Here is a 72089-nt window from a genome sequence, read left to right on the forward strand (position 1 = left end):
CCCTGCTGAATAAACACATCCCTGTACAGTTACACAGTGAGTAATCCTTACCCTGCTGAATAAACACATCCCAGTTCAGTTACACAATAATAATGCCTTGCCCTGCTGAATACACACATCCCAGTCCAGTTACACAGTGAGTAATCCTTACCCTGCAGAATAAACACATCCCAGTACATTTGCACAGTGAGTAATCCTTAACCTTCTGAATAAAGCCATCCCAGTACAGTTACACAGTGAGCAATCCTTACCCTGCTGAATAAACACATCCCTGTACAGTTACACAGTGAGTAATCCTTACCCTGCTGAATAAACACATCCCAGTTCAGTTACACAATGATAATGCCTTGCCCTGCTGAATACACACATCCCAGTCCAGTTACACAGTGAGTAATCCTTACCCTGCAGAATAAACACATCCCAGTACATTTGCACAGTGAGTAATCCTTAACCTTCTGAATATACACATTCTAGTACAGTTACACAGTGAGTAATCCTTACCCTGCTGAATAAACACATTCCAGTACAGTTACACAGTGAGTAATTCTTACCCTGCTGAATAAACACATCCCAGTACAGTTACACAGTGAGAAATCCTTACCCTGCTGAATAAACACATCCCAGTTCAGTTACACAATGATAATGCCTTGCCCTGCTGAATACACACATCCCAGTCCAGTTACACAGTGAGTAATCCTTACCCTGCAGAATAAACACATCCCAGTACATTTGCACAGTGAGTAATCCTTAACCTTCTGAATAAACACATTCCAGTACAGTTACACAGTGAGTAATCCTTACTCTGCTCGATAAACACATCCTAGTACAGTTACACAGTGAGTAATCCTTACACTGCTCGATAAACACATCCTAGTACAGTTACACAGTGAGTAATCCTTACACTGCTGAATAAACTCATCATAGGACAGTTACAGAGTGAGTAATCCTTACCCTGCTGAGTAAACCCATCCCAGTACATTTGCACAGTGAGTAATCCTTAACCTTCTGAATATACACATTCCAGTACAGTTACACAGTGAGTAATCCTTACCCTGCTGAATAAACACATTCCAGTACAGTTACACAGTGAGTAATTCTTACCCTGCTGAATAAACACATCCCAGTACAGTTACACAGTGAGAAATCCTTACCCTGCTGAATAAACACATCCCAGTACAGTTACACAGTGAGTAATTCTTACCCTGCTGAATAAACACATCCCAGTACAGTTACACAGTGAGTAATCCTTACCCTGCTGAATAAACACATCCCAGTACAGTTACACAGTGAGTAATCCTTACCCGGCTGAATAAACACATCCCAGTGCAGATACACAGTGAGTAATCCTTACCCTGCTGACTTAACGGTCTGCAGTTTAATTATTTCTGTTAATTATTTGCACATAGCAGAGCCACGATATGCAAAGGAATTGTAAGTTTTGTTACCTGAGTCCTGAGCAGATGCTCGCAGAGACCTGGGATCCGGGGAATCTTCTAATGGAGCCCTCATAGGAACAGCGATACTGTCAGATGGTAGTCAAATTTGAACATAAATATTCCTGATATTCATAGCATCCCAGAAGAATTCTCTGCTAAGTTTGCTTCCAAATATTACATTGCATTACCAACAAGTGTAACAGTGTGGTGAATTCTCCGTTTGAGAGACTACTGATGCCGGGACTGACTACGGGGTTTACCATGGCCCCGATGGGTACCGACTGGCAGAGTCAGGCAGGACATGCTCATGGGGCAGCACCCCAGGCATGTGGAACTAGTGAAATTCCAACGCATACCGTGGTGTGACCTGCTGGGGTCTGCAATGCCACTGAAGAGTCTGCCAAGCTGCATGGCGGCACTTGACCCCGCCACTGCCTTTCCCGCCAGGAAGATGGCACCCTGCAGAGCTACCCTGAGGTCCCTAGACGCAGAGCTGGAGTTATTGATGGATGCCATGGAAGAGAGGTGGGACACCTTGTAGCCCGGGCTGGCAAGGAGGTTACCACCCGCCCATATCAACTGGGCCTGGGCACTGGTGGCAGGGTGTGGGCCCCACCGCGAGGACAGGACAGCATTGCCGCAAAAAGCTGCAGGACAGAGGCCGGTGTCTTGGCCTTGCCTATCTGATAGCCAGGAGACGGATTTTGCTTGGGTGAAGGGACCCGAGGCCACAAAAGCCGGGTGTGTGCTTGAGCGACTTGGCGGAATTCCTGAGCTTCGAAAAGAACAAAGAACAAAGAACAAAGAAATGTACAGCACAGGAACAGGCCCTTCGGCCCTCCAAGCCCGTGCCGACCATACTGCCCAACTAAACTACAATCTTCTACACTTCCTGGGTCCGTATCCTTCTATTCCCATCCTATTCATATATTTGTCAAGATGCCCCTTAATTGTCCCTATCGTCCCTGCTTCCACTACCTCCTCCGGTAGCGAGTTCCAGGCACCCACTACCCTCTGTGTAAAAACCTTGCCTCGTAAATCTACTCTAAACCTTGCCCCTCTCACCTTAAACCTATGCCCCCTAGTAATTGACCCCTCTACCCTGGGGAAAAGCCTCTGACTATCCACTCTGTCTATGCCCCTCATAATTTTGTATACCTCTATCAGGTCGCCCTCAACCTCCTTCGTTCCAGTGAGAACAAACCGAGTTTATTCAATCGCTCCTCATAGCTTATGCCCTCCATACCAGGCAACATTCTGGTAAATCTCTTCTGCACCCTCTCTAAAGCCTCCACATCCTTCTGGTAGTGTGGCGACCAGAATTGAACACTATACTCCAAGTGTGGCCTAACTAAGGTTCTATACAGCTGCAACATGACTTGCCAATTCTTATACTCAATGCCCCGACCAATGAAGGCAAGCATGCCGTATGCCTTCTTGACTACCTTCTCCACCTGTGTTGCCCCTTTCAATGACCTGTGGACCTGTACTCCTAGATCTTTGACTTTCAATACTCTTGAGGGTTCTACCATTCACTGTATATTCCCTACCTGCATTAGCCCTTCCAAAATGCATTACCTCACATTTGTCCGGATTAAACTCCATCTGCCATCTCTCCGCCCAAGTCTCCAGACAATCTAAATCCTGCTGTATCCTCAGACAGTCCTCATCGCTATCCGCAATTCCACCAACCTTTGTGTCGTCTGCAAACTTACTAATCAGACCAGTTACATTTTCCTCCAAATCATTTATATATACTACAAAGAGCAAAGGTCCCAGCACTGATCCCTGTGGAACACCACTCGTCACAGCCCTCCAATTAGAAAAGCATCCCTCCATTGCTACCCTCTGCCTTCTATGGCCTAGCCAGTTCTGTATCCACCTTGCCAGTTCACCCCTGATCCCGTGTGACTTCACCTTTTGTACTAGTCTACCATGAGGGACCTTGTCAAAGGGCTTACTGAAGTCCATATAGACAACATCCACTGCCCTACCTGCATCTATCATCTTTGTGACCGCCTCGAAAAACTCTATCAAGTTAGTGAGACACGACCTCCCCTTCACAAAACCATGCTGCCTCTCACTAATACGTCCATTTGCTTCCAAATGGGAAAAGATTCAGTTCATCTTGAGTGGGTCGGTTGGTGGGTTCGCCTGGAGCTGGAAGCCGGTCACATACACTCCATTAAGGAGGATCGAGGGGTCAGCATAATGAGGGTTGGGTGGGGGGGGGGGATAATTCACTGAGTGTCTTTAAGACAGGGAGCGATAGGTCCTTGATCAATAAGAGGCTGGGTGAAGATGGGCAATCGCCAGGCCAGTCAAGGTGAGGCACCACCGCGCTCCTGGCACCAACCCCGCCCCAGAATCCCGTACCCAGCACCACCACCCCCCCTTAGCAGGCAATCGAACCCTACCCGCCTGCAGTCCATCGCACCCCACCTTGCACCATATTCCAATGTGGCCATGTGAAATGGCCTGCTGGAAAGAGTGATGGGAAATTCGGCCAAGCTTGAACACGACAGGCTGCAGCCTGCAAATATACAAACTGCAGCCCAGACCTTATGCAGAAACTCACACCTGCAAAAGGCCATTAAAAGACAATTAAATGATCAATGGGACTATCCTGTCCATCACATTGTCTACCAGACGCAGCGACACCAAGCCCCTCCCAGGATTGGCCACTGACTGCCCACCCCAAAATCGATGTGGCAGCCCCTGATTGGACGTGGCCGATCAGGGGGAGGGAACCCTGATTAATTGATTAACAGTGACCCAGAGACCGCCCACAAAAGGGGCAGGGAATTCCAAGCCAGTGAAAAGGCAGTGCAACCTTCACTCGCTCTCTCTCGACTGCCGCACCAACAGGGATGAATCCACCAGCCAAGAAGAGCCCACGCCATCCACAGAGGACGACAACAGGACATGGACCACTTACAGAACCGCAGTGCTGCCAGACTACTGGATCCATATAAGGCCGTATCTACTCTTGATCTGCCGGTCATCTGGGAGTTCAGTCAAGGTCTTTTATGTGTGTTCATTATAGTCCAATGTGCATGAACGTGTGATTAATTAAGTAAACAACCTTGTGTGTGTGCCAAACTATTATTGTACTTATCAACCTGTGTGATCATTTGTCCATCTTAGATGGGTCAAACACACTGCGGTTATAAAAGAATAACAGTGTTTCTGGCAACCAACACCCATACCAGCCGCCATTGTCGGCTGGCCTGCATACCTAGGACACTACCTGCAGACCGCTGCACTGCCTATGTCTGAGTGCCTCACGCTGAGCATTATCTGTCCAACCAGGCGATGGCGGCCCACAACCTTTGGGAGAGGGCACAGTAAGAAGTCTTGCAACTTCAGGTTGAAGTCCAACAGGTTTATTTGGAATCACTAGCTTTCGGAGCGCAGCTCCTTCATCAGGTGAGTCAAGTTAGGGTGGGATGGAATACAGCAAAGGGGGCAAAGAAAAAAGAAAAATACAGCACAGAGCAGGTCCTTCAGCCCTCCAAGCCTGTACCGGTCATGATAATATTCATCGTTATTGTCACAAGTAGGCTTACATTGCAATGAAGTTACTGTGAAAATCCCCTAATCGCCACATTCCGGCGCCTGTTCAGGTACACCGACGGGGAATTCAGAATGTCCAATTCACCTAACAGCACGTCTTTCGGGACTTGTGGGAGGAAACCGGAGCACCCGGAGGAAACCCACGCAGACACGGGGAGACAATGCAGACTCCGCACAGACAGTGACCCAGCCGTAAATCGAACCTGGGACCCTGGCGCTGTGAAGCCACAGTGCTAACCATTGTGAACAAAGAGAAAAAAGAGAACTAAGAACAATACAGCACAGGAACAGGCCCTTCAGCCCTCCAAGCCTGCGCCGATCACGTGCCCTATCTAGACCAAACGCCTGCATCCTTCTATCCCCCTTCTGTTCATGTGTCTATCCGGATAGGTCTTCAAGGTCGCTACGTGTCTGCCTCAACCACCTCACTTGGCAGCGCATTCCAGGCCACCACCACCCTCTGTGTAAAAACCTTCCCCCGCACATCTCCACTGAACCTTTCCCCCCTCACCTTGTTCTTGTGCTCCCTTGTAATTGTCAATTCCACCCTGGAAAAAGCCTCCAACTGTTCACCCTCTCTTTACTCCTCATAATTTTATAAACTTCTTTCAGGTCGCCTCTTAGCCTCCATCTCTCTCGGGAGAACAATCCCAGTTTATTAAATCTCAGGCAACATCCTGGTAAACCTTTTCTGTGCTCTCTCCAAAGCCCCCACGTCCTTCTGGTAGTGTGGTGCCAGAATTGGACACAGTATTCCAAATGTGGCCGAACCAACGTTCTATATAATTGTAACACAATTTTCAAGCTTTTATACTCGATACCCCGTCCTATGAAGGCAAGCATGCCATCTGCTTTCTTTACCACCATTTCCACCTGTGCTGCCACTTTTAAGGATCTGTGGACCTGCACGCCCAGATCTCTGTGTCTCTATGCTCCTGTGATTCTGCCATTTGTTTTATAGCTCCCACCTGAATTGGATCTTCCAAAATGCATCACCTCACATTTGTCCGGGTTAAATGCCATCTGCCATTTCTCTGCCCAATTTTGCAGCCTATCTATATCCTGTTGTATCCTCTGACAATCTGCATCACCATCCGCAACTCCTGCAATCTTAGTATCATCCGCAAACTTGCTAATCAGACCCGCTATGTTTTCTTCCAAGTCATTTATATATAATACAAAGAGCAGAGGTCCCAGAACTGATCCCTGTGGAACACCACTAGTTACAGACCTCCATTCGGAAAAACACCTATCTTTTGCACGGTCACGCCCCCACGGGGCATGGGACGCATTGACATTGCGATCGAGGCACCCGAGTCTGCTGCTCCGTTCCGCGCCCGGCGCCAACCTCGACTTTCTGCTGACGCCATATTGTCCGCCCGATCGCGATTCACAATTACGGCGTCGCTGGCCGGGGAATCCTGCCCGACGCTATTGAGAGAGGAGTCTTCATGCGAATTAGGAACGGGAATAGGACATTCAGTCCCATGACCCTGCGCCACACTAGCGAAGATCATGGCGAATCTGAGGCCGGCCCATGTGATGTCAAATCCCCAACTCCCCAGCAGACAGGTAGGCAAAACGTTGGAATAAATGGGTCTTTTTCTGATTGGCAGGCAGTGACTAGTGGCGTACTGCAGGGATCTGTGCTGGGACCCCGACTGTTCACATTATAGAAATGACATGGATGAGGGAAATAAATGAATTATATCCAAATTTGCAGATGATACAAAGTTGGGTGGGAGGGTGAGCTGTGAGGAGGATGCAGAGATGCTTCAGCGGGATTTGGACAGGCTGAGTGAGTGGGTACATGCATGGCAGATGCAGTGTAATGTGGATAAATGTGATGTTATCCACTTCGTTACAAAATTAGAAAGGCAGATTATTATTTTAAAGGATGTAAATTGAGGGAGTGGATACTCAGCGAGATCTGGACGTCCTCGTGCATCCGTTGCTGAAAGTAAGCTGAAATTACACACATGTGGCCTCACCAATATCCTAAACAATTGTAGCGAATCATCTCTAATCCTATACACCAATATTCTCGCTGTGAAGGCCAACATACCATTTGCCTTTACTGCCGGTTGTATGCTGTATCTTCACCCTTTCAGCGACTGATATCCGAGGACACCAATGTATCGCTGAGTAACATTGTGCTTCCTGTCTGCTAACCAGCTTTCCATCCATCTCAAAACACTACCCGCAATCCCAAGTGCTTTAACTTTATCTGCCAGTCAAAAACCTTCTCAAAGTCTAACTAATCCACATCCATCGGTTCTCCCAGGTCAACTCTAGTATTTTACATCTTCAAAGAATTCTAGTAGATTTAGAATAGAATAGAATAGAACATTACAGCGCAGTACAGGCCCTTCGGCCCTCGATGTTGCGCCGACCTGTGAAACCACTCTAAAGCCCATCTACACTATTCCCTTATCGTCCATATGTCTATCCAATGATCATTTAAATGCCCTTAGTGTTGGTGAGTCCACTACTGTTGCAGGCAGGGCATTCCACGCCCTTACTACTCTCTGAGTAAAGAACCTACCTCTGACATCTGTCCTACATCTATCTCCCCCCAATTTAAAGCTATGTCCCCTCGTGCTAGACATCACCATCCGCGGGAGAAGGCTGTCAAACATGATTTCCCTTTTGTAAATCAATGCTGACTTAGTCTGATCACACCACCGCTTTCCAAATGCTGTGCTATGAAATCCTCGATAAAGGACTCCAGCAACTTCCCTACTACCGAGGTTAGGCTCACTGGTCCATAGTTTCCTGTTTTCTCTCTCCCTCCTCTTTTGAGTAGCGGGGTTACATTCGCTACCCTCCAATCAGCAGGAACTATCCCAGAGACCAAAGAATTTGGATAATAACAAACAATGGATCTACTCATTCTAGGGCCACTTTCTAAAGTACTCTGGGATGAAGATTATCAGGCCCTGGATATTTGTCGACCTTGAAAAGCATTAATCTGCCCCAAACCATTTCATCACTAATACTAATTATGTTCAGCCCCTCACCAGAACTTCTGCTTCTCAGCATTTTTTTTTCTTCATTTACAGGATTTGGGCGTCGCTGGTTGGGCCAGCGTTTATTGCCCACCCCTAGTTCCTCTTCAGGAGTTGGTGGTGAGTTGCCTTCTGGAACCGCTACAGTCCTTGTGGTGTAGGTACACCCACTGTGCTGTTAGGGAGGGAGTTCCAGGATGTTGACCCAGCGACAGTCAAGAAACGGCAATATATTTCCAAGTGAGTGACTTGGAGAGAAACCTCCAGGTGGTGGGGTTCCCAGGTATCTGCTGCTCTTGTCCTTCTAGATGGTAGAGATCGTGGGTTTGGAAGGTGCTGTCTGAGGAACCTTGGTGAGTTACTGCAGTGCATCTTGTAGATGGTGCACACGGGGCTGCCACTGTGCGCGGTGGTGGAGGGATTGAATGTTTGTGGAAGGGGGGAGCAATCAAGCGGCACATCAAGCGGGGTTGCTTTGTCCTGGACGATGTTGAGCTTCTTGAGTGTTGTTGGAGCTGCGCTCATCCAGGCAAGTGGAGAGTACAAAGAACAAAGAAAAATACAGCACAGGAACAGGCTCTTCGGCCCCACAAGCCTGCGCCGATCCAGATACTCTATCTAAAATTGTCGCCTATTTTCTAAGGATCTGTATCCCTCTGTTCCCCGCCCATTCATGTATCTGTCTAGATACATCTTAAATGACACTATCGTGCCCGCCTCTACCACCTCCGCCGGCAATGCGTTCCAGGCACCCACCACCCTCTGCGTAAAGAACTTTCCACGCATATCTCCCCTTAAACTTTTCTCCTCTCTCCCTGAACTCGTGACCCCTAGTAATTGAGTCCCCCACTCTGGGGAAAAAGCTTTCCATTAAAAATATTCCATTACACACCTGACTTGTGCCTTGTAGATGGTGGACAGGCTTTTGGGGGTGGGGGGGGAGGGGTCAGGAGGTGAGTTGGGGGGGCTCAGGGTCAGGAGGTGAGTTACTCTCCTCAGGATTCCCAGCCTCTGACCTGTCCTGGTAGCCACAGTATTAATGTGGTTAGTCCAGTTGAGTTTCTGATCAATGGTAACCCCCAGGATGTAAATTGTTGGGAATCAGCGATGGTAATGCCATTGAATGTCACGGGGCGGTGGTTAGATCCTCTCTTGTAGGAGATGGCCATTGCCTTGCAGTTGTGTGGTGTAAATGTAACTTGCCACTTGTCAGCCCCGAGCCTGGATATTGTCCGGGTCTTGCTGCATTTGGACAGGGACTGCTTCATTATCTGCGGAGTCGCGAATGGTGCTGAACATTGTGCAGTCATCCGCAAACATCCCCACTTCTGACCTTATAATGGAAGGGAGGCCATTGATGAAGCAGCTGAAGATGGCTGGGCCGAGGACACGACCCTGAGGAACTCCTGCAGTGATGTCCTGGAGCTGAGATGATTGACCTCCAACCACCACAACAGCTTCCTTTGTGCCGGGTATGACTCCAACCAGCGGAGAGGTTTCCTCCCCCGAGTCCCATTGATGCAGCGATGGTAGGGTGGTGGGTGGGGTCTGGGCTGCGCGGTGGGGGCTGGGGGGGACGGGACACCCAAACAGCTGAGGACACTCTGCAGAACCAGGACCAAGGTGAGTGGTCAGTGAGGTGCAAAACCAGATGGCTGCCTTTCAGGCCACAGCAATGGCAGTCCGTGCCTGGACACCGCCCTGGTCTCATGCGGGGTCACCCCCCCCCCCCACCCCCCAGCTCTCCCCCATCACCCCCACGACCCTGGCAGGGCCACTCCCCCAGCCAGCCCGGGCCAGTGTCCAGCCCGGCAATGCACAGTCGCACCTCTCCGTGTCCTACCTCGTCTCCCGCCCTCATCAGCCACGGCACCAGTTTCCCAATTTTTAAAAGTACAAGTGAATGTTGCCGTTGGGAATTCCCCCTGATGGAGGCAGAGGATGGCAGCGTCCTGGAGAACAGCTGATGATATGCAAATTGTGTTCCCTGTAGTTGCGGAGTGGAACACATTGACACTGCTGTCGAGGTGACAGAGAATTGCAATTCGATGTGATCCCGGCACCAGCCACGGGTTTGGTGTCAAAACCGATTGTCCAATCGCCTTTCCCGATTTCGCCGTCAGCCAACGGAGAATTCGGCGCAAGAGGCCAGTGTGCAAAATGAATTATTTATTTAAATAAATGTAAAGTACCCAATTCATTTTTTCCATGTACACCAGTCATCGAAAGCAAGCATCTGTCACCATGTCCTGAGTAACGTGACATGTCCTGGGTCCTTCTTAAAGACGGATCCAAAGTATTTCTTTAATACCTCAGCCCCAAGGTGTAAATTCCCCGTAATTCCATCATCAACCCTGTTACCTCCCCTTTTACTCTGTGTGTGCCTATAGAAGGCTCTGGGATCTATAGAAGGGGAGTGGCGGAGAGGAAATGAAACATCAAAATCAGTGTACAATAACTGCATTGAATAGTCAATGGATCTCAATCAGGTTTCACTTTGCAAGAGATTTCTCACCAGTTCAGTCTCCTTCTCTGTGACCAGAGACCCATTTGAATCATAGTACGACACCTGAAACCCTTTTGGCAAGAGGAGTCTGGGGAAAAAACAGAAGGGATTAAGATTCAGCAGAATGAGAGTGAATGGTCGAGTCTCTCAGCACTGCTCTGTCCACATACAACACATCCTGTCTGATCCTTCTCGTGTCAAACCAGTCATTTCACTTGATACCAACTCGAGTCTCCTGATGTGGGACAAGCTCCGATTTTAGAATTAAAGCTCTGACTGAGAACGAAAGGTTGTGGCCATTTCGGAGGCATGGATAGAGCAAGGACAGGAATGGATGTTGCAGGTTCCGGGGTTTAGGTGTTTTAGTAAGCTCAGAGAAGGAGGCAAAAGAGGGGGAGGTATGGCGCTGCTAGTCAAGAGCAGTATTACGGTGGCGGAGAGGATGCTAGATGGGGACTCATCTTCCGAGGTAGTATGGGCTGAGGTTAGAAACAGGAAAGGAGAGGTCACCCTGTTGGGAGTTTTCTATAGGCCTCCAAATAGTTCTAGGGATGTAGAGGAAAGGGTGGCGAGGATGATCCTGGATAAGAGCGAAAGTAACAGGGTAGTTATTATGGGAGAATTTAACTTTCCAAATATTGACTGGAAAAGACATAGTTCGAGTACATTAGATGGGTCGTTTTTTGTACAGTGTGTGCAGGAGGGTTTCCTGACACAGTTTGTTGACAGGCCAACAAGAGGCGAGGCCACATTGGATTTGGTTTTGGGTAATGAACCAGGCCAGGTGTTGGATTTGGAGGTAGGTGAGCACTTTGTGGACAGTGACCACAATTCGGTGACGTTTACGTTAAGGATGGAAAGGGATAAGTATACACCGCAGGGCAAGAGTTATAGCTGGGGGAAGGGAAATTATGATGCCATTAGACGTGACTTGGGGGGAATAAGGTGGAGAAGTAGGCTGCAAGTGTTGGACACACTGGATAAGTGGAGCTTGTTCAAGGATCAGCTACTGCGTGTTCTTGATAAGTATGTACCGGTCAGGCAGGGAGGAAGGTGCCGAGCGAGGGAACCGTGGTTTACCAAAGAAGTGGAATCTCTTGTTAAGAGGAAGAAGGAGGCCTATGTGGAGATGAGGTGTGAAGTTTCAGTTGGGGCTACAAGGTAGCGAGGAAGGATCTAAAGAGAGAGCTAAGACGAGCAAGGAGGGGACATGAGAAGTATTTGGCAGGAAGGATCAAGGAAAACCCAAAAGCTTTCTATAGGTATGTCAAGAATAAGCGAATGACTAGGGAAAGAGTAGGACCAGTCAAGAACAGGGATGGGAAGTTGTGTGTAGAGTCTGAAGAGATAGGCGAGATACTAAATGAATATTTTTCGTCAGTATTCACTCAGGAAAAAGATAATGTTGTGGAGGAGAATGCTGGGCTCCAGGTAAATAGATTAGATGGCATTGAGGTACGTAGGGAAGAGGTGTTGGCAATTCTGGACAGGCTGAAAATAGATAAGTCCCCGGGACCTGATGGGATTTATCCTAGGATTCTCTGGGAGGCCAGGGAAGAGATTGCTGGACCATTGGCTTTGATTTTTATGTCATCATTGGCTACAGGAATAGTGCCAGAGGACTGGAGGATAGCAAATGTGGTCCCTTTGTTCAAAAAGGGGAGCAGAGACAACCCCGGCAACTATAGACCGGTGAGCCTCACGTCTGTAGTGGGTAAAGTCTTGGAGGGGATTATAAGAGACAAGATTTATAATCATCTAGATAGGAATAATATGATCAGGGATAGTCAGCATGGCTTTGTGAAGGATAGGTCATGCCTCACAAACCTTATCGAGTTCTTTGAGAAGGTGACTGAACAGGTAGACGAGGGTAGAGCAGTTGATGTGGTGTATATGGATTTCAGCAAAGCGTTTGATAAGGTTCCCCACGGTAGGCTATTGCAGAAAATACGGAGGCTGGGGATTGAGGGTGATTTAGAGATGTGGATCAGAAATTGGCTAGCTGAAAGAAGACAGAGGGTGGTGGTTGATGGGAAATGTTCAGGATGGAGTTCAGTCACAAGTGGAGTACCACAAGGATCTGTTCTGGGGCCGTTGCTGTTTGTCATTTTTATCAATGACCTAGAGGAAGGCGCAGAAGGGTGGGTGAGTAAATTTGCAGACGATACTAAAGTCGGTGGTGTTGTCGATAGTGTGGAAGGAAGTAGCAGGTTACAGAGGGATATAGATAAGCTGCAGAGCAGGGCTGAGAGGTGGCAAATGGAGTTTAATGTAGAGAAGTGTGAGGTGATTCACTTTGGAAGGAATAACAGGAATGCGGAATATTTGGCTAATGGTAAAGTTCTTGGAAGTGTGGATGAGCAGAGGGATCTAAGTGTCCATGTACATAGATCCCTGAAAGTTGCCACCCAGGTTGATAGGGTGGTGAAGAAGGCCTATGGAGTGTTGGCCTTTATTGGTAGAGGGATTGAGTTCCGGAGTCAGGAGGTCATGTTGCAGCTGTACAGAACTCTGGTACGGCCGCATTTGGAGTATTGCGTACAGTTCTGGTCACCGCATTATAGGAAGGACGTGGAGGCTTAGGAGCGGGTGCAGAGGAGATTTACCAGGATGTTGCCTGGTATGGAGGGAAAATCTTATGAGGAAAGGCTGATGGACTTGAGGTTGTTTTCGTTGGAGAGAAGAAGATTAAGAGGAGACTTAATAGAGGCAGACAAAATGATCAGGGGGTTGGATAGGGTGGACAGTGAGAGCCATCTCCCGCGGATGGAAATGGCTGGCACGAGGGGTAATAACTTTAAACTGAGGGGTAATAGATATAGGACAGAGGTCAGAGGTAGGTTCTTTACGCAAAGAGTAGTGAGGCCGTGGAATGCCCTACCTGCTACAGTAGTGAACTCGCCAACATTGAGGGCATTTAAAAGTTTATTGGATAAACATATGGATGATAATGGTATAGTGTAGATTAGATGGCTTTTGTTTCGGTGCAACATCGTGGGCCGAAGGGCCTGTACTGCGCTGTATTGTTATATGTTCTATGTTCTATGTTCACCTTTTGTTATGTTGCTCTCGGGAACAAATAAAGTCAGACTTTTCTCAGCTTGCCCTAATCCTTTCTCATGGAGCAATAAGATTTCTTGAAGGTCAGGGTTCTCTTGATAAACACACCACTTTTACCATGCCGGGTTAATCAAAATCAACGGGGGTTTGAGAATCTATTGCAAAGGAGGCCGCAGGGAATGAGAGAATTGGAAGAGACCGAGGATGGAATTGTGTCAGAAGTATGAGGTTAGGGTTGTTCTAGCCACATGGAACTGGATAGGGGGCAGGCAGGGGAAACCTTTGTATTGTGTCAGTGTTGGCCAATTAAATGCTGAAAAGCAGGAAGGAGTTGGCCAATTAACTGCGGAGAGGTGTGGAATTTATCCAATCGGGCGGCACAGCTGGCACGGAGTCACACAACAAGCAACACTGGCACCATACTGAAAAAGGTAACCTTTATGTTAAATGACAGCAGCTCCAGAGACAGCAGACGGCGAGCCCTTGAAACTGAGGCACATATTGAGATATTGCAAAGATAATGCAAGGTGTCTTCAGTTTACTGATGCGCCTCTGCCTGTCCTCCTCCTGAGACAAGGAGGGAGGACGTGATTGCCCAGGATAGGTGAAGAAATCTGATGTGGGCAAGCTGCGGTGCAGATCACACAGGACACAACAGCCACAGTCTTCCTTCACACATTGCTGCAGGTCCTGAAGACGATCAATAATCTCAGGAATTCTGGGAAGGTGGGCACAAAAAGGTGACGTCGCCATTGTCCCAGGTGACCATAGGCTGCTTTCCCCTTTGAAGGGGAGAGCTGGCTGGTGGTGATTTAACCTGAGGGTCACCACACCTCAGGCGAGGGGCAAGGTTGTGAAGGTAGGGCTTTCATTCATCGCCTCAGCCAGAACGGACATTAAACCCACGCTGCTGGCTTTGCTCTGCATCATGAACCAGGGGTGTGATTCTCCGTAGCGCCAGCCTTGTTTTCCGGCGTGTCGCGCCCCCGTGAGCAGTGGGATCCTCCGTTCCGGCAGCAAGCCAGTGGGGTTTCCCATTGTGACCATGCCACGGGGTTCGCGTGCTCACGCACAATTGGCCCTGAACCGGTCACGTGGTCCTCCGAGACCGCCACTTTAAAGGGAACAAACGATCACAAAGAGGAAACGGAAATGGCGGCAGATTGTCAAATTGAACCATCTGATGTCAATGGATTGGAGCATTGGAGTGCAGAAGCGAATGCAATCATAGAGAATCATAGAATTTACAGTGCAGAGGAGGCCATTCGGCCCATCGAGTCTGCACTGGCCCTTGGAAAGAGCCCCCTACCCAAGCCTACACCTCCACCCTATCCCTGCAACCCAGTAACCCCACCTACCCTTTTTGCACACTAAGGGGCAATTTATCATGGCGAATCCACCTAACCTGCCCATCTTTGGACTGTGGGAGGAAACCGGAGCACCCGGAGGAAAACCACGCAGACACGGGGAGGATGTGCAGACTCGGCACAGACAGTGTCCCAAGCCGGGAATCGAACCTGGGACCCTGGAGCTGTGAAGCCACAGTGCTAGTCACTGTCCTACCGTGCTGCCTCGATGATTCCATGATTCTTCCCATCATTCCCCCCCACACTCTCCTCCCTATTCCCCCTCACTCCCCCCACACCCTCCCCCTCATTCCCCCCACCCTCCCCCTCATCCCCCACACCCTCCCCCTCATTCCCCCACACCCTCCCCCTCACTCCCCCCACACCCTCCCCCTCATTCCCCCACCCTCCCCCTCATCCCCCACACCCTCCCCCTCATTCCCCCCACACCCTCCCCCTCACTCCCCCCACACCCTCCCCCTCATTTTCCCCACACCCTCCCCCTCACTCCCCCCACACCCTCCCCCTCATTTTCCCCACACCCTCACCCACCCTCCCCCTCATTCCCCCCCACACCCTCCCCATCATGGACTCCATACCGTCCCCATTGTTTCCTTACACCCTCCAGATCATCCCACGCCCTCCTCATCATTTGCCAGAAGGGCAGCACAGTGGTTAGCACCGTTGCCCCACAGTTCCAGGGTCCCAGGTTCGATTCCCGGCTTGGGTCACTGTCTGTGCGGAGTCTGCACGTTCTCCCCGTGTCTGCGTGGGTTTCCTCCGGGTGCTCCGGTTTCCTCCCACAAGTCCCGAAAGACGTGTTGTTAGGTGGATTGGACATTCTGAATTCTCCCTGTGTACCCGAACAGGCGCCGGAATGTGGCGACTAGGGGCTTTTCAAAGTAACTTCATTGCAGTGTTAATGTAAGCCTACTTGTGACAATAAAGGTTAGTATTATTATTTTACAGTAGCTGACTCAGCTTGTTTGTCAGAATGGATGGTTGTTACTTCGCCCTCCCTTGGGAAGAAACCCACCTGTGCTGGCCTTCAAGCATAGAAGATAACTTACAGGGAAGCAATACTAAGAATGAAACCAATAAGTGTCTTCCCTCCGAAATTGCTGCAAGAGACTCCCATTCAGGTCCTTCAAGGTCTTCACAACGGTGATCATCAGGAGTGGGTCTTCACTGTGATCAGCAGGAGGGGGTCTTCACTGTGACCTGCAGGAGGGGGTCTTCACTGTGATGAGCAGGAGGGGGTCTTCACTGTGACCTGCAGGAGGGGGTCTTCACTGTGACCTGCAGGAGGGGGTCTTCACTGTGACCTGCAGGAGGGGGTCTTCACTGTGATCAGCAGGAGGGGGTCTTCACTGTGACCTGCAGGAAGGGGTCTTAGAACATAGAACATAGAACAATACAGCGCAGTACAGGCCCTTCGGCCCACGATGTTGCACCAAAACAAAAGCCATCTAACCTACACTATGCCATTATCATCCATATGTTTATCCAATAAACTTTTAAATGCCCTCAATGTTGGCGAGTTCACTACTGTTGCAGGTAGGGCATTCCATGGCCTCACCACTCTTTGCGTAAAGAACCTACCTCTGACCTCTGTCCTATGTCTATTACCCCTCAGTTGAAAGCGATGTCCCCTCGTGCCAGCCATTTCCATCCGCGGGAGAAGGCTCTCACTGTCCACCCTATCTTACCCCCTGATCATTTTGTATGCCTCTATTAAGTCTCCTCTTAACCTTCTTCTCTCCAACCTTTTTCTCTCCAACGAAAACAACCTCAAGTCCATCAGCCTTTCCTCATAAGATTTTCCCTCCATACCAGGCAACATCCTGGTAAATCTCCTCTGCACCCGCTCCAAAGCCTCCACGTCCTTCCTATAATGCGGTGACCAGAACTGTACGCAATACTCCAAATGCAGCCGTACCAGAGTTCTGTACAGCTGCAACATGACCTCCCGACTCCGGAACTCAATCCCTCTACCAATAAAGGCCAACACTCCATAGACCTTCTTCACAACCCTATCAACCTGGGTGGCAACTTTCAGGGATCTATGTACATGGACACCTAGATCCCTCTGCTCATCCACACTTTCAAGAACTTTACCATTAGCCAAATATTCCGCATTCCTGTTATTCCTTCCAAAGTGAATCACCTCACACTTCTCTACATTAAACTCCATTTGCCACCTCTCAGCCCAGCTCTGCAGCTTATCTATGTCCCTCTGTAACCTGCTGCATCCTTCCACACTGTCGACAACACCACTGACTTTAGTGTCGTCTGCAAATTTACTCACCCAACCTTCTGCGCCTTCCTCTAGGTCATTGATAAAAATGACAAACAGCAACGGCCCCAGAACAGATCCTTGTGGTACGCCACTTGTAACTGAACTCCATTCTGAACATTTCCCATCAACCACCACCCTCTGTCTTCTTTCAGCTAGCCAATTTCTGATCCACATCTCTAAATCACCCTCAATCCCCAGCCTCCGTATTTTCTGCAATAGCCTACCATGGGGAACCTTATCAAACGCTTTACTGAAATCCATATACACCACATCAACTGCTCTACCCTCGTCTACCTGTTCAGTCACCTTCTCAAAGAACTCATGACCTACCCTTCACAAAGCCATGCTGACTATCCCTGATCATATTATTCCTATCTAGATGATTATAAATCTTGTCTCTTATAATCCCCTCCAAGACTTTACCCACTACAGGCTCACCGGTCTATAGTTGCCGGGGTTGTCTCTGCTCCCCTTTTTGAACAAAGGGACCACATTTGCTATCCTCCAGTCCTCTGGCACTTTTCCTGTAGCCAATGATGACATAAAAATCAAAGCCAAAGGTCCAGCAATCTCTTCCCTGGCCTCCCAGAGAATCCTAGGATAAATCCCATCAGGACCCGGGTACTTATCTATTTTCAGCCTGTCCAGAATTGCCAACACCTCTTCCCTACGTACCTCAATGCCATCTATTCTAATAGCCTGGGTCTCAGCATTCTCCTCCACAACATTATCTTTTTCCTGAGTGAATACTGACAAAAAATATTCATTCAGTATCTCGCCTATCTCTTCAGACTCCACACACAACTTCCCATCCCTGTCTTTGACTGGTCCTACTCTTACCCTAGTTATTTGCATATTCCTGACATACCTATAGAAAGCTTTTGGGTTTTCCTTGATCCTACCTGCCAAATACTTCTCATGTCCCCTCACTGTGATCAGCAGGAGGGGTTCTTCACTGTGACCAGCAGGAGGGGGTCTTCATTGTGTTCAGTAGGAGGGGGTCTTCACAGTGATCAGCAGGAGGGGGTCTTCACTGTGATCATCAGGAGGGGGTCTTCACTGTGATCAGCAGGAGGGGGTCTTCACTGTGATCAGCAGGAGGGGGTCTTCACTGTGACCAGCAAGATGGGGTCTTCACTGTGATCATCAGGACAGGGTCTTCACTTTGATCAGCAGGAGGGGGTCTTCACTGTGATCAGCGGGAGGGGGTCTTCGCTATGACCAGCAGGAAGGGGTCATCACTTTGATCAGCAGGAGGGGGTCTTCACTGTGACCAGCAGGACGGGGTCTTCACTGTGATCAGCAGGAGGGGGTCTTCACTGTGACCAGCAGGACGGGGTCTTCACTGTGATCAGCAGGAGGGGGTCTTCACTGTGACCAGCAGGAGGTGGTCTTCACTCTGATCAGCAGGATGGGGTCTTCACTGTGATCAGCAGGAGGGGGTCTTCACTGTGATCATCAGGAGGGGGTCTTCACTGTGATCATCAGGACGGGGTCTTCACTGTGATCAGCAGGATGGGGTCTTCACTGTGATCAGCAGCAGGTGTCTTCACTGTGATCAGCAGGAGGGGGTCTTCACTGTGACCAGCAGGAGGGGGTCTTCACTGTGATCAGCAGGAGGGGGTCTTCACTGTGACCAGCGGGAGGGGGTCTTCACTGTGACCAGCAGGAGGGGGTCTTCACTATGATCAACAGGAGGGGGTCTTCACTGTGATCAGCAAGAGGGGGTCTTCACTGTGACCTGCAGGGGAGGGGCCCACACTGTGACCAGCAGGAGGGGGTCTTCACTGTGATCAGCAGGAGGGCGTCTTCACTGTGATCAACAGGAGGAGGTCTTCACTGTGATCAACAGGAGGGGGTCTTCACTGTGATCAGCAGGAGGAGGTCTTCACTGTGATCAGCAGGAGGGGGTCTTCACTATGATCAGCAGGAGGAGGTCTTCACTGTGATCAACAGGAGGAGGTCTTCACTGTGATCAGCAGGAGGGGGTCTTCACTGTGATCAGCAGGAGGGGGTCTTCACTGTGATCAACAGGAGGGGGTCTTCACTGTGATCAGCAGGAGGGGGTCTTCACTATGATCAGCAGGAGGAGGTCTTCACTGTGATCAGCAGGACGGGGTCTTCACTGTGATCAGCAGGAGGGGGTCTTCACTGTGACCAGCAGGAGGGGGTCTTCACTATGATCAACAGGAGGGGGTCTTCACTATGACCAGCAGGAGGGGGTTTTCACTGTGACCAGCAGGAGGGGGTCTTCACTGTGACCAGCAGGAGGGGGTCTTCAGTGTTGTTCCAGCTGTCCTTTCTAACAAGGCCACAGTAGCATTTAATGTTCACAGTGCTTGAAATCTGGCCCCAGCACCTGTCTGACAACATTCTTCTACCTCAGTTTCCTTGCCCTGTTTATGAATTGGACAATGCTCATACCGTCTCTGAGGTAGTAGGCCAATCACCTGATTGCATTTGGCCATCCACATAGAGTCCAAACACAAGCAGCAACCCGTTCCTGTCCCATTATATAAAATTCAGCTCCATGTACTAAAAGCAACCAAAGTGACTTTTGTTTTGCTGGAAATGTGTACGTCGGAAACAGGAATTGAAGCCTCGTGGTTGGACTGAGATATCAGAAATAGGCAATCATACAGTTCAGAATCTGTAATAGTTCCCCAGAATTCTCTGAGGGAGAGATCAGGACAAATTGCTGAAAAATGTAGGACAATAATTCTTGGGAATTTCCTCCACTCCAATATTAATTGTGATAAATTCAGTGTAAAGGTACAGAGGATGCAGAACTCTGCACGTTTATTCAGGAGGAATTTCTTAGCCAGTATGCAACAAGCCCATCAGGAAACTGGGGAGTTCGGGACATATAAGGTGGTTCAAAGTAATGCCAAACATAGTGAGCTTTGCGCACGAGCAGTGAGGGACACCACATCCAGGATGAGGCACAACCAGAGTGAGTTTTCAACTCTTTCCATCTTTCCTTACTTATAAGTTTGGTAGTGCAATTAAAATAGTTAGATGGAACTGCCCCACCCAGATAGCTGAGTGGCAGTTATCTGTCAATCACCTGAAGCCCAAATTAGCAAGGAAGAGTTGGTGATTACATCGGAGATGGGGAGACATAGCCAGAGTAAATGTTAAGTTTGGGAACAGAGTGGAAATACGATGCAGGGCGGGGAGAGGTACTTTTGCTTTTGCTCCTCGTGTTGTAACTTTTAAACATTCCGAGGGTGTTCTTGTCCTGCTGCACCTGAAGCTACAATGGAAAGAACAATGGTAAGTAGTGGGTAAGGTTGTTAAGTCTTTGCAACTTTTTTCATTTATAGTTGAAAATACTTTGTGGTTTATAGTATGTAAAGGCTATAATTGGTAGCAACGAGTACAAGGAAAGAAGGGATAAAGAGCATTGGTTTTAATCTAATATCACGCACCTTCAAAAGGTTTAATTTAAACTAGTAAGTCGTGGCAGGAGAGAAGAAAGCCTTGGTTTGCTCCTCTTGCTCCACGTGGGAAGACGGGAACATTTCCAGCCTGGAAACAACATGCATGCAGGGAGTGTCTCCAACTACAGATCTTGGAAGCCCGGGTTTTGGAGTTGGATCGACGGCTGTGGACACTATGGAGCATCCTTGAGGCGTAGAGTGTTGTGGATCGCACAAATCGAGAGATGGTCACACCGCAAACTCAGACTGCACAGGCAGTGACCCCCAGACAGTGTGACCACCAGACAGAGAAACAGAGCAAGGCAGGCAGAGCAGGAATCTCCTGTGGCTATTCCCCTGCAGAACAGATATCCCACTTTGGATAGCGTTGGGGGAATTAACTCTCAGGGGAAAACAGCAACAGCAGAATGCGTTGCACCATGGTTGGTTCTGCTGCAGAGGGAAGTAAAATGTGTAGGGATGTAATAGTTATAGGGGATTTAATTGTAAGGGGAATAGACAGGCGTTTATGTGGCCACAAACGAGACTCCAGGACGGTATGTTGCCTACCTGGTGCTCAGTTCAAGGATGTCTCAGAGCGGGTACAGGACATTCTGGAGGGGGAGGGTGAACAGTCAGTGGTCGTGGTACACATCGGTACCATGAACATAGGTTAAAGAAAAAAGGGATGAGGTTCAAAGAGCAGAATATAAGGAGTTAGGAAGAAAGTTGAGAAGTCGGACCTCAAAGGTATTGATCTCAGGATTACTACCAGTGCCACGTGCTGGTCAGAATAGAAATGAGAGGGTATATAGGATGAATACGTGGCTGAAGATATGTTGTCAGGGGGAGGGTTTCAGATTCCTGGGGCATTGGCACCGGTTCTGGGGGAGGTGGGACCTGTACAAACTGGACGGGTTACACCTGGGCAGGACTGGAACTGATGCCCGAGTGGGAGTATTTGCTTGCATGGTTAGGGAGGGTTTAAACAAAAATGACAGGGGGATGGGATCCTATGCAAGGAGTCAGAGGAGGAGGAAACAAGGACAAAAAACAAAATACGGAAAGGTGAATAAGAAAAGTGATAGGCAGAGAAACCAAGGGCCAGATTCAAACAGAGCCACAGTGAAACGTATTGGGGCGGGCAAGGAGTGTTAAAAGGACAAGCTTAAAGGCTTTGTGCCTTAATGCGCGGAGCATTTGCAATAAAGCAGATGAACCATCATGCAAATAGATGTAAACGAGTATGATATACTCAGGATACCAACAGTATTTCGGAAGGACAGATAAAAAGGATAAAAAGATGGTGGAGAGGAAAATTAGTGAGGAAGGATATTATCTCCGACAATCTGGAACCTGTTTGGGTGGAGCTGAGAGACACCAAGGGGCTGAAAACATTAGTGCGTATGGTATATAGACCCCCAATCTGCAATGGCGAAGTTGGGAATGGCATTAAACAGGAAATTAGAGATGCATGCGATAGAGGAATATCTGTAATTATGGTTGATTTGAATCCGCATATAGATTGGACAAATCAAATTGGCCACAAGATCAAAGAGGACAAATTCCTGGAGGGTATACAGGATTGTTTTCTCGACCAATATGTTGAGGAACCAACTCGCGAACAGGCCATCCTAAACTGGGTACTGTGTAATGTTACGAACCCTGGCGGAGGCGCAGTGAAATACAGCCTCACAGATCTCAGGATCCCACCAGAAGTGAATTCATCAATAATTCGTATATTTTCCTGAGATGTTTGACCCTGCACTGATCCAACGACATACAGGCAAGTAAAACTTGAAAAAGCTGTTTGTGTATAACTAGAGAAGGGAAAAAATAGAACAATGGTCTGCTCATCTAAATATTCCCCGAACACCGCCCCACCCTCCACCCACATCCTCGCAAGGCGGACATACAGTGGGGGGAGGGAAGGATCACAATAACGGGGATTTAACTGGGAATGAGAGATGAGTATCTTTGCTGCTGAGGTTGTGGTCTTTGTAGGTGGCGATCTTCTCAGGATGTGAAGTGTTGAAATCCACCGGTTGGAATGGAGCTTCTAGTTTGTGCCTTCAATTAGAATCCATAGGCTGTAGGATTTCCACTGGGGAGTCGCTTTAAAAAAAATAATTTACAGGATGTGGACGTTGCTGGTTAGGCCAGCATTTACTGCCCATCCCTAGTTGCCCTTCAAGGTGATGGTGAGTTGTACTCTTGAACCGCTGCAGTCCCTGAGGTGTAGGTACACCCACTGTGCTGTTAGGGAGGTAGTACCAGGATTTTGTCCCAGTGACAGTGAAGGAACTGCGATATATTTCCAAGTCAGGGTGGTGAGTGACTTGGAGGGGAACCTCCAGGTGGTGGGGTTCCCAGGTATCTGTTATTCTTGTCCTTCTAGATGGTAATGGTCATGGGTTTGGACGGTGCTGTCGAAGGAACTTTGGTGAGTTACTGCAGTACATCTTGTAGGTGGTACACACAACTGATATTGTTCATCGGGGGTGGAGGGAGTGAATGTTCGTGGAAGGGGAGCAATCAAGCGGGGCTGCTTTGTCCTGGATGGTGTCGAGCTTCTTGAGTGTTGTTGGAGCTGCTCTCATCCAGGCAAGTGGACAGTATTCCATCACACTCCTGACTTGTGCCGTGTGGATGGTGGACAGGCTTTCAGGGTTTAGAAGGTGAGTTACTCGCCGGAGGATTTTTAGCATTTAACCTGCCCTAGGAGCCACCATATTAATATGACTAGTCCAGTTCAGTTTCTGATCAATGGTATCCCCCAGGATTTTGATTGTGGGGATTCAGCAATGGTTGTGTGGTGCAAATGTAACTTGCCACTTGTCAGCCCCGAGCCTGGATATTGTCCGGGTCTTGCTGCATTTGGACAGGGACTGCTTCATTATCTGCGGAGTCGCGAATGGTGCTGAACACATTGTGCAGTCATCGCAAACATCCCCACTTCCGACCTTCTGATGGAAGGGAGGTCATTGATGAAGCAGCTGAAGATGGCTGGGCCGAGGACACGACCCCAGATCAATGCATGCTCTGCTTGTTTCGAGCAGGAAACCAACAAACCAGTGTCAATTGCCCCAGAGGCCTCGGGCACACCCATACCCAGCGTCACAGCTTCCGACGCCAGATCGGCCTTCTTGAAAGTGAACCCTCGGAAAGCGATGGGCCAAAGAACAAAGAACAAAGAAAAATTACAGCACAGGAACAGGCCCTTCGGCCCTCCCAGCCTGCGCCGATCCAGATCCTCTATCTAAAACTGTCGCCTATTTTCTAAGGATCTGTATCCCTCTGTTCCCCGCCCATTCATGTATCTGTCTAGATACATCTTAAATGATGCTATCGTGCCCGCCTCTACCACTTCCGCTGGCATCCAGGCAGCCACCAGCCTCTGCGTAAAGAACTTTCCACGCATATCTCCCTTAACCTTTTCCCCTCACACCTTGAACTCGTGACCCCGAGTAATTGAGTCCCCCACTCTGGGGAAAAAGCTTCTTGCTATCCACCCTGTCCATACCTCTCATGATTTTGTAGACCTCAATGAGGTCCCCCCTCTACCTCTGTCTTTCTAATGAAACTAATCCTAATCTACTCAACCTCTCTTCATAGCTAGCGCCCTCCATACCAGGCAACATCCTGGTGAACCTCCTCTGCACCCTCTCCAAAGCATCCACATCCTTCTGGTAATGTGGCGACCAGAACTGTACGCAGTATTCCAAATGTGGCCGAACCAAAGTCTTATACAACTGTAACATGACCTGCCGACTCTTGTACTCAATACCCCTTCCGATGAAGACAAGCATGCTGTATGCCTTCTTGACCACTCTATCGACCTGTGTTGCCACCTTCAGGGTACAATGGATCTGAACACCCAGATCCCACTGTACATCAATTTTACCCAGGGCTTTTTCATTTACCATATAGTCCGCTCTTGAATTGGATCTTCCAAAATGCATCACCTCGCATTTGCTCGGATTGAACTCCATCTGCCATTTCTCCGCCCAACTCTCCAGTCTAGCTATATTCTGCTGTATTCTCTGACAGTCCCTTTCAGTATCTGCTACTCCACCAATCTTAGTGTCATCTGCAAACTTGCTAATCAGACCACCTGTACCTTCCTCCAGATCATTTATGTATATCACAAACAACAGTGGTCCCAGCACGAATCCCTGTGGAACACCACTGGTCACAATTCATCATTTTGAGAAACTCCCTTCCCCTACTACTCTCTGTCTCTTGTTGCCCATTCAACACAAAGGAGGTGAACGAGCACCTCAAGACCGCCCATCGATCAGGGAACCGCTCCAGTATTGGAGAAATCTAAACAAGCAAATTGGGACAAAGTCCAATCACTTGGAACCAGGTACAGGGTCCGCCCCAAAAGGCGGGAAGCCCCTGGGGACTATAAGAGTTAAGCCGCAAGTTCCACTCGCTCTCTTCACCTCTGCGTCCTGCCCGGGTCACCCAGCAACAGGAGCCAACATTGACCGTGACCGGTGCAGTGACCCCCGAACAAAGTAAGTCTTAATTCAACACTCGCTACGAGATAGGCGCTCCTAGCTACCAATCCGCACCAACGTCGAATCCCGCAGACTCTGAACCCGAACAAAAGGCCATTTGGTCCCCTGACCTGGTGGGCCAGTCCGAAGTTAAGTATAGGCCTGTTAGTTGTAGCAGTAGCTTAGACGTAGAATTTGTACATGAGTAGCGATTACTGTGTATAATAAATGTGCTTTGATTTGAATCTTACTAATCGGTGCATTGGGTTATTGATCATTACTCGGACTTGAACCTCGTGGCGGTATCATAAAGATACCTGATGACTCGAGAGCAAAGGTAATAAAACAGAGCAATTGAACCAAGGAGAAAGTTAGCAACAGGGGTGAACAAAGTTTTTAAAGAACTTATAGTAAATTATATGAGTCGGAACCTCCGGCTGGAGCAGAAGGGATGAGGCAATTCCTAGATCAGCTGAGGTTTCCGAGGGTGGAGGAGGACCTGGTGGAGGGTCTGGGGGCCCCATACTGAGGCAGAGGAAATTGTTAAAGAACTGGGGGCATGCAGTCGGGCAAGGCACCGAGGCCGGACGGCTACACGGGAGAATTTTATAAGAAGTTCTCAGAGGTGTTGTGCCCACTGCCAGTGAGGACTTTTAACAAAGCTCGAGAGAGGGGAATCCTCCCCCCCAACGATGTCGCAGGCCTCGATTTCACTCATTCTTAAACGAGAGGGGGATCCTGAGCAGTGTGGGTCATATAGGCCGATCTCGCTTTTAAATGTAGATGCCAAGCTGCTGGCTAAGATTCTGGTCACTAGGATAGAAGACTGTGTGCCGGGGGTGATAGGGGAGGACCAAACCGGATCTGTTAAGGGTAGACAGCTCAATGCCAATGTTCAGACCCTTCTGAATGTAATTATGATGCCCTCAGAAGGAGAGGAGGCGGAGGTGGTGGTTGCGATGGACGCGGAGAAGGCTTTCGATCGGGTGGAGTGGGAGTATCTTTGGGAGACGCTGAGAGGGTTTGGGTTTGGTGAGGGCTTCAGCGACTGGGTGTGATTGCTCTACCAGGCGGCGGTAGCAAGCCTGTGCATGAACCGGCTAAGGTCGGGGTACTTTAAGTTACACCGAGGGACGAGGCAGGGGTGCCCCCTCTACCCGTTGCTGTTCGCGCTGGCTATAGAGCCGTTGGCCATGGCGCTGAGAGCATCAAGGAATTGTCAGGGGTTGGGTTTCGCTGTACGCGGACGATCTGCTCTTGTACATCTCGGACCCGGTGGACGGGTTGGGGGAGGTTATGCAGATCTTGGCGGAATTTGGCAGGTTCTCGGGGTATAAATTGAACATGGGAAAAAGTGAATTGTTCGTGATCCAGGCAAGGGGGCAGGAGAGGAGACTGAAGGAGCTGCCGCTCAAGGTGGTAGAGAGGAGCTTTCACTACCTGGGAATACAGGTGGCTCGGAAATGGGAGGCATTACACAAGCTCAAGCTAACCCGGCTGGTAGACAAATGGAAGGGGACCTTAAAAGATGGGATAGGCTCCCGCTTTTGCTGGCGGGGAGGGAACAGGCCGTGAAAATGATGGTCCTCCCCAGATTTCTGTTTGTTTTCCAGTGCCTCCCCATCTTCATCCCCAAGGCCTTTTTTAAGCGGGTGAACAAGATCATTTTGGGCTTTGTGTGGGTGAATAAAACCCCGCGAGTGAAGAAAATGTTGCTGGAGCGCAGTCGGGGGGAGGGTGGGTTGGCGCTGCCGAAAGTCTGCAACTACTACTGGGCGGCGAATATAGCGATGATTAGGAAGTGGGTAATGGGGGAGGGGTCGGCATGGGAGCGGATGGAGGCGGCGTCATGCAAAGGCACCAGTTTGGGAGCACTGGTAACGGCACCTCTGCCATTCTCGCCGGCCCGGTACTCCACTAGCCCGGTGGTGGCGGCGTCATTGAGGATCTGGGGGCAATGGAGGAGGTGTAAGGTGGAGGGTGCGTCAGTCTGGACCCCGATTTGCAATAACCACAGGTTCGCACCGGGCAGGATAGATGGCTGGTTCCGGAGCTGGCAGAGAGCAGGAATTAGACGGATGGGGGATCTATTCATAGACGGGAGCTTTCCCAGTCTGTAGGCGCTGGAGGATAAATTCAAGTTGCCGCCGGGGAATGGTTTCAGATATTTGCAAGTCCGGGACTTTCTGAGGAAACCGGTGCCGGCTTTCCCGCTGACCCGCCACGAGGGATACAGGACAGAGTAGTGTCCGGTACCTGGGTGGGGGAGGGGAAAGTGTCGGATATCGATCAGGAGTTGCTGGAGGCGGAGGAGACCCCGGTGGAGGAAGGGCAAGTGGGAGGAGGAGCTAGGTGGGAAGTTAGAGGCGGGTCTGTGGGCAGACGCCCTAAGCAAGGTTAATTCTCCTCCTCGTGTGACAGGCTCAGTCTCATACAGTTTAAGGTGGGTCACCGGGCACACATGACGGCGGCGAGGATGAGCACGTTTTTCGGGGTGGAAGACAGATGTGCGAGGTGTGCGGGGAGCCCAGCAAACCATGTCCACATGTTTTGGGCGTGCCCGAAGCTTAGAGGGTTTTGGCAGGGTTTTGCTAAAGCAATGTCCAGGGTGCTGGAACCGCGGGAGGTGCCGAGTCCGGAGGTGGCGATCTTTGGAGTGTCGGAAGATCCGGGAGTTCAGGGGGTGAAAGAGGCCAGCGTCGTGGCCTTTGCCTCCCTGGTAGCCCGGAGACGGATCTTGTTAATGTGGAGGGACACGAAGCCCCCGGAGTGTGGAGACCCGGGTCAGTGACATGGCTGGGTTCCTCAGGCTGGAGAAAATAAAGTTTGTTGTGGATCTCCCGGAGGTGGCAGCCGTTTGTCGACTTTCTCGGGGAAAATTAAAATGTCGGCAGAAGCAGCTTTCCGAAGGGGGGGGGGCGGTTAGGTGCAATATGGTTGAGGGATGTATAGAAGGGGTTGGGTGGGAAATGTCTTTTTTTTTACCATGTTGATGTTTATGTCATTATTATTATTGCGTGTGTTATTGTGATAAAAATTTTGCAAATACTTCAATAAAAATATAGTTTTTTAAAACACAAGCCCAGTGGATTACTGAAAGAACCTTATTGGCCCTTCTACAAAGTGAGGTTTACTCACGTGTTTCTGCTGAGTTCCAGTGTTATGTCCTCTCCCTCCAGCTCCATTGAGATGCTGATGTGGTTTGGATAGACCCTCTGTGTTCAGAACAAACAATTATCTGTTATTAAACCATGACGTACTCACTGAAGCTCCCATATTTCTCACAAGGTTGTAATTTATTTGAAGAGTTAATATTGGGCGGGATTCTCCGTCCACCACTCCTGCAGGATTCTCCGTTGCCGCTGCAGTGAATGGAGTGCTGGCTGTGACGCCAATTCTCTGTTCTCGCTGGGAACAGCCACAGTAACAGGGCAAACTCGGAATGGAGTGCCCCGGCCAATATCTGCATGAATACATGGCTCCCTCCACCTTTAGGACCTCTGCAGTGTTTTACAGAAGGACCAGTTACCTCCTGGAATGACCAGAAGGCTACTATTCGGCCCTTGCAGTCTGTTGACGCTCTTTCCAACGACGTTCAAGTTGCTCCCACCCAACCTGCCATCGTTACACAGTCCGGCTTTATGTGACTCCAGACCCACAGTCACAGAGTCACAGAATTGACAGTGCAGAAGGAGGCCATTCAGCCCATTGAGTCTGCACCGGCCTGTGGAAAGAACACCCTACCTAAGCCCACACCTTCACCCTATCCCCACACTTCCACCCTATCCCCATAACCCTACCTTACCTTTTTTGGACACTAAGGGCAATTTAGTATAGCCAATCCACCTACCCCTGTGTACCTTTGGACTGTGGGAGGAAACCGGAGCACCCGGAGGAAACCCACGCAGACACGCTGAGAACGTGCAGACTCCGCACAGGCAGTGACCGAAGCCGGGACTCTGAACTATTCTATTCATTGGCTGACCTCGCTCACCGTCTCAGGGGCAAGTAGGCTTGGGCAATAAATGCTGGTCTTATCTGTAACATCCACATTGCATAAATGAATAGAAAGCAAAAATAAATCTCTCTCAGTTATTTATTGAATTCCTTTTTGAGAGTTAGCGCTGAATTTGTTTCCAACTGTGTGATTCACAGCAGCCATATCCGCAATAAGTGTCGGCAGGTGGATCAATGTGAGCTCCGAGTTGATGAATTGGAGCCTGAGTTTTGGACATTGATGTAACAGGGATGGGGAACGTTACCTGGATACGAGGCTCATGTTACAGACAGGAGTGAGACAGTCAAACACTACTGATTTCCTCTTACCACCTGTCTTTGAGTTATTTTATAATAACATACAGTGTGTATTTTCCGAATTCCACATTTCGTCTATGATCCAATTTTACTAATAATGCACAGCACTTTCCACAGTCAAAGCCTGAGGAAGAAGTGTTTTCCTAAGTCCCACTCTGCATGAAAGCACAGTCAAAGCTGGGGTGAGGAGGGGGTATAGACTTTATTTTATTCGTTAATGTAATGTTGACATCGCTGCCTGGGCGACATAGATAGTTCCTGCAGTGCATTGTGTCGACAGTAAATACCGAAGCCACTGTGTGTCGGTGATTGATTGTTTGCGGATGGGGAACCAATCAAATAGGCTGCTTTGTCCTGGATGGTGTTGAGCATCTTGAGTGTTGTTGGAGCTCCAGAAAAGTGGAGAGTATTCCATCACACTCCTGACTTGTGCCTTGTAGATGGTGGACAGACCTTGGGGAGTAAGGAGGTGATTGGCCGACAGCTGTCCAGGACGGGATTTCCTTTCCCCTTGTTAAGGCCTCCCCGAATGCATTCCCAGTGCCGGGAAGCGCTTTTCAAATTAACAGGCTTAAGAATGACTGTTGTACTGTGGATAGGGGCGGGGAGGGGTGATGCTTGTGGAATATGCACCCACCCCCAAAACATTCATCCCTGTATGTTTAATTCCCGTATTTTGTTAAATCTGGTGAACATATTCATTGAGGACAATCTTAGGTCACCTCGTTCACTCACAAATATCCCTTCTATTCTGTATTTGACCCTCTTTCCTGAGATATTTTCGTGCCCAGAATATATTCTTTGGAGAAGCAGCAGGTTTGGTTGAGTTGATGCACTCACCCTGTATACCCCTGTGAGATTAATTACCTGAGGCAGTATAGCTATACTCTGGTTCGTTTTCCCAGATAGGACATGTGGGAATACAAACTTATAATCCTTCAGTTCTTCAAGTAGCTTTTTCTGGTGAAAGTGAGAACCTGTGTGAAAGATACAGAGCAATTTATTGGCATTTCAACAAAGATTCATTTACAGTACATGCTGCAGAGTTACAATTGACCATATGGGGTCCCTCAGCACCAGCAGACCCCATAAATGGGATCTCCGAGCACCAGCAGACCCCATAAATGGGATCTCCGAGCACCAGCAGACCCCAGAAATGGGATCTCCGAGCACAAGCATGCCCCAGAAATGGGATCTCACAGTATCAGCAGACCCCAGCAGTGGATTCTCCCAATACCAGCAGACCCCAGCAGTGGATCTCCGAGTACCAGCAGACCCCAGCAGATATTTCCAGAGACAAATAGTGGAAAGCTGTGGCATTCAAGGCAGCAAAGATGCAGACAAAAAAATTGCACACAAAAATGTGCTTGATGATACAACTTTAATTTAACAATCTTTATTGTCACAAGTAGGCTTACATTAACACTGCAATGAAGTTACTGTGAAAATCCCCGAGTCGCCACACTCCGGCCCCTGTTCGGGTGCACAGAGGGAGAATTCAGAATGTCCAATTCGCCTAGCAGCACGTCTTTTGGGTTTTCGGGGAAGAAACCGGAGCACCCGGAGGAAACCCACGCAGACATGGGGAGAACGTGCAGACTCCGCACAGACAGTCACCCAAGGCGGGAATCGAACCTGCAACCCTGGCTCTGTGAAGCAACAGTGCTAACCACTGTGCTACCGCTCATGTGTTCATCACAGAACACAGGACAATGGGATGGGTGTATGGGAAAGACAGTTCATGCGTAGATTTAATCTACTCTATGTCTAGTTAGCTAATAGGTAAGTCGAGACACCTATGTGTTTGGTGATATTATAATACTCTGTGCGTGCCTTGATTATGATTGGTAATTATACTCATATTTAATGCATTATGTCCTCCTAATTTTTAGTTGTGAATGGCCATAGTTAATTTCTAAACAAATGTACTCTTTTTTTTTCAGAAAAAATTTAGTGTACCCAATTCATTTATTCCAATTAAGGGGTAATTTAGCATGGCCAATCCACCTACCCTGCACATCTTTGGGTTGTGGGGGCAAAACCCACGCAGACACGGGGAGAATGTGCAAACTCCACACGGACAGTGACTCAGAGCTGGGTTCGAACCTGGGACCTCGGTGCCGTGAGGCAGCAGTGCTAACCACTGCACCACCGTGCTGGCCAATCAAATTTAACTCTTTTGATTGGTGAGCGTTAATTACCTGAGATGATAAGAAATGGTCTAATTCCCCTGTACTTCTTGTGATTGAGGAACTGGGAAGCTATCCAGTGGTAGCATAGCTCCCCTCTATAGTTTGAATAAAGATTTGAAAACTCGAACACTAAGTGTTGTCTGGTCAGTTGGAGAGTGAAGAACGCTATAGTTGAATAACTACCAGTGAAGCTCCAGCAACAAAATGACAAAGAGTTTCTAAGATAGAGGAGCAGAATTAGGTACATCGAGCTAGTACACCCTGGACCCCATGAGACTTCACTTTCTCCATCAGCCTACCATGGGGAACCTTACCGAAGTCCATGTATATGACATCTACAGTCCTTCACTCATCAATTAACTTTGTCACTTCCTCAAAGAATTAACGACGAAGGTCGGCACAGTTCCATCCTTCGACAACCAGGTGGAGCTTTACACAAGATTCAGGTCATTGAACTACCTACCGCCTTTTCATCACCAGGGAACTTTTACACCAGATTCAGGTCAATGCAATTCTGACTCTCGGCCTCCAGATGGAGCCCCTGCCTCCCTGAGATATCACTGGGTTTTAAATCGGAACGTTTTGCAGTCCTTTTGTTCACCTGATTACTGCACAGAATGCTCTCAGTTTAAACGACAATTTCAGCTCTTCACAGCCATTCAGACAAAGAGTGTTATTGACCAGTGTAGAACCGGCTTGCACTTTCTTAGTCCAAATATCTCTTTCATAGCTTAGGGCTGAACTCTTCTTAGAACTGACTAAATGGAGCTGTCTTCTCTTGTTTCAAACAAACTCCATCAATCCCAAACAGGAATCAGTCCAAGGCCTGGATTCCAAACCAGCTGATTGACTGCTTTCCAAAAGACCATAAGACATAGGAGCGGAAGTAAGGCCATTCGGCCCATCGAGTCCACTCCACCATTCAATCATGGCTGATTTCAACTCCATTTACCCGCTCTCTCTCCCTCGCCCTTAATTCCTCGAGAAATCAAGAATTTATCAACTTCTGTCTTAAAGACACTCAACGTCCCGGCCTCCACCGCCCTCTGCGGCAATGAATTCCACAGACCCACCACTCTCTGGCTGAAGAAATTTCTCCTCATCTCTGTTCTAAAGTGACTCCCTTTTATTCTAAGGCTGTGCCCCCGGGTCCTAGTCGCCCCTGTTAATGGAAACAACTTCCCTACGTCCACCCTATCTAAGCCATTCATTATCTTGTAAGTTTCTGTTAGATCTCCCCTCAACCTCCTAAACTCCAATGAATATAATCCCAGGATCCTCAGACGTTCATCGTATGTTAGGCCTACCATTCCTGGGATCATCCGTGTAAATCTCCGCTGGACCCGCTCCAGTGCCAGTATGTCCTTCCTGAGGTGTGGGGCCCAAAATTGCTCACAGTATTCTAAATGGGGCCTAACTAATGCTTTATAAAGCTTCAGAAGTACATCCCTGCATTTATATTCCAAGCCTCTTGAGATGAATGACAACATTGCATTTGCTTTCTTAATTACGGACTCAACCTGCAAGTTTACCTTTAGAGAATCCTGGACTAGGATTCCCAAGTCCCTTTGCACTTCAGCATTATGAATTTTGTCACCGTTTAGAAAATAGTCCATGCCTCTATTCTTTTTTCCAAAGTGCAAGACCTCGCACTTGCCCACGTTGAATTTCATCAGCCATTTCTTGGACCACTCTCCTAAACTGTCTAAATCTTTCTGCAGCCTCCCCACCTCCTCCATACTACCTGCCCCTCCACCTGTCTTTGTATCATCGGCAAACTTAGCCAGAATGCCCCCAGTCCCATCATCTAGATCGTTAATATATAAAGAGAACAGCTGTGGCCCCAACACTGAACCCTGCGGGACACCACTCGTCACCGGTTGCCATTCCGAAAAAGAACCTTTTATCCCAACTCTCTGCCTTCTGCCTGACAGCCAATCGTCAATCCATGTTAGTACCTTGCCTCGAATACCATGGGCCCTTATTTTACTCAGCAGTCTCCCGTGAGACACCTTATCAAAGGCCTTTTGGAAGTCAAGATAGATAACATCCATTGGCTCTCCTTGGTCTAACCTATTTGTTATCTCTTCAAAGAACTCTAACAGGTTTGTCAGGCACAACCTCCCCTTACTAAATCCATGCTGACTTGTCCTAATCCGACCCGGCACTTCCAAGAATTTAGAAATCTCATCCTTAACGATGGATTCTAGAATCTTGCCAACAACCGAGGTTAGGCTAATTGGCCTATAATTTTCCATCTTTTTCCTTGTTCCCTTCTTGAACAGGGGGGTTACAACAGTGATTTTTCAATCCTCTGGGACTTTCCCTGACTCCAGTGACTTTTGAAAGATCATAACTAACGCCTCCACTATTTCTTCAGCGCGCTCCTTTAGAACTCTAGGATGTAGTCCATCTGGGCCCCGAGATTTATCAATTTTTAGACCTCTTAGTTTCTCTAGTACTTTCTCCTTTGTGATGGCTACCATATTCAACTCTGCCCCCTGACTCTACGGAATTGTTGGGATATTACTCATGTCTTCTACTGTGAAGACTGACGCAAAGTACTTATTTAGTTCCTCAGCTATTTCCTTGTCTCCCATCACAAAATTACCAGCGTCATTTTGGAGCGGCCCAATGTCAACTTTTGCCTCCCGTTTGTTTTTAATGTATTTAAATACACTTTTACTATCATTCCTAATGTTACTGGCTAGCCTACCTTCATATTTGATCCTCTCTTTCCTTATTTCTCTCTTTGTTATCCTCTGTTTGTTTTTGTAGCCTTCCCAATCTTCTGACTTCCCACTACTCTTTGCCACATTATAGGCTTTCTCTTTTGCTTTGATGCATTCCCTAACTTCCTTTGTCAGCCATGGCTGCCTAATCCCCCCTCTGATAACCTTTCTTTTCTTTGGGATGAACCTCTGTACTGTGTCCTCAATTACTCCCAGAAACTCCTGCCATTGCTGTTCTACTGTCTTTCCCACTCGGCTCTGCTCCCAGTCGATTTTCGTCAGTTCCTCCCTCATGCCCCCTTTATTTAACTGTAACACCTTTACATCTGATTCTACCTTCTTTCTTTCAAATTGGAGATTGAATTCTACCATATTATGATCACTGCCTCCGAAGTGCTCCCTTACTTTAAGATCTTTAATCAAGTCTGGCTCATTACATAACACTAAGTCCAGAATGGCCTGTCCCTCGTGGGCTCCATCACGAGCTGTTCCAAAAAGCCCTCCTGTAAACATTCAATGAATTCCCTTTCCTTGGGTCCACTGGCAGCATTATTTACCCAGTCCACCTGCATATTGAAGTCCCCCATGATCACTGTGACCTTGCCTTTCTGACATGCACTTTCTATTTCGTGGTGCATTTTGTGCCCCCGGTCCTGGCCACTGTTAGGAGGCCTGTACATAACTCCCATTATGGTTTTTTTGCCTTTGTGGTTCCTCAACTCTACCCACACAGACTCCACATCATCTGACCCTATGTCATTTAGTGCTATTGATTTAATTTCATTCCTAATTAACAAGGCAACCCCGCCCCCTCTGCCCACCTCCCTGTCTTTTCGATAGGTTGTGAATCCCTGGATGTTTAAATGCCAGTCCTGAACCCCCTGCAACCACGTCTCTGTGATGCCTACCACATCATACCTGCCAGTCACAATCTGGGCCACAAGCTCATCTACCTTGTTCCGTACACTGCGCGCATTTAAATATAGCACCTTTAATTCTCTATTGACCGTCCCTTTTTGCTTTCTTAGTGTGGTGGACCTTGGTTTACTGAGCCTTTCCACACACTGTGTCATATTTTGTGGGATGGGGACTATCGTAACCTCTCCTGAGTTCTGTCTTTTCGTGCTTTTTTGTATTCCTAAGCAGCTACGCTTCCCACTGATTACTTCACCTCTTGGTTCCCTGACTTTCCCTTCCCCCCCAATCTCTAGTTTAAAGTCCTATTGACCACCCTATTTATTCTTTTCGCCAGAACACTGGTCCCAGCTCGGTTCAGGTGGACACCATCCCAACGGTATATGTCCCCCCTGTCCCAAAAACTGATGCCAGTGTCCCATAAAAGGAACCCCTCTTTCCCACACCACTCTTTCAGCCACTTGTTAACTTCCCTGATTCTTGCCTCCCTATGCCAATTTGCACGTGGCTCGGGCAGTAATCCGGAGATTATGACCCTTGAGGACCTGTTTTTAATTTGAATCCTAGCTCTTTATAATCTCTAAACAGGTCCTCTTTCCTATACTTGCCTATGTTGTTGGTACCGACATGGACCACAACAACTGGATCCTCCCCCTCCCTCTCCAGTATCCTTTCAAGCCGGTCAGAGATGTCCCGCACCCTAGCACCGGGCAGGCAACATACCATGCGGGACTCTTTATCCAGCTCACAAAGGATACTATCTATCCCCCTGATAATAGAATCCCCTACAACCAAGTCCATCAATCTGACATCATGGGCTCTACCATAGAACCAAAGTCCTGAATAGTCCATCCGACCAGGGGTGTTTCGTTCCGTCCAAAGTATTTGATTTGATTTGATTTATTGTCACATGTACGGAAGTACAGTGAAAAGTATTTTTCTGCGGCCGAGGGAACGTACACAGCACGTACATAGTAGACAAAAGAATAATCAACAGGGAACAATGACAAATGGTACATCGACCAACAGTCATTGGTTACAGTGCAGAACAAGGGGTCAAACAAAGCAAATACATGAGCAAGAGCAGCATAGGGTGATGCGACCATCAATTCACGCGAAACAGGGAGTGGATGTAAACTGTGGCTTTAATCGACTAGAACAGTGCCTGCCTGCGACTGCTCTGCTAGTGAGAGCCACCTACAGGGCTGTTGCTCTTTATACCTCCCCTCAAGGGGCGGAGTCAGGGGCGGAGCCCACAAGGCCACCAACATGATACATTCCATGTAATATCGTACAATGGTCCATAGGTGGAGCCCACATGGGCAACAGCGTTATACAGTGACATACATGGTGAATGGTTAATACAATACGTTGACCACACAGGGAACAGATCAGTCCGAAGGGAGTCGTTGAGGAGTCTTGTAGCTGTGGGGAAGAAGCTGTTCCTGTGTCTGGATGTGCGGGTCTTCAGACTTCTGTACCTTCTGCCTGATGGAAGGGTCTGGAAGAAGGCAATGCCTGGGTGGGAGGGGTTTGTGATCATGCTGTCTGCCTTCCTGATGTGGAGATGCCGGCATTGGACTGGGGTGAGCACAGTAAGAAGTCTTACAACACCAGGTTAAAGTCTGATAGGTTTATTTCAAATTGCTGGCTTTCGGAGCACTGCTCCTTCCTCAGGTGAATTCGGCAGATATGCCAAATTTCTATGGCCGAATTTCTTTTCCAAAATATGAAAATATTTCATGTTTTTCTTATTGCCCCCATATCATAGAATTTACAGTGCACACGCAGACCATTAGAGGGCGGCACGGTAGCCTTGTGGATAGCACAATTGCTTCACAGCTCCAGGGCCCCAGGTTCGACTCCGGCTTGGGTCACTGTCTGTGCGGAGTCTGCACATCCTCCCCGTGTGTGCGTGGGTTTCCTCCGGGTAGCTCCGGTTTCCTCCCACAGTCCAAAGATGTGCAGGGTAGGTGGATTGGCCATGATAAATTGCCCTTAGTGTCCAAAATTGCCCTTAGTGATGGATGGGGTTACTGGATAATGGGGATCGGATGGAGGTGTTGACCTTGGGTAGGGTGCTCTTTCCAAGAGCCGGTGCAGTCTCGATGGGCCGAATGGCCTTCTTCTGCACTGTAAATTCTATGTTAATCATTCGGCCCATCGGATCTGCACTGGCCCTTGGAAAGAGCACCCCACTTAAGCCCACACCTCCACCCTATGCCCGTAACTCAATAACCCCACCTAACCTTTTTGGACACTAAGGGCAATTTAGCATGGCCAATCCACCTAACCTGCACATCTTTGGACTGTGGGGGGAAACCGGAGCACCCGGAGGAAACCCAGGCAGACACGGGGAGAACATGCAGACTCCGCACAGGCAGTGACCCAAAGCCGGATTTGAACCCGGGTCCCTGCAGCTGTGACGCAACAGTGCTAATCATTGTGCAACCGTGTCGCCCCTTTTGGGATGAAACAAAAATTAATAACCTTTCATATTTAGTTGTAAAACCTCAGTAGACTGTGAAAGTGTTTTAGTTGCACACACACAAACATACAAACACACACCGTTCTTTATGCAATTATCCCGCAACAATATTTTAAAAATCCATTCACACACAAGCTACACATAGTGATGGTGACAATGAAATGATCATTACTTTGGTTCACAAATGTCCTTTTGGGAAATGAATCTGCCCTTCTTATCTGGTCTGGCCTAAATGTGACTCCAGACCCAAGCACCATGATTGGCCATTAATGGTCTCCGAATCGGTCTTGTAGCTTCTTAGTCTGAACAAAACACAAGAGGCGAGACTACAGTGGCTGAAGAAGGTGGTTCAGCAACATCTTCTCACAAGCTGTTTGGGATAAAGAAATGGTGGCCCTTTTTTTATCACATCTGTTTTAAAACTAATACCGTTTGAAGAGCGGCAGGGTAGCACAGTGGTTAGCACAGTCGCTTCACAGCACCAGGGTCCCAGGTTCGATTCCCCGCTGGGTCTCTGTCTGCGCGGAGTCTGCACGTTCGGCCCGTGTCTGCGTGGGTTTCCTCCGGGTGCTCCGGTTTCCTTTCACAGCCCAAAGATGCGCAGGTTAGGTGGATTAGCCATGCTAAATTGCTGTCAGTGCCCAAAGGGGTTTGATGGTGTTGCTGGGTTACAGGTATGGGGCGGAGTTGTGAGCTTTAGTAGGGTGCTCTTTCCAAGAGCCGGTGCAGGCTCGATGGGCCGAATGGCCTCCTTCTGCACTGAAAATTCTATGTTCCAAGAGAAATTCAAAATTCCAGGTATAGGTCTGTGATGCAGAACAAGGCCAGCAGCGCGGGTTCAATTCCCGTACCAGCTGGGAATTCTGAATACTCCCTCTGTGCACCCGAACAGGCGCCGGAACGTGGCGACGAGGGGCATTATTTGAAAGGGTACCACATCGGTATTTCACATTTAAAAGTGTTGTTTTACTTTATCAACTTATTAAAAATCACCATTCGCTGACCACCATCATCATGGTGTGATTCAGCCGGGATCAGCGCGGCACGAAACCTGGCGCGGGTCTCCCGCCGCCATCCGCCCGGTGCGATCTGGATCACGCCCATGCTGGGGGTGATCCAAAAAATTACATTTGTGTGAGCCATTAGGTTGCTTTCAGCCGGAACCCTGGAGTCAACCCCTGCGAGACCGCGACGGGGCACCGTTTAGCAGTGGCTGCAATAAACATGGAGCAGGCATAATGGCACCTTGGGTATCTCACAGGCCATTAGATATCTCTGGGTGGTCATGGACAGGGCAAGGTAGCACCCTGGCACTCCCCCTAGCACCCACGGCTTCCGGGTTGGCCCTTCCAGGGTGCAAGGCTGGCAGTGCCACAGTGCCCAGCTGCTAGGTGGTAGGGGCAGGACCTGGGACCAGACCTGGGGGGCCTTTCTTATTGGAGAGGGGGTTTTCCAGGGGCATTGAGACATTTGGGTGGGTAAAAGGGGGTCAATAAAGCGGGCGCCCTGAAGGAGGGGTTGTGCATAGATTAAGGCTGTCGGTCAAAATGGCACCCCAATCTGCGAGGCAGGGTGGTTCTAGCACTGCATCCACCGTAAAACACCCCGCCAAACGTGCCCAAAAGCAGATTTAGAATTATTTCCGCTGAATATACGCGGCACATATTTTTGTGTGGGCACCTTATACTTTAAAGCATAGATGTCGATAGTTTCTTATGATTTACCACTCTTCCCAGAATAACAATTCTCTGAGCAAAAAGTTCAAATTTGTTCCCAGATAAATGTCTACATTGTAGATTTATTTCTGTAGCTCATAGATAGGCAAATCTTCCGACCTCCTTTAGCTTCTCAAAACCTGATCTTCAAATAGATCACCAGTCCCCCCCACATTCTGTCTTTGAAATGAAGAGATATACAAACGTAGGGCGACATAAACAGAAGTAAACCATTCCGCCCCTCAAATCTGTTCTGCCCTTTAATAAAATCATGGCTGCTCAGATTGTGGGCAAGTTTGCTTTTCCACCTCCCTCGAATAATCTTTCAATCCATTGTCAATTAAGAATCTATCAATCTCTCACAGAAAAATGGTGTCCTTCTGCGCTGATTCGATTATTGCACTATTCTCTGGGAAAGGGTGTTCCACAGATTCATTACGCCCTGAGAGGGCAGGATTCTCTGGCCTCCCAGCCACGTGCTTCTCGGCAGTGGTAGGCGTCACACCGTTCGCTGGCTGCTGGATTCTCGGCCCGCGCCGCAGTCAGTGGGACTTTCCTTTGATGCCACCCTACGCCGCCAGGAAAGCCGTGCGCAGGGGGGCACTACCAGCAGGTCAAGAGCATCCCACAACCAGCGAATGCCCGGAGAATTCCAGCCAATCTCCATCTTAAGTGGCAGACATCTTGGTTTTAAATTATGTCCCCGAGAAGGGGCTGGTTTAGCACAGGGCTAAAGAGCTGGCTTTTAAAGCAGACCAAGGCAGGTTAGCAGCACGGTTCAATTCCCGTACCAGTATCTCCGAACAGGCGCCGGAATGTGGCGACTAGGGGCTTTTCACAGTAACTTCATTGAAGCCTACTTGTGACAATAAGCGGTTTTCTATTTTCTATTTCTATTTCTAATGTCGTCCACACAGGGGAGAATGGGGAAACGATGGGCTGGATTCTCTGTCGGTGGGACCCTCCGCCTTGCCGGCAATGCACTCACCGCCAAGGATTTGCCAACTGAGTGGGGGTGCCCACAATGGGAAGCCCCATTGGCCGGCTGCCAGGACGGAGGATCCTACTGCCAGCAGTGGCACACCGCACTGGAAAACCTGTGCGGTGGGATGGAGAATAGATTTTCCAAAATAATCTTTGAAAATGCTTCTTGCAACCTGAAGAAACTATTTTCTCGCTGAAATAAATGAATTCTTAGGGCAGCACGGTGGCGCAGTGGGTTAGCACAGCTGCCTCACGGCGCCGAGGTCCCAGGTTCGATCCCGGCTGTGGGTCACTGTCTGTGTGGAGTTTGCACATTCTCCCCGTGTCTGCGTGGGTTTCACCCCCACAACCCAAACAATGTGCAGAGTAGGTGGATATACACGCTTAATTGGAAAAAATAATTGGGTAATCTAAATTTTAAAAAATAATTTTTTTTAAAAAATGAATTCTCAATAAAGAAAATCAGGTTCCGATCCGGTTCTTTCATTTGTTATTTTGTTAACTTCATACTTTTATTTTATTGATGTGATTAAACTGGTAAAGGCTGGGAGCCACAAATGAGATGTCAACGGGCGGCCTATAGTCCTGGAGACAATAGATGTCCTAAATAGCGTTGGTGGGTAGCCCCACGGCTCCACGACCCCCCCCATGCCTCCCGCCCAGGCATTGCCAGTGCCGACTATGTGAACAGTACTCAGATTCTACCCAGGTCATTTCATCATTGCCTTATTTTCGATATTTGCATATTTGCAATATTTTCCGTATTTTCTTATTTTCTCAGGGACGACTCAAAGTATTGAGATGAAAATGATCAATGCTCTCCCTTACCTGAAGCAGCACCTCGTCCACGTGAAGCCGTTCCTTTAATCTTGGTGTCCCATTCAGCTCCTGGTGAATGATTGTTGGCTCCATTACTGGGGACAGTTAACAATGTCCCGTTTCTGACAGCATTCATATCGTCGGCCGCAGTCTCTTCATTCGCTGCTGCTGAACGATTTAAAACCTGGCACCAAATCAGAAATACCCAACACACACAACTTGCAAACATTGTGAATTATCACAGCCCTTTCCTCTCCAACTAACAGCTCTCTCCCTTCAGTAACGCAGATTTCTCTGCCAGTCCTCCTTGTCAATCCCTCTTTCCCTCTCTGTACCTCTGTCCTTTGTACTATCAATCCCCCTCAGCTCTCGGCACTCAGCTTGTTTGTGAATTGGTCAATCTGGGATTCATTCCAGAAGTAACTTTGTAACAGTCCCAATCTTACCCAGGAAGTAGGAGGAGGAAGTTAAACACAGCAACCCTGAAAAAGAGATAATTTTGAACAAGCTGGGAGCAGGACCAAGGACATGGAGAAACAATTAATTCTATTGGTATATTTCAAACAGAGGGAGTCGTGCATTTTCAAATATGCCACCTTTTAATGTAAGAAGTCTTCCACCAGCAGGTTAAAGTCCAACAGGTTTGTTTGGGGTGATTCCAAACTAGTGATTCAAAGCTAGTGATTCTAAACAAACCTGTTGGTCTTTAACCTGGTGTTGTGAGACTTCTAACTGTGCCCACCCCAGTCGAACGCCGGCATCTCCACATCACCACATTTTAATGTGAAGCTGGAGATTGAGGGTGGGATTTCCTTCATTCTGACACTAACCTGCCCCTCCGGTATCGCTAAAATTCCAAGTCATCCATTGTAGCTTATTGCTACTGCCATCTTGAGATTCAGAGGATGGGGGAGTGGGGGGGGGAGGTGGGGGTGAGGGGAGATGGTCAGTGGTTGTTGAGCAGTTGCGAGAGGTTCTGCTGGGTTTCTGACAATCAATGGAGCGCTCTCCATGGCAGGTCTGGAGAACAGAGTGGTATAGGAATAGAACACATCACCAATGCAGAATGGGGCAGAGGAAATTTAAAGCTGGAAAGACTGCAATATTTGCAAACCTCAGCCAGGACCACAATGTGGAAAGAATCAGGCACAAAAATTGCGAGAGAAGATTTTATTGCACCAGTGAAAGATGGTGGAAATAGAATCGATAATTAATTTTATAAATACTTGAAAAGGAAAAATCTGCAAGGCCAAGGCGAAAGAGCAGGGAGGGAAGACAAATTGGATCAGTCTTCAAATAAGCCAGCATAGGTACGATGGGCTGAATAGCCTCCTTCCATGCTGTTTATTTCTATGATTCTATGGAAGGGAAGTACTGAGTCTCCTTCAAAGGGAGAGAAGTCTCGAACTCTGATTCTTCCTCCTCTCAATCATCATTCCTGATGAAACATTCAACTCCCACACCGCTCACTCTGCAACATTCTCCCGAGATCCCTGTCTGGCAGTTTGTTCACCCAATTGTAAACCCACGGCAGAGTACGGTACGGAACGGTAGCACAGTGGTTAGCACTGTTGCTTCACAGCTCCAGGGTCCCAGGTTCGATTCCTAGCTTGGGTGACTGTGCGGAGTCTGCATGTTCTCCCCGTGTTTGCGTGGGTTTCCTCCGGGTGCTCCGGTTTCCTCCCACAGTCCAAGATGTGCAGGTTAGGTGGAATGACCATGCTAAATTTCCCTGAGTGTCCAAAAAGTTTAGCTGGGGTAACTGGGTTACGGGCATGGGGTGGAGGTGTGGGCTTAAGTAGGGCACTCTTTCCAAGGGCTGGTGCAGACCTTATGGGCTGAATGTCCTCTTTCTGCACTGTAAATTCTATGATTCTATGATTCTCATAACCTCCCTTCCTGACTGCTCTTGTATTCAATTCTGAAGACTTTTCTCGCCCTTGTGAAACACTGTGGAACATACTGTAACTCAGAGGGCAGCGCAGGCACACTTTGTCATTTCAGTTGGAGACATACTTCATGTTCAGATGACGAACCTGTCTGCTGTCTGACGTTGGGAGTAGAGCACACAGCAGCCATCACTCCCAGTCCAGAACCGATACTGTAACATTCAGGGACAAACCCACTGTTCTGGGCAAGTTACATTATCGCTAATTTCTGTTTTTCACAGAATTGTAAAATGGATTCAATGATTTCCTTTCACTTCCAGAATTTGCTACTTAATTAATCCCACTCCTGAGGGATAGTTTGTGAAATCTCAATAATTTAATTTAAATTTCATTTAATACTCTTTATTAGTGTCACAAGTAGGCTTACATTAACACTCTGCTTCACGATCAATCACTACTGAAGCGAGATTGTCGTCCAATTGAAGGCTTTAATGAACAAGTAGTTGCCCCAGCAGCTCCGGTCCAGAATGACTGCTGTGGGTGAAACACAGACTCTTATACTCCGCCTGCTGGGCGGAACCAGCAGGCAGGTTCCACCACTCATACTACAGTATAAGGTACATCCCACCTAGGTACCGCGATACCCCTAATATAGCCCACCACACCCTGCAATGAAGTTACTGTGAAAAGCCCCAGGTCGCCACATTCCGGCACCTGTTCGGGTACACAGAGGGAGAATTCAGAATGTCCAATTCACCTAACAGCACGTCTTTTGCGACTTGTGGAAGGAAACCGGAGCACCCGGAGGAAACCCACACAGACACGGGGAGAACGTGCAGATTCCGCACAGAGAGTGACCCAAGCCAGGAATCGAGCTAGGTCCCTGGCGCTGTGAAGCAACAGTGCTAACCACTGTGCTAGCGTGCCACCCAAGAACTCCACACCACACAAATATTCACCTGAATGCAACAGACATGTATATGCTCTTTATTCAAATGACATTAAGAAAAATAGGTAACAGCAGAACTATGTATGTCATAGAATTTACAGCGCAGAAGGAGGCCATTCTGCCCATCGAGTCTGCGCCAGCTCTTGGAAAGAGCACCCTACCCAAGGTCAACACCGCCACCCCATCCCCATAACCCAGTAACCCCACCCAACACTAAGGGCAATTTTGGACACTAAGGTCAATTTACCATGGCCAATCCACCTAACCTGCACATCTTTGGACTGTGGGAGGAAACCCACGCACACACGGGGAGGATGTGCAGATTCCGCACAGACAGTGACCCAAGCCGGGAATCGAACCAGGGACCCTGGAGCTGTGAAGCAATTATGCTATCCACAAGGCTACCGTGCTGTCCTCAGACATGTCCCAAGGCATGTCTCAGGAGTATTAGGAAACTAATTTTGTGACCCTGAGATATGGGGCCCTTCCAAGTGATCTAATTTAAGTGATCTATAATTGTGTTGTTAAATTTTAGAAGTATAAATTTAAGTGAGTTTAATTTAGTGTTTTTGTCTCGGAAATGGAAAACTCCAGTTAGATTCATGTTAAACAAAGCGGTTTGCATCTGTTGGCGTTTTGGTTTCAATTCAAACTCTCTCTATTGTTCTGGGAGATACACAATGACAAGAAAAGTAAACACGAGTTTGGAGAAACAATGCCCTGTTCCTCAGCAACCAAGGGCCGCCTTTCAGAAAAAACCTTTTGAGTTTTGTTTTCAAAAGTAATTTGGAACTAGGAAGCTAAGGAGGGAACAGCGCTCTCAGCCTTGCTAGCAGGAAATCCTTACCATGGAATAATGGGCAAGAAGGCTAGTCCTGAGTGAAAGGACATCAATTTGAGAATGAAAAGAGATTTCCGGGAAGATTGAAGTAAAAAGGAAAAGATGAATTCGACATAAAATATACTGGGTGGGATTCCCCATTTGCCAATGACAAAGCCACGAAACGCGATTGGATGTCGAATAGGTTCCTATGCCAAAATGACGGCGGCCGCGGATTTGATGCCAAATCGTGATTCTCCATCACCTCGCGAGCGCCGTTAATGTGTGCCAGAATACACGTACAGTAAACGCTGTTTGCATATCATTAGGGGGCCTGACCCGGTATTCTCCGGGGCTCCTCCATTCTCCTCCGCCGATGGGCCCACTTCCCGATGGGGCGGTTCACTTGTGCTTTTAAAAATCATGAAACCAGAGCCATGGCTGCTGAGGAGAGAGAGGAGACAGAGAGGAGAGAATGCGGGGCAGTCGGTCCGGACACTGTCCGGGCTGGCTGGGGTGGGGTGCCCTACAATGGCCGGGAGAGGGGCGGAACAGGGGGACAGGCCGAGTGGCTGGTGTGACCCCCATGGGACTGGAGCGGTGTCCAGGCACGGACAGCCATTACCGTGGCCATCTTGCTGAGCACCCACTGATGACCCAGCTTGGCTCCTGGTTTTGCAGAGTGACATCAGCCATATGGGTGCTCCCACCCCTCCCCAACGCACCCATCCCACCCTCCACCATTACCTGCCTCCCTCCCGGCCACCACCCATCGGCAGCCCACCCGGGGCAACACCCACAGTAGCCCCTACGGGGGCTGGGGTCATATCCCTGGCGAGGACAATCAGGGATGGATGCTAGGGCCAGAGGCCCCAACGGTGCCGGCCACCGTCATGGCTGGGGGTGCGGGGATAGAACATAGAGAACATAGAAAATACAGCACACAACAGGCCCTTCGGCCCACGATGTTGTGCCGAACCTTTGTCCTAGATTAATCATAGATTATCATTGAATTTACAGTGCAGAAGGAGGCCATTCGGCCCATTGAGTCTGCACCGGCTCTTGGAGAGAGCACCCCACCCAAGGTCAACACCTCCACCCAACACTAAGGGCAATTTTGGACACTAAGGGCAATTCAGCATGGCCAATCCACCTAACCTGCACATCTTTGGACTGTGGGAGGAAACCGGAGCACCCGGAGGAAACCCACGCAGATACAGGGAGGACGTGCAGACTCCGCACAGACAGTGACCCAAGTCGGAATCGAACCTGGAACCCCGGAGCTGTGAAGCAATTGCGCTATCCACAATGCTACCGTGCTGCCCTTAAGAACAAATAAATCTACACGACATCATTTTACCGTAATCCATGTACCTATCCAATAGCTGCTTGAAGGTCCCTAATGTTTCCGACTCAACTACTTCCACAGGCAGTGCATTCCATGCCCCCACTACTCTCTGGGTAAAGAACCTACCTCTGACATCCCCCCTATATCTTCCACCATTCACCTTAAATTTATGTCCCCTTGTAATGGTTTGTTCCACCCGGGGAAAAAGTCTCTGACTGTCTACTCTATCTACTCCCCTGATCATCTTATAAACCTCTATCAAGTCGCCCCTCATCCTTCTCCGTTCTAATGAGAAAAGGCCTAGCACCCTCAACCTTTCCTCGTAAGGGGGGGAGAGGGAAGGGACATGCAGGGGCAGAGCCCGCAGTGCTAACTGGGGCCACTATGTAGCCCGGTTGACCTCATTGGGCACGGGGATATGTACCATGCTAACATGTCGGCATTCCACACCCTGCAGACATTGGATATTGGAATACGATCAGCAATGGTGGCCTTCCTGCTGGTCGCTGCAACCCTGGGGGATGCCCTGCGGCTGTACGAACTGCAGCTGCTCGAGGAGGAGGAGGAAGCTGCAGAAGCAGAGCAGGCAGCAGGGAAGCGGGCAGCAGCGGAGTGGGCAGCAGCGGAGCGAGCAGCAACGGAGCGGGCAGTAGCGGAGCGGGCAGCAGTGGAGCGAGCAGCAGCAGAGCAGGCAGCAGGGAAGCGGGCAGCAGCGGAGTGGGCAGCAGCGGAGCGAGCAGCAACGGAGCGGGCAGTAGCGGAGCGGGCAGCAGTGGAGCGAGCAGCAGCAGAGCAGGCAGCAGGGAAGCGGGCAGCAGCGGAGTGGGCAGCAGCGGAGCGGGCAGCAGCGGAGCGGGCAGGGGCAGCAGGGAAGCGGGCAGCAGCGGAGCGGTCAGCAGCAGAGCGGGCAGCAGCGGAGCGGGCAGCAGCAGAGCGGTCAGCAGCAGAGCGGGCAGCAGCGGAGCGGGCAGCAGCGGAGCGGGCAGCAGCGGAGCGGGCAGCAGGGAAGCGGGCAGCAGCAGAGAAGGGAAGCGGGCAGCAGCGGAGTGGGCAGCAGCGGAGCGGGCAGCAGCGGAGCGGGCAGTAATGGAGTAGGCAGCAGCGGAGCGGGCAGCAGTGGAGCGGGCAGCAGCGGAGTGGGCAGCAGCGGAGCGGGCAGCAGCGGAGTGGGCAGCAGCGGAGCGGGCAGCAGCGGAGCGGGCAGCAGGGAAGCGGGCAGCAGCGGAGCGGGCAGCAGCAGAGTGGGCAGCAGCAGAGCAGGGAAGCGGGCAGCAGTGGAGTGGGCAGCAGCGGATCGGGCAGCAGCGGAGCGGGCAGTAATGGAGTGGGCAGCAGCGGAGGGGGCAGCAGTGGAGCGGGCAGCAGTGGAGCGGGCAGTAATGGAGTGGGCAGCAGCAGAGCGGGCAGCAGTGGAGCGGGCAGCAGCGGAGCGGGCAGTAGCAGAATGGGCAGCAGTGAAGCAGGCGGCAGAGGAACAGGTGGCAACCGCCCAGGATGGAGAGCCGGCCGCCCAACAGGCCGAGGAGGAGGAGGTGCCAAGGACGTGCCACGCAAGCCCTCGTGTGTACCGGCTCCGCCTATCATTCGAGGACCTGTCGGACCGGATATGCCGTTGGAGACTCCGGTTGAGCAGAGAGACAGTGAGACATATCTGCCAGATGATGGCACATCTGGCACTGCGGGAGTTTGGGGGAGGACCCTCACCCCCACACCAACTTCACCACCCCACCACGCCCAACCCCTGCACCACTCTTACCCCCACCCTAACCCCCACACCACCCACACCCTCACCCACCACCCCCGTCCACTTGCTCATTCCCATTTCCTCGTCCCGAGGTCCAATCGTGCGTTTTGATTTGTGTCTCACAGGACCTGCTGGCGATGGGGTGGGTCCATCTGTTGTCCCCGCTCCCAGTCGGTGCCACAGCAATGGTACTGTTCAGACACCAGCTCTCCGCCCAAGACTCAGGAGACCCTGGAGCTCGGGTCGGAGGGTGACAGTGATTTCCCGTCACTGCTCTCTCCAACACCCTGCACCATCCCAGAGAGTCTCACCTCCCTTGTCAGCCTCCTGAGTGTCAATCGCGAAACCCGCAAATCCCACACCATTTCTCATTGGAATCGATTGTGTTCCACGTGGCGTCAGCCCCTCAAAAGTAGCAGAATCAATCCAGGGGCGGCACCAGTTTTACTCTCGTGAAAGCCCAAAAATTCTGCTATAGTCTCAGACACGGAGAATCCAGCCACTGTGTAACCTGTGTTATCCTAGAAATCTGTGTACATTTGTGAAGTTATGGGACGGGTTAAGGAGCACTGTATTTACAGGAGTCCCGACAAGGATGAAAAGGTTTATTCAACAGGCCAAAGCAGGGCCCCAGTGCGGGGGTGGGGGGGGAGGGGGGGGGCGGGGGGCGGTGGGGAGAGGAGGGGGGGGTGGATCCATCCAGCTCCAGCCAGGACCAACCCAAGATGTCGTTCCCTTCCTGGTGTCATGTGAGAGTAACTTTAAGAAATGGGTGTTTATAAAAAAGCTGGAGTGGATGTCCCTTTAAGAAATGGGTGTTCATCAGTGATGTCAGAGTGTAGGTGGAGCTGGGCTGTCGGTCTGCTTTTACTTTCACTTTGGGCTCGCAGCTGCAGGGTGTGTTTAGTTTAGTTTTACGTTTGGAGAAGCTGCACTCACAGCACGATGTGTATGAATCTCTGCGAGCCAAAGAATGCTCATTTGGTGATTTCAAAGTGGTCACTGTTCTCAGTAGAGAAGTTGAACCCGATGTCTTTCTGTAAAAAGGGTTCTTTTTGCATTATTGATGTTGCAAGGAAAGATTAAGAGTTACTTATAGAGTACTGTATTCTTTGGGGGCTTTATCGGTGTTGATAGTTGTTACGATGTTTACTGTGGGTTTATAAAGTGTTAACTGGTTTCATAAATAAACATTGTTTTAATTTAAAAGTACTGTAGATTTCTGTTACACCACACCTGTAAAGTAGGCCCGTGTGCTCCCCATAACCACAATCTATTAAATGTTGTAGGTCAGGTGAACTCCATGATTCACTTTGGGGCTCTCTAAACCCTGACCCATAACACTAGCCAGTTTTTATTGGTGGATTTTAATGAGCCTTGCTGCTAGATCATTGGCCCTGAGCGGCACAGCGTGTATACCACAACCCCCACGGGGAGATCGACTGAGCTCCAAAAAACCCACTGTCATCTCCAGGGCTCTCGCGGGAGCTATTACAGTATTATAGTCAACATTTTCAGTTTTTTTGTGTTGTTAAAAGCTAATTGTCATTCCTGTTCCTCCATGCGCTCCAAAATAAATAAAGGTCATGGTCTTTTGAGCCAGCATTCTATTCTGGGATCTCCCAGTCCATTTAGGTACGTCACCTGGGATTAGAACACTTTTCACAGTATTACAGGTGTGGTCGAATTAATGATGAGCATCATTTTTCCGAGACTTCCCTATTTTTATATCCATTCTCTTTGTAATCAAGGCCAATTTTCCTTCCCTTTTACCTGCTGAATCTGTATGTTAGTTTTTTGTGATTTATGGCTGGAAGTCCCTCTGTGCTGCAGCTTTCTGCAGTCTTTCGCAATTTGGCTTCTTTATTCTTCCAACCAAAATACATTGCTTCACATTTTTCTACATTATATTCCATCTGCCAACGGTTTTGCCCACTCTTCACCCATCTCTATTCCTCTGTGTCATCCTCGCCATTTGTCTGTCCACCTATTCTGGTGCCATCTGCAAACTTGGCAACAGTGCATTCACTTCCCTCGTCCAAGTCACCAATCTATATTTTAAATAATTGTGGTCCCAGTGCAGGCCCCTGTGCCACTCCGACAGTTACAGGTTGCATCCAGAAAATGTCCCTCTTATTCCAGCTCTCCGTTTCCATTAGAACATAGAACATCGAACAGTACAGCACAGTACAGGCCCTTCAGCCCACAATGTTGTGCCGACCATTTATCCTCATCTAAGATCAACCTAACCTACACCCCTTCAATTTACTGCTGTCCATGTGCCTGTCTAAGAGTCGCTTAAATGTCCCTAATGACAGGGCAGCACGGTGGCTCGGTGGGTTAGTACTGCGGCCTCACGGCGCCGAGGTCCCAGGTTCGATCCCGGCCCTGGGTCACTGTCCGTGTGGAATATGCACATTCTCTCCGTGTTTGCGTGGGTTTTGCCCACACAACCCAAAAATGTGCAAGCTAGGTGGAATGGCCCTTAATTGGAAAAAATGAATTGGGTATTCGAAATTTAAAAAAGAAAATGTCCCGAATGACTCTGACTCCACCACTTCTGCTGGCAGTGATTTCACACACCCACCACTCTCTGTGTAAAGAACCAACCTCTGACATCTCCCCTATACCTTCCTCCAATCACCTTAAAATTATGTCCCCTCGTGACAGCCATTTCCACCCTGGGGAAAAGTCTCTGGCTATCCACTCTATCCATGCCTCTCATCACCTTGTACACCTCTATCAAGTCACCTCTCTGCCTTCTCCGCTCCAGTGAGAAAAGCCCTAGCTCCCTCAACCTTTCTTCATAAGACATGCCGTCCAGTCCAGGCAGCATCCTGGTAAATCTCCTCTGCACCCTCTCCAAACTATCCACATCCTTCCTATAATGAGGCGACCAGAACTGGACACAATATTCCAAGTGTGGTCTAACTAGGGTTTTATAAAGCTGCAGCAAAACCTCGCGGCTCTTAAACTCAATCCCCCTGTAAATGAAAGCCAACACACCATACACCTTCTTAACAACCCTATCAACCTGGGCAGCAACTTTGAGGGATCTATGTACGTGAACCCCAAGACCCCTCTGTTCCTCCACACTTCCAAGAATCCTGCCTTTAACCCTGTATTCAACATTCAAATTTGACCTTCCAAAATTAATCACTTCATATTTATCTAGGTTGAGCTCCACCTGCCACTTCTCAGCCCAGCTCTGCATCCTGCCAATGTCCTGTTGTAACCGGCAACAACCCTCAACACTATCTACAACTCCACCAACCTTCGTGTCATCGGCAAACTTACTAACCCGCCCTTCCACTTCCTCATCCAAGTGAATTATAAAAACCACAAAGAGCAGAGGTCCCAGAACAGATCCTTGCGGGACACCACTGGTCACCGACCTCCAGGAGGAATACTTTCCATCCACTACCACTCACTGTCTTCTTTCGGCCAGCCAATTCTGTATCCAGACAGTCAAATTTCCCTGTATTCATTGCTCCCTAACGTTTTGAATGAGCCTACCAGGGGGAACCTTAGCAAATGCCTTACTGAAATCCATATGCACCACATCCACTGCCCGACCTTCATCAATGTGTCTCGTCACATCCTCAAAGAAAACAATGAGGCTGGTGAGGCGTGACCTGCCCCTCACAGAGCCATGCTGACTACCTTTAATCAAACTATGTTTTATTAAATAATCATAAATCCTATCTCTCAAAATCCTTTCCAATATTTTGCTCACCACAGACGTGAGACTGACTGGTCTGTAATTCCCTGGGAATTCCCTATTCCCTTTCTTGAACAGGGGAACAACATTCGCCTCCCTCCAATCATCCTGTACTACTCCAATGAAGAGTGAGGACACAAAGATCATCGCCAACGATGCAGCAATCTCCCCCCTCACTTCCCATAGTAACCTTGGGTGTATCGCGTCAGGCCCAGGGGACTTATCTATCCTGATGCTTTTCAAACTTTCCACCACTTCCTCCCTCTTAATATCAACCTGTTCAAGTCTATTAACCTGGTTCACACTGTTCTCATGAGCAACAAGGTCCCTCTCTCTCGTGAATACTGAAGCAAAATATTCATTTAGGGCCTCCACCATCTCTTCAGACTCTAGGCATAAGTTCCCTCCACTATCCCTGATCAGCCCTACTCTCACTCTGATCATCCTCTTATTTCTCACATAAGTGTAGAACGCCTTGGGGTTTCCCCTAATCCTTCCCCCCAGGGCTTTTTCATGCCCCCTTCTAGCTCTCCTAAGTCCATTTTTGAGTTCCTTCCTGGCTACGTTGCAACCCTCTAGAGCCGAGTCAGATCCTTGCTTCCTCAACCTTACGTAAGCTTCCTTCTTCCTCTTGACTAGAAGCTCCACTTCTCTTGTCATCCAAGGCTCCTTCACCTTACCATTCCTTCCTCGTCTCAGTGGGACAAAACTATCCAGCCCTCGCAGCAAATGCTCCTTAAACAACCCCCACATTACTGTTGTGCATTTCCCCGAGAACAATTGTTCCCACTTTATGCTCCTCAGCTCCTGTCTAATAGCAGTATAATTTACCCTCCCCCAGTTAAATACCTTCCCACACTGTCTGTTCCTATCCCTCTCCATGACTATGGTAAAGGTCAAGGAGTTGTGGTCACTGTCACCGAAATGCTCTCCGACCGAGACATCTGACACCTGGCCTGGTTTGTTGGCCGAGCACCAAGTCCAATATGGCCTCCCCCCTAGACGGCCTATCTACATATTGAGTCAGGAATCCTTCCTGTACACACCTGACAAAATCTGCTCCATCCGTACCATTTGCACTATGGAGGTTCCAGTCAATATTAGGGAAGTTCAAGTCACCCAAGACAACAACTCTGTTATTCTGCAATGTTCCAAGATCTGCCGCCCAATCTGTTCCTCCATCTCTCTGCTGCTATTGGGAGGTCTATAGAAAACTCCCAATAAAGTGACTGCTCCTTTCTTGTTTGTGACATCCACCCATACTGACTCACATCACTCCTCAACTACCTCCTTTTCTGCAGCTGTGGTGCACTCCCTAATTAACAGTGCCACTCCCCCTCCTCTTTTACCTCCCTCCCTATTCTTCTGAAAATATCTAAACCCCGGAACATCTAACAATTCCTGCCCCTGTGAAATCCATGTCTCCGTAATGGCCACAATATCGTAGTTCCAAGTACTGATCCATGCTCTAAGTTCATTTCCCTTATTCCTGACACTCCTTGCATTGAAACAGACACACTTTAACCCATTCCACTGAGTGCAACTTTGCCCTATCAACTGTCTATCCTTCCTCACAGACTAACTGCATACTATTTCTGCCTGTTCAACAGCTACCCCATCCTCTGATCCATAGCTCTGGTTCCCATACCCCTGCCAAACTTGTTTAAACCCTCCCGAAGAGCTCTAACAAACCTCCCACCCAGGATATTGGTGCCCCTCCAGTTTAGGTGCAATCCGTCCTTCATATACAGGTCCCACCTTCCCCAGAAGATATCCCAATGATCTACATATCTGAAGCATTCCCTCCTGCATCAGCCCTGTAGCCACGTGTTCAGCTGCACTCGCTCTCTGTTCCTTGCCTCACTTGCACGTGGCTCCGGTAGCAATCCTGAGATCACTACTCTGCTTGTCCTGCTCTTTAGCTTCCAACCTAACTCCCTAAAATCACTTTTAAGATCCTCATCCCTTTTCCTAGCTATGTCGTTGGTGCCTATGTGCACCACGACTTCTGGTTGCTCCCCCTCCCCCTTAAGAATCCTGTAGACGACTTCCGGGTGCGACGATGACCAGCTAAGTCGCACGTTTCGGCACCTCCCGTTTTAACGGACTTTTGGGCTCTTATCGGGAGCCCCAACGGCAATTTTCGAAGGCTAAACCCACTGTGAGGCGACATAGAAGGGAGTCCCCCCGGATGTGAATGGATAGAAGAGATAATAGTGGCCAGATTGCGGAGGATCCTCTGGAGCAGCGGCAAAGAAGGGAAGTGAGAAGCAAGATGCCGGCTGAGGGAGCCCAGTTGGTATGGGGCCCGGAACGGCAGGAGTTCCTCCGGCGATGTGTGGAGGAGCTCAAGAAGGAGGTGCTGGCGCCGATGCTGCAGGTGATTGAGGGGTTAAAGGAGGCGCAGAAGACCCAAGAGATGGAGCTCCGTGGAGTGAAGGCAAAAGCTGCCGAAAATGAGGACGAGATACAGGGCTTGGTGGTGAAGACGGAGACGCAAGAGGTACTGCATAAGAGGTGTATGGAGAGACTGGAAACACTGGAAAATAGCTCGAGGAGGAAGAACTTAAGAATCTTGGGGCTTCCCGAAGGGGCAGAGGGAGCGGCCGTTGGGGCGTACGTGAGCACGATGCTCCATACCTTAATGGGAGCTGAGGCCCCGACGGGCCCCCTGGAAGTGGAGGGAGCATATAGAGTCCTCGTGAGAAGACCAAAGGCAGGAGAAATACCTCGAGCAATAGTGGTGAGGTTCCACCGCTACAAGGACAGGGAGATGGTCCTGAGATGGGCGAAAAAGACACGGAGCAGCAGGTGGGAGAACGCGGTGATCCGCGTGTATCAGGATTGGAGTGCGGAGGTGGCGAGAAGGAGGGCGAGTTTCAATCGGGCCAAGGATGTGCAGGTTAGGTGGATTGGCCATGATAAATTGCCCTTAGTGTCCAAAAATTGCCCTTAGTGTTGGGTGGGGTTACTGGGTTATGGGGTTACTGGGTTATGGGGATAGGGTGGCGGTGTTGACCTTGGGTAGGGTGCTCTTTCCAAGAGCCGGTGCAGACTCGATGGGCCGAATGGCCTCCTTCTGCACTGTAAATTCTATGATAATGAAGGCGGTGCTCCACAAGAGGAAAGTGTGGTAGTATGTATTGGGGGTCATGTGGGACTGGAAGCCCTAATGTCATTGGCTGACAGATCCCGGGTCCTGGTTGGCCGTTGACCTCATACTCCGCCCTGAAGGCGAAGTATAAGAAGCCGGTGCCTTCCCCCGCAGGCCAGTTTACTATCGGGCTGCTGGGGAACAGACACGCTTAATAAAGCCTCATCGACTTCACTCTATTCGTCTCACGGAGTCTTTGTGCGCTACAATTTATTAAGCGTGACTAAAAAGGACTATGGAGCTCAGGATCATCCCGGAATGCCTGAGGATCAGCCCCCACGCAGTGAATGCGGCAGCAGCCTTCAAACACTGGCAGACTTGCTTTGAGGCCTACATCACATCGACCACAGGCCGAGTCTCAGACGAACTAAAACTGCAGGTCCTGCACTCGAGGGTGAGCACGGAGATTTTCACCCTCATTGAAGACACCCGCGATTTCCAGACGGCCTTCACAGCACTGAGAAGTCTCTGCGTTCGCCCAGTTAACCAAATCTACGCTCGCTACCAGCTCACGACGAGACGGCAAGCTCCCGGAGAATCGATGGACGAGTTCTACGCCGCGCTGCTGATTTTGGGAAGAGCCTGCAGCTGCCCGTCGGTGAATGCAAACGAACATACGGACATGTTAATGCGCGATGCTTTTGTTGCAGGTATGCAATCCTCCCAAATCCGCCAAAGACTTCTAGAAAAAGAGTCGCTAGGACTCTCAGAGGCACGGGCCCTGGCAGCCTCGCTGGACGTAGCCGCGCGTAATACCCGCGCCTACGGCCCCGACCGCGCGGCAGGCCATTGGGCCCCGTACGTACCCGCCGCGGCAAACCCCCTACCCCCCCCCGGACACCCCACAGGCTTGCGCAGTCCAAACGCCGAGTCGCACCGGGGGCGCCGCTGTTATTTCTGCGGCCAGGCGAAGCACCCCCGACAACGCTGTCCGGCCCGCGCAGCCATCTGCAAAAGCTGCGGGAAAAAGGGCCACTATGCGGTGGTGTGCCGATCCCGCGTGGTCGCCGCCGTCCCGGGAGAACAGGGAGCCCTACAGGCAGTCTATGCCTCCCAACCCCCCCAGCACGCCATGTGCGACCCGCAGGCGCCGCCATTTTGGGTCCCGATCACCGCGGTCCCGGGAGAACTGGGAGCCCTGCACGCCGCCTACGCTCCCCAACCCCCCTCCCCGCAGTCCATGTACGACCCGCCGCCAGCGCTCCCGATTTGGGTGCCGGCCAACACTCTCCACGGAGAGGGGGTTTTTCGCATCCCGAACGCCACCCTCACCCCCGTCCCGCGCCCCACGCCTGACCCGCCGGCGCCACCTACCTTGACCCCGACCACCGCTGTCCCCGGCGAGGGGGCTCCGCACGGTGCCAGCGCTCGCGGCCCCACGACTGACCCGCCGGCGCCGCCGACCTGGGCCCTCACCCCCGTCCCGCGCCCCACGCCTGACCCGCCGGCAATACAATTTACCTTGACCCCGATCACCTCCGTCCCCGGCGAGGGAGCTCCTCACGGTCCAGCGCTCGCAGTACTGACCCGCCGGCCTGGGCCCCGACCACCGCTGTCCCCGGCGAGGGAGCTCCGCGCGGTCCTAGCGCCCGCGGCCCTGGCGCTCGCAGTCAAGGAATTCCGCGCGGTCCTAGCGCCCGCGGCCCGGGCGCTCGCAATGCAGGAACTCCGCGCGGTCCTAGCGCCCCCCCGACCCCCCAGCACTCAATGTGCGACCCGCAGACGCCGCCATTTTGGGTCCCGACCACCACGAAGGGAGGAGGGGCCCCGCCATCTTGGACCGCCCCCGACCTGTGCGACGCATGGGGGCGGCCATTTTGTCCACCCCCGACGCCATCTTGTGACCCCTCAGCCACGGGCGATGTATGGGGGTGGCCATTTTGTCCATCCCCGACGCCATCTTGGACGGCAACAACGGACCCCACCCCACTACTACAACCACGGCTCGCTTCGGTTACACTCGATCAGGCTCGGCCCCGGACTCTCCAGACGACGACGACAACGGTCCTAATTAACGGCCACGAGACGCCATGCCTAGTCGACTCCGGGAGCACGGAAAGTTTTATACACCCCGACACGGTAAGACGCTGTTCCTTAACTACCTACCCCAGCGCACAAAAGATTTGCCTAGCTGCAGGATCCCACTCCGTACAGATCCAGGGATTCTGCATAGTTACCCTAACGGTACAGGGGAGGGAATTCAAAAACTACAAACTTAACGTCCTTCCCCAACTCTGTGCCCCCGCCTTGCTGGGCTTAGATTTTCAATGTAACCTACAGAGCCTTACGTTTAAATTCGGCGGCCCCATACCCCCACTCACTATCTGCGGCCTCGCCACCCTCAAGGTGCAACCCCCGTCCTTGTTTGCGAACCTCACCCCGGATTGCAAACCCGTCGCCACTAGGAGCAGACGGTACAGCGCCCAGGACCGGACCTTCATTCGCTCCGAAGTCCAGCGGCTACTAAAGGAGGGCATAATCCAGGCCAGCAATAGTCCCTGGAGAGCGCAGGTGGTAGTAGTGAAGACAGGGGAGAAACAAAGGATGGTCATTGACTATAGCCAGACCATCAACAGGTACACACAACTAGACGCGTACCCTCTCCCCCGCATATCCGTCATGGTCAATCGGATTGCCCAGTATAAAGTCTTCTCCACCGTGGACCTCAAGTCCGCCTACCATCAGCTCCCCATCCGCCCAAGTGACCGCAAGTACACAGCCTTCGAGGCAGATGGGCGGTTATACCATTTCCTACGGGTCCCTTATGGCGTCACAAACGGCGTCTCGGTCTTCCAACGGGAAATGGACCGAATGGTTGATCAACATGGGTTACGGGCCACGTTCCCGTACCTCGACAATGTAACCATCTGCGGCCACGATCAGCAGGACCACGACGCCAACCTCCAAAAATTCCTCCAGACTGCCAAAGCCTTGAACCTCACGTACAACGAGGACAAGTGCGTTTTTAGCACCGATCGGCTAGCCATTCTGGGCTACATAGTGCGCAATGGGATAATAGGCCCCGACCCCGAACGTATGCGCGCACTCATGGAATTTCCCCTCCCGCACTGCCCAAAAGCCCTGAAACGCTGCCTGGGGTTCTTTTCATACTACGCCCAGTGGGTCCCCCAGTACGCAGACAAGGCCCGCCCCCTAATACAGACCACGACTTTCCCGCTGTCGACAGAGGCTTGCCAGGCTTTCAGCCGCATCAAAGCGGACATCGCAAAGGCCACGATGCGCGCCATCGACGAGTCCCTCCCCTTCCAGGTCGAGAGCGACGCCTCTGACGTAGCTACCCTTAACCAAGCGGGCAGACCCGTGGCCTTCTTCTCCCGAACCCTCCACGCCTCAGAAATCCGCCACTCCTCAGTGGAAAAGGAAGCCCAAGCCATAGTGGAAGCTGTGCGACATTGGAGGCATTACCTAGCCGGCAGGAAATTCACCCTCCTCACTGACCAACGGTCGGTAGCCTTCATGTTCGATAATGCACAGCGGGGCAAGATCAAGAACGACAAGATCTTGCGGTGGAGGATCGAACTCTCCACCTTCAACTATGAGATCTTGTACCGGCCCGGAAAGCTGAACGAGCCGTCTGATGCCCTATCCCGCGGGACATGTGCCAACGCACAAATTGACCGCCTCCAAGCCCTCCACGAGGACCTCTGCCACCCGGGGGTCACTTGGTTTTACCACTTCATCAAGTCCCGCAATCTCCCATACTCCTTAGAGGAGGTCCGTACAGTCACAAGAGACTGCCACATCTGCGCAGAATGCAAACCGCATTTTTTCAGGCCAGATGGAGCGCACCTGATTAAGGCTTCCCGTCCCTTTGAACGCCTCAGTCTCGATTACAAAGGGCCCCTCCCCTCCACCGACCGCAACGCGTATTTCCTTAATGTAGTGGACGAATACTCCCGCTTCCCTTTTGCCATTCCCTGCTCGGACATGACCGCGGCCACAGTCATTAAAGCCCTGAACAGCATCTTCACGCTGTTCGGTTACCCCGCATACGTCCACAGCGACAGGGGGTCCTCTTTCATGAGTGACGAGCTGCGCCAGTTCCTGCTCAGCAAGGGCATAGCTTCAAGCAGGACGACCAGCTACAACCCCCGGGGGAACGGGCAAGTAGAAAGGGAGAACGGCACGGTCTGGAAGGCCGTCCTACTGGCCCTACGGTCCAGGGATCTCCCAGTTTCACGGTGGCAGGAGGTCCTCCCGGACGCTCTCCATTCCATCCGGTCGTTATTATGTACGAGCACTAATCAAACGCCTCACGAGCGTCTCCTTGTCTTCCCTAGGAGGTCCTCCTCTGGAACGTCGCTGCCGACCTGGCTGGCGGCCCCAGGACCCATCCTGCTCCGAAAGCACGTGCGGGCACATAAGGCGGACCCGTTGGTCGAAAGGGTTCACCTCCTCCACGCAAACCCCCAGTACACCTACGTGGAGTACCCCGACGGCCGACAGGACACGGTCTCCCTGCGGGATCTGGCGCCCGCCGGCACCACGCACACCCCCCCGTCACCATCAACCCAACCGCCCCCCTTCCTGCCACCGCCGCACCCCGCGACCGCCCCCTTCCCAGGAGGATCAGTCCCCCTCCCCTTTGTACCGACAGCTGAAACTGTGCGGCTCCCGGAGGCGACAACGCTGGTACAAGCACCACCACCACCGCCGGGGCCGAGGCGATCGACACGGACGACCAGACCGCCCGACCGACTCGTGGCGTCGATGTAAAACAAAGATGGACTGTCCAATGAACATTTTGTTTTTCCTATATCCGCTGTAAATAGTTGTAACAGGACGATACTGTCCAATACTGTACTACCATGTAACTGTTCTATCCTCCCAGGACCAGTACTGTAAACCCTTACCACCATACGAAGCATCACCCCGCCGGGTTCATTTTTGACAAGGGGTGAATGTGGTAGTATGTATTGGGGGTCATGTGGGACTGGAAGCACTAATGTCATTGGCTGACAGATCCCGGGTCCTGGTTGGCCGTTGACCTCATGCTCCGCCCTGAAGGCGAAGTATAAGAAGCCGGTGCCTTCCCCCGCAGGCCAGTTTACTATCGGGCTGCTGGGGAACAGACACGCTTAATAAAGCCTCATCGACTTCACTCTATTCGTCTCACGGAGTCTTTGTGCGCCACAGAAAGTGAAGTTCGGAATGTTGCAGCCGGCAAGACTGTGGGTTACACACAAGGGTAAACACCACTACTTCGAGACGGCAGAAGAGGCGTGGACATTTATTGAAGAGGAGAAGTTGGACTAGATTGGAGAAAGAGTGTTTGAAATGAAGTAGTGAGGTGGTGGTAAGGGACTGTGAATCAGATGGGGGAAAATTTTCTTTCCCCTCGAAGGGGGGACACACGAAGAAATGTGGGCGCCGGTGGGGAAGGGGAGGGGGAAAGAGAGAGGGAGCTGCGCCATCAGGGGCGGGGCCGAGAGGGAAGCGCAGGCTTTGTTCCCGCGCTATGGAAATTGTGGCGGGAAAAGGGGGCGCAGGAAGGAGGGGGCCTCACATAATGGGAGGGTAAGGATAAACGGGGGAAGCCGAGGTCAGCCAGAGTTTGCTGACTTCCGGAAGCAATATGGGGGAGCAACTAAGCTAGAGAGGGATCTAGCGGGGCGGGGGGGGGGGGGGGTTAACTGGGTTGCTGCTGCTAAGGGGAAGGGGGAGCTGTTACGGGATGGGATGGTCGGGACGGGAGGGCACCGTCGGGGGGATAAGCGGGTGCGTGGGAACCGGGTGAGGAGCTGGTCTAAAAAAGGGGATGGCTAGTCGACGAGGGCGGGGGGTAAAGAGCCCCCCAACCCGGTTGATCACGTGGAACGTGAGAGGGTTGAATGGGCCGATTAAGAGGGCAAGGGTACTTGCGCACCGAAAGAAGCTAAAGGCAGACGTGGTCATGCTTCAGGAGACGCACCTGAAACTGGCGGATCAGGTCAGATTAAGAAAAGGATGGGTGGGACAGGTATTCCACTCGGGCTTGGATGCAAAAAATAGAGGGGTGGCAATACTGGTGGGGAAACGGGTATTGTTTGAGGCGAAGACTATAGTGGCGGACAGTGGGGGCAGGTACGTGATGGTGAGTGGCAGATTGCAAGGTGAGGCGGTGGTGCTGGTGAATGTATATGTCCCGAACTGGGATGACGCAAACTTTATGAAGCGTATGTTGGGGCGCATCCCGGACCTGGAGATGGGAAAGTTGATAATGGGGGGGGGGGACTTCAACACGGTGCTGGACCCAGGGCTGGACCGGTCCAGATCTAGGACCGGGAGGAGGCCGGCAGCGGCCAAGGTGCTTAAAGGCTTTATGGAGCAGATGGGAGGAGTGGATCCCTGGAGATTTACTAGGCCAAGGAGCAAAGAGTTTTCCTTCTTCTCCCATATCCACAAAGTGTACTCCCGGATAGACTTCTTTGTCCTGGGAAGGGCGCTGATCCCGAAGGTGGCAGGAACGGAGTATTCGGCTATAGCCATTTCAGATCATGCCCCACATTGGGTAGATTTGGAAGTAGGAGAGGAAAAGGAACAGCGCCCACTCTGGAGATTAGATATGGGTCTGTTGGCGGACGAGGGGGTATGTGTAAGGGTGAGGGGATGTATTGAAAGGTACGTAGAGATTAATGATGACGGAGAGGTCCAGGTGGGAGTGGTCTGGGAGGCGCTGAAGGCGGTGGTTAGAGGGGAGCTGATCTCCATAAGGGCCCATAAGGGGAAACAAGAGGGTAAAGAAAGGGAGAGATTGTTGAGGGAGATTTGGAGGGTGGATAGGCAATATGCGGAGGCTCCAGATGAAGGGCTATACAGGGAAAGACGGAGATTGCACACGGACTTTGACTTGTTGACCATGGGTAAGGCGGAGGCACAATGGAGGAAGGCACAGGGAGTGCAGTATGAATATGGAGAGAAGGCGAGCCGGCTGCTGGCCCAACAACTTAGGAAGAGGGGGGCGGCGAGAGAGATCGGAGGGGTTAGAGACGAGGAGGGAAAGATGGAACGGGGAGTGGAGAGGGTGAACGGGGTGTTTAAGGTATTTTACGAGAGGCTATATAAGGCTCAACCCCCGGAAGGGAAAGAGGGAATGATGCGTTTCGTAGACCAGATGGAGTTACCGAAGGTTGAGGAACAGGAGATGACAGGACTGGGAGCGCAGATTGAGGTGGAGGAGGTGGTAAAAGGAATTGGGAACATGCAGGCAGGGAAGGCCCCGGGACCGGATGGGTTCCCGGTGGAGTTCTATAGGAAATACGTGGACCTGCTGGCCCCACTCCTGACGAGAACCTTTAATGAGGCTAGGGAAAGGGGGACACTACCCCCGACGATGTCGGAGGCGACGATATCGCTGATCCTGAAAAGAGACAAAGACCCGCTGCAGTGCGGGTCATACAGGCCTATTTCCCTCTTGAACGTAGATGCCTAGCTTTTGGCCAAGGTGATGGCGACGAGGATAGAGGACTGTGTCCCGGGGGTGGTGCATGATGATCAAACGGTGTTTGTTAAAGGGAGGCAATTGAATGCTAATATACGGAGGCTGCTGGGGGTGATGATGATGCCCCCACCGGAGGGGGAGGCGGAGATAGTGGTGGCGATGGATGCAGAGAAAGCATTTGATAGAGTGGAGTGGGACTACCTGTGGGAAGTACTGAGGAGATTTGGATTTGGAGAGGGGTTCATTAGATGGGTTCAGCTCCTGTACAGGGCCCCGGTGGCAAGTGTGATTACAAATAGGCAACGATCTGACCACTTCCGACTATATAGGGGTACAAGACAGGGATGTCCCCTGTCCCCGTTACTGTTTGCGTTGGCAATTGAGCCACTGGCCATAGCACTGAGGGGCTCTAGGAAGTGGAGGGGGGTACTTAGAGGAGGAGAAGAGCATCGGGTGTCACTATACGCGGATGATTTGTTGTTGTATGTCGCGGACCCAGTGGAGGGGATGCCTGAGATAATGCAGACACTCAGGGAGTTTGGAGAATTTTCAGGATATAAATTGAATATGGGGAAGAGTGAACTGTTTGTGATGCACCCCGGGGAACAGGGCAGGGGAATAGATGATTTACCGTTGAGGAGGGTAACAAGGGATTTCCGGTATTTAGGGATCCAGGTGGCCAGGAACTGGGGAACTTTGCATAAGCTTAACTTGGCACGACTGGTAGAGCAGATGGAAGAGGACTTTAGGAGGTGGGACATGGTGCCCCTGTCATTGGCGGGCAGGGTGCAGGCGGTTAAAATGGTGGTCCTTCCGAGGTTTATTTTTGTGTTCCAGTGCCTCCCTGTACTAATTACAAAGGCCTTTTTTAAGAAGGTGGACAAGAGTATTATGAGCTTTGTGTGGGCTGGAAAGACCCCAAGAGTAAAGAGGGGGTTCCTGCAGCGCAGTAGGGACAGAGGGGGACTGGCACTGCCGAGTCTAAGTGATTATTATTGGGCCGCCAACGTGTCAATGATATGTAAGTGGATGAGGGAAGGGGAAGGAGCGGCGTGGAAAAGACTGGAGATGGCGTCCTGTGGGGGAACTAGCCTAAAAGCACTGGCGACGGCGCCATTACCGTTCTCCCCGAAAAAATACACCACAAACCCAGTGGTGGTGGCAACTCTGAAAATTTGGGGGCAGTGGAGACGACATAATGGAGTGATGGGTGCCTCAGTGTGGTTCCCGATAAGGAACAACCATAGGTTCGTCCCGGGAAGGATAGATGGGGGATTTAAATCTTGGCAGCGAGCAGGAATTGCGAAATTGAAGGACTTGTTTTTAGACGGGACGTTCGTGAGTCTGGGAGCACTGACAGAAAAATATGGGTTGCCACCTGGGAATGCATTTCGATATATACAAGTGAGGGCATTTGTGAGGCAACAGGTGAGGGAATTTCCGCAGCTCCCGGCGCAAGAGATCCAGGACAGAGTGATTTTGGGGCATGGGTGGGTGATGGTAGGGTGTCAGATATAAAAAGGGAAATGAGAGACGAGGGGGAGACGATGGTAGAGGAGCTGAAGGGAAAATGGGAGGAGGAGCTGGGGGAAGAGATTGAGGAGGGGCTGTGGGCAGATGCCCTAAGTAGGGTAAACTCTTCATCTTCGTGTGCCAGGCTCAGCCTGATACAATTCAAGGTTCTACACAGGGCGCATATGACTGGAGCAAGGCTGAGTAGGTTCGTTGGAGAGGAGGATAGGTGCGGGAGATGCGCGGGCAGCCCGGCGAACCACACCCACATGTTTTGGTCATGTCCGGTATTGCATGGGTTCTGGGTGGGTGTGGCAAAAGTGATTTCAAAGGTGGTGGGGGTCCGGGTCGAACCAGGCTGGGGGTTGTCTATATTTGGGGTTGCAGATGAGCCGGGAGTGCAGGAGGCGAGAGAGGCCGATGTTTTGGCCTTTGCGTCCCTAGTAGCCCGGCGAAGGATTCTACTTATGAGGAAAGAAGCTAAACCCCCGGGCGTGGAGGCCTGGATAAACGACATGGCAGGGTTTATAAAATTGGAGCGGATAAAGTACGCACTAAGAGGTTCGGCTCAGGGGTTCACCAGGCGGTGGCAACCGTTCCTCGACTATCTCGCAGAGCGATAAGGGAAAACAGGAAAGACAGCAGCAGCAACCCAGGGGGAAGGTGGGGGGGGAGGACTCATTTGGGTCCTCAGGGGTTTTATGTGTGTGTTTATATATTAGTTATTTATATTAGATTTTACAAAGTTACTATTTTAGTTACTATTTCTGTTGTTTCTTATTTTGTTGTTGGCAGTAGCCGTTAGTTAGCATATTATTTATTTAAAAAACGATCAATGTATATATTATTACAAAGTTGTAAAATAGGAAATTTTTGTTTTTGCTGGATCGAAAAACTTTAATAAAATATATTTTTAAAAATTAAAAAAAGAATCCTGTAGACTCGATCCGAGACATCCCTGGCCCTGGCACCCAGGAGGCAACATACCTTCCGGGAGTCTCGCTCGCGACCACAGAATCTCCTATCCATTCCCCTAACCATTGAGTCTCCTTTTACTATTACTTTTCTATTCTCCCCTCTTCCCTTCTGAGCCCCAGAGCCAGACTCGGTGCCAGAGACCTGGCCGCCAGGGCCTTCCCCCGGTAGGTCATCCCCCCCAACAGCATCCAAAACGGTATACTTGTTTTGAAGGGGAACGGCCACGAGGGATCCCTGCACTTTCTGCCCGTTCGTTTCCTTTCCCCTGACTGTAACCCAGCTATTCTTGACCTAACATGGTCTCTGAGGAGCTGGAGTTGGTATAGTCAGCAGGGACACCGGTGGTATCCCTCACCACACACATCCTACAGGAGGAGCATGCAACTGCTCTAGCCTCCATCCCCTCTTACCTTACAGAATGTTGCTGCCCTGTAGACCAACTGGATCTCCGCCCTCCGACTCTGCTCCCAGTCAGCTGCACTCTCTGTAAACTCCCCAATTAATTGGTTAATTAGTTAACCAATCCTCTATCCGTGCTAATAAACTACCCTCAAAACTACAGGCTCTAATCTTATTAACTGGCCTTTTGTGCAGTACCTCGTTGAACGCTTTTTGGAAATCCAAGCATATTACATCTATTTGTTCCCCTTTATTTCTCCTTCTCATTCCCACCTCAAAGAATTTTAACAAATTTTCAGTGATGGTTTCCTCTTCATCAAGCCATGTCGACTCTACTTGATTAGGCTATGCAGGATGAATTGTTTATAGAAGGTGCAAACATTTTCTCAATCATATAATTTACAGTGCAGAAGGAGGCCATTCAGCCTGTCGAGTCTGCACTGGCCCTTGGAAAGAACACCCTACCCAAGCCCACATCTCCACCCTATTCCTGACCAGGAACCTCACCTAACCTTATTGATCACTAAGGACAATTTATCATGGCCAATCCACCTAACCTGCACATCTGTGGACTGTGGAAGGAAACCGGAGCACCCGGAGGAAACCCACGCAGACACAGGGAGGACGTGCAGACTCCGCACAGACAGTGACCCAAGCCAGGAATTGAACCTGGGACCCTGGAGCTGTGAACAGTGCTTGCCACTGTGCTATCGTGCCACCCTCAATGTCAGACGTTAAGCCAACTGACCTATTAATTGCCTGTTTTATGTCACAGAGTTTGTAAGAGTTTATTTACAGAGATAGTCATTATATAATGGTGTCCAAAACCCCAAACATCCCTTGCCCACATTGTGCAACTGGGCCTTCTTGACATTTCTAACCTTTCCACGATATCTTGGTGTATCACCAGGATTCACAGTGGAGGTAGAGGTAACATGTTGTCCGCCGTGCCCTGTTAATGACCTCGTTGAGCATCATTTGAAGGATCCCAGGTCCCAGGCCTGCTTTCAGGTGAAGCACTGTGTCAGTGCCATCCTCCTTGCCCAAAGGGCTGGCGTTAACGTGGTCACATAAGAGTGAATTCGGATGGGCCGGACACTTCCAGGGTCAGCTAGGTCGATGATCCCGGGAGTGCATCCGCTTCTCGTCCTCCCTGTGGGTGCCCAAGAGCCCTTGGCCTCCTCCTTCAGATAGAGGGGCAGCTGGATTGAGCTCCAGAAACACCACTGTCCTCTGGCATTGGCAATCTTGGATGCCCACAAGTGCCTGCACCATTGCGTGCATGTCCTACACAATGGACTGCATGTCCTACACAATGGACTGCATGTCCTGCACCATGGACTGCATGTCCTAAACAATGGACTGCATGTCCTGCACCATGGACTGCATGTCCTTCACAATCAACTGCATGTCCTACACAATGGACTACACAGTGGACTGCATGTCCTACACAATGGATTGCATGTCCTACACAATGGACTGCATGTCCTACACAATGGAGTGCATGTCCTACACAATGGACTGCATGTCCTACACAATGGAGTGCATGTCCTACACAATGGACTGCATGTCCTACACAATGGACTGCATGTCCTACACAATGGACTGCATGTCCTAAACAATGGACTGCATGTCCTACACAACGGACTGCATGTCCTACACAATGGAGTGCATGTCCTACACAATGGACTGCATGTCCTAAACAATGGACTGCATGTCCTACACAATGGACTGCATGTCCTACACAATGGAGTGCATGTCCTACACAATGGACTGCATGTCCTACACAATGGACTGCATGTCCCAAACAATGGACTGCATGTCCTACACAATGGAGTGCATGTCCTACACAATGGACTGCATGTCCTACACAATGGACTGCATGTCCCAAACAATGGACTGCATGTCCTACACAATGGACTGCATGTCCTGCACCATGGACTGCATGTCCTACACAATGGACTGCATATCCTACAAAATGGACTGCATGTCCTACACAATGGACTGCATGTCCTACAAAATGGACTGCATGTCCTACACAATGGACTGCATGTCCTACAAAATGGACTGCATGTCCTACACAATGGACTGCATGTCCTACACAATGGACTGCATGTCCTACAAAATGGACTGCATGTCCTACACAATGGACTGCATGTCCTACACAATGGACTGCATGTCCTACACAATTGACTGCATGTCCTACACAATGGACTGCATGTCCTACACAATGGACTGCATGTCCTACACAATGGAGTGCTTGCCCAAAGCAGTGCAGATCTGAGGTCTTGCCCCAAGGTCTCCACTGTGACCGCAACCCTCACAGTGTTAACCTGGTTTTCTCAGAGTGTCAGTACTATTGTGATAAATGGAGGAATTTCACATATATTTTATTGGAGGTATTTGGTGCAGTAAGGGTTAAAATCCTGGGTTTATATGAGACTGCTACAGTCATGTTTTGAAAGAACCCTGTTTTAAAAGGTTTTGGGCACCTGGAGTGCAATTAAAGTATCGTAAAAATCTTGACCGATACAATTTTGTTTGGATTATGGGGCTTCCCTGTAAAGTTAATTACATTTCAGCTTGGTAAGAGGATGTAATTGCTGGAAGCAGCCAAAGTATCTGGCATTCTGCAGAAAAGCAATGTTAAAGGAGTTTTAAATTGAGCTGTGAGCAGAAGGGGCTTTACCCAGTAACTTCATTGTCATGTTAATGTCAGTCTATTTGTGATAATAAATATTGTCATAAAAAGACAAGCAATTTGCTCTCACTGCAGTTCAGTTAAAGGTGATCCTATGGACAGATTAACAGTCTTTCCAAGCAGTTCAGATTTTTCTGATTAGAAAGTGAGCTGAAACAAGTTCTGAAGCGTCTTCCGGAGAAATACAGTCATAGTTTCTGCATGGTTCTCGGAGGATTCAGATCTTTTCTTTAACGCAGCATTGAATGGTCTATTTGTCCCAATGTAGCGTATCCAGACAAATCTGTAAAGCAGCTATTCCTGAATGCTGAAATGTATTTAACAGTGGATTGAGAGCCGCGATGTCCACCTGTCCAGTGTCCTAGACACTGTTGGGTTTTGGTCCAGGATCATAATACAATTGCTGGCTCATCCGATATCATAATAAGATTGGGGGCTCTTTCCCTTAATCCTAATGTATCATACCTTGTTTGGTTTGGGATTATTGAATTTAAAGACAGTGTGAAATAGTAATATAATAATAATAATCGCTTATTGTCACAAGTAGGCTTCAATGAAGTTACTGTGAAAAGCCCCTAGTTCCCACATTCAGGCTGGTACGGGAATTGAACCCGCGCTGCTGGCATTATTCTGCATTACAAGCCAGCTGTTTAGCCCACTGTGCTAAACCAGCCCCTCGTTGGTGGGGAACGGTTGTTATTTTCAGGTTTTGAAGTTCAAATAGTTAATTAAACAAATAATTGGGACAGGTAGACAAGAACATTAAAAATAGACCAAAAATATGGCACTCTTGGGGAAACAATTATTTTAGAGGAACCTAAAGATTTACTTTGCCCAGCAGTGAGAATTCATGTAGAAGAGCAAAGGGTTAAAACTGCTCGACTGGCTGCAGGAATGGCAGATGATTTTCAATTTGTTCACAAAGTCTGGTTTTGCGACATCAATTTCAATCTGTTAAGGATAGAAACTGGGGAAATGAGAAATTCAGAGGTAGGCAATGCAAAGGAGGTCTAGTTGAGAACAATTAACAATACAGTACAGGAACAGGCCTTTCGGCCCTCAAAGTCTGCACTGACCATGGTCCCTGCCTAAACTAACACCATATGCACTTATGGATTCCGTATCCTTCCATTCCCACCCTATTCATATATTGACCTAGTTGCCCCTTAAATGCCGCTATCGTACCTGCTCCCACCACCTCCCCAGGCAGCACGTTCCATATATTTACCACCCTCTGAGTAAAAAAACTTGCCTCGCACATCTGTTCTAAACTTTTCCCCACGCACTTTAAACCTGACTCTCCTACCCTAGGAAACAGCATCTTACTATCCACTCTGTCTATGCCCCTCATAATCTTGTAGACCTCTATCAGGTCGCATCTCAACCTCCGTCGTTCCAATGAGAACAGACAGAGTTTATCTAACCTCTCCTCATAGATAATGCCATCCATACCAGGCAACATGCTTGGGCAGCACGGTAGCCCAGTGGTTAGCACTATTGCTTCACAGTGCCAGAGTACCAGGTTCGATTCCCGGCTTGGGTCAATGTCTGCACAGAGTCTGCACGTTCTCCCCGTGTGTGCGTGGGTTTCCTCTGGGTGCTCCGGTTCCCTCCCACAGTCCAAAGATGGGCAGGTTAGGTGGATTGGCCATGCAAAATTGCCCTTAGTTTCCAAAAAGGTTAGCTGGGGTTACGGGGAAAGGGTGGAGGTGCGGGCTTGGGTAGGGTGCTCTTTCCAGGGGCCGGTGCAGACTTGATGGGCTGAATGGCCTCCTTCTGCACTGTAAATTCTATGAAAATAAACCGCTTCTGTACTCTCTCCAAAGCATCCACATCCTTCTGGTAGTGTGGCATCCAGAATTGTGCACAATATTCCAGCTGAGGCCTAACTAAGGTCCTGTACAGCTGCAACATGACTTGCCAATTTTTATATTCAATGCCCCAATCGATGAAGGGAAGCATGCTATATGCCTTCTTGACCACCTTATCCACATACATTGCCACTTTCAGTTATAAGACCATAAGAGGCCAAATCACTGAGTATCTTTAAGACAGAGATAAATAGGTCCTTGATCAATAAGGGGATCAGGGGTTATGGGGAGAAGGCAGGAGAATGGGGATGAGAAAATATCAGCCATGATTGAATGGCAGAGCAGAATCGATGGGCCGAGTGGCCTAATTCTGCTCCTACGTCTTATGGTCTTATGGTGTTACAAGGTGATTCAAATGTTCTTTCCATGTCTGATTAAAAATCACCAGATCGTCAATGTATACCGCACAATTGGGTAATCCTGAAACAACTTTGTTAGTTAATCGTGGGGGCGTTTTTCATGCCAAATGGCATAACTTTGAATTGGTATGTACCATCTGGAGTCACAAAAGCTGAAATCTCCTTTGCCCTTTCGGATAAAGGTACCTGCCAGTAACCTTTAAGTAAATCCAGTTTAGAAATAAAAGCTGATTGTCCCACCTTCTCAATGCAGTCCTCCAAGTGTGGGATAGGATAAGACTCCGTTCTTGTAACTGCATTAACCTTTCTATAGTTCACAATCGTTGTATACCGTCCGGTTTTGGTACCATCACTATAGGTGAGCTCCATTGGCTGGTTTAGCACAGTGGGCTAAGATAGCTGGCTTGAAATGCAGAACAAGACCAACAGCACGTGTTCAATTCCTGTTCCAGCCTCCCCAAACAGGTGCCAGAATGTGGCGACTAGGGGCTTTTCACAGTAACTTCATTGAAGCCTACTTGTGACAATAAGTGATTATTCTTATTATTATGCCATTTTGAAGCATACTTTCAATTTCTTTTTGAACCTGCGCCAATTTTAAAGGGTTAAGTCTATATGGATGTTGTTTAATTGTAACACCATTTCCCACATCTACATCATGTATAGCCATTTTAGTACTTCCCAATTTATCTACACAAACTTTCCCATGTGATATTAATAACTCTTTCAGATCAGTCCATTTTCCTCTGGAAGGTAACTCAATAATTTATCTCAATTTTTAAGAACAACCTCGTTATCCAATTTAATTTGAGGAATGTCAAATTCACAGTCATCTGGATTTGGTTCGTCGATTTCGGTTAGAATCATTATAACCTCCTTTTTCTCTCCTTCCCTTTCAAAGTACCTTTTAAGCATATTCACATGACACACTCGGTGAGTCTTCCTTCTATCTGGTGTTTTTACCACATAATTCACCTCGCTTAATTTCCTTTCAATCTGATACGGTCCACAAAAGATAGCTTTTAAAGGTTCACCTACCACTGGTAACAACACTAAAACTTTATCTCCACTGACAAAACTACGAACTTTTACTTTCTTGTCCGCTACCTGTTTCATCACATGCTGTGCAACTTTGAAATGTTGTCTAGCCAATTCACCTGCTCTATTTAATCATTCCTTAAAATTTGACACATAATCCAATAACGTAATTTTAGACTGCTCACTCACCAATTTCTCCTTATCAATTTAAGTGGACGGCTTCCCTCATGACCAGAAATTAGTTCAAAAGGACTGAATTTGGTTGACTCATTAGGTGAATTCCTAATTGCAAACATTACGAATGGAATTCCTTTATCCCAATCCGCTGGATAATCTTGACACTAAGCCCTCAACATTGTCTTTAAGTCTGATGCCACCTTTCTAATGCTCCCTGCGATTCTGGATGGTACACAGTTGATTTAAATTTTTTACCCCTAAGCTATCCATAGCCTCCTTGAATAATCGCGAGGAAAAATTTGATCCTTGATCCAATTGAATTTCTGTGGGCAGTCCATATCTAGGAAAGAATTTAAGGGGCTGTTTAGCACAGGGCTAAATTGCTGGCTTTGAAAGCAGCAAGGCAGGCCTGCAGCATGGTTCAATTCCCGTAACAGCCTCCCCGAACAGGCGCCAGAATGTGGCGACGAGGGGCTTTTCACAGTAACTTCATTTGAAGCCTACTTGTGACAATAAGCGATTTTCATTTCATTTCATTCATTTCATTTCATTTCAAGTAACTCCTGCACAATCTTTTTAGCTGTAATAATGCGTATTGGAATGGCCTCTGGAAACCTAGTAGACACATCAATTATAGTCAAAAGATTGTGATTCCCACATTTTGTTTTAGG

The 72089-nt window shown here is 49.7% G+C and overlaps 1 protein-coding gene across 1 annotated transcript; it reads right to left on the bottom strand.

Annotated features, from left to right (window-relative positions):
• Window positions 1–1441: 1441 nt before the first annotated feature.
• Window positions 1442–41639, bottom strand: LOC140409461 (disintegrin and metalloproteinase domain-containing protein 15-like). Its single transcript, XM_072497894.1, has 5 exons — window positions 41327–41639; window positions 30340–30449; window positions 28297–28373; window positions 10536–10614; window positions 1442–1522 (listed from the first exon to the last, which is right to left on the bottom strand). The coding sequence occupies exons 1-5, from the start codon at window positions 41544–41546 to the stop codon at window positions 1442–1444; spliced, it is 567 nt and encodes a 188-aa protein (XP_072353995.1). The 5' UTR covers window positions 41547–41639.
• Between the last annotated feature and the right edge of the window lie 30450 nt (window positions 41640–72089).

The sequence above is a fragment of the Scyliorhinus torazame genome, chromosome 3 (assembly GCF_047496885.1).
Source record: "Scyliorhinus torazame isolate Kashiwa2021f chromosome 3, sScyTor2.1, whole genome shotgun sequence".
Classification (NCBI taxonomy): Eukaryota; Metazoa; Chordata; class Chondrichthyes; order Carcharhiniformes; family Scyliorhinidae; genus Scyliorhinus; species Scyliorhinus torazame.

What these genes read in the sequence shown, in the direction of transcription:
- LOC140409461 (XM_072497894.1), bottom strand. Translation starts at nt 41,546, where the DNA reads ATGTTTGCAAGTTGTGTGTGTTGGGTATTTCTGATTTGGTGCCAGGTT. An exon ending in CTGGAACTCAGCAGAAACAC is followed by an intron (nt 10,615 to 28,296) that starts GTGAGTAAACCT and finishes TTTTTTCCCCAG; the next exon opens with ACTCCTCTTGCCAAAAGGGT. An exon ending in CAGAGAAGGAGACTGAACTG is followed by an intron (nt 1,523 to 10,535) that starts GTGAGAAATCTC and finishes ACCATCTGACAG; the next exon opens with TATCGCTGTTCCTATGAGGG.